General features: G+C 34.1%; 1 protein-coding gene and 1 non-coding gene across 2 annotated transcripts; both read right to left on the bottom strand.

The window, feature by feature from the left end:
• Positions 1-33,046: 33,046 nt before the first annotated feature.
• LOC107838944 (protein OVEREXPRESSOR OF CATIONIC PEROXIDASE 3) lies at positions 33,047-38,660 on the bottom strand. The gene is made up of 4 exons (XM_016682235.2): positions 38,295-38,660; positions 36,145-36,510; positions 34,603-34,908; positions 33,047-33,392 (listed from the first exon to the last, which is right to left on the bottom strand). Exons 1-4 carry the CDS (start codon positions 38,487-38,489, stop codon positions 33,258-33,260), a joined length of 1,002 nt encoding a protein of 333 aa, XP_016537721.1. The 5' UTR covers positions 38,490-38,660; the 3' UTR covers positions 33,047-33,257.
• An 8,525-nt stretch (positions 38,661-47,185) lies between these two features.
• On the bottom strand, positions 47,186-47,291 carry LOC124886855. The gene has a single exon (XR_007044261.1). It is a non-coding gene; the product is annotated as a small nucleolar RNA R71 (small nucleolar RNA).
• Between the last annotated feature and the right edge of the window lie 24,798 nt (positions 47,292-72,089).

Raw genomic sequence — 72,089 nt, 5'->3', positions numbered from 1 at the left:
TCGACACCTACCTATAAGAGGCATCAATGATGATTATTACAATAGATGATCTAATAGTTTATCTCATTCCATGCAATCCCCTTTGAGGGAAATTACTCGTCACATGGCTCTGTGTCCTATACTAATAACAAGCATTTTCCCCTTACCAGTATTCACCTAGATGATATATCTAACACCATTTACAAGGATGTCTAGGAGGTCTTGATTGGCTCATGTTTCCATAATTATTATTCCCCACTAGTAATCCTTGGCTCTTACTCCTTTGCAAAAATATATTACCTTAAAACATTGAAGTATTGGTGGAGTAGTTGTTGTAGGGTAGGATGATGGTGTACTAGGTGGCTTGTTGTAAAATCAAGGGCTACACTCAGTTTGGTTTGGCATAAACTACCTCATAGATATGGCCCTCTTGGATTGCCCTCATTCTGACTCTTATGTCCTTCTTATTTGCTTTTGATCCTCTATTATTTGTGCAAAAGCTTGTATCATTTATATAGACATATTTTTATTCTAAGCAATAATAATACAATATCTAACACATACATATCAAATATATCCACTTATCGATGAACTCTATCTTCTATAGTAGCTACTATAATAGGAACATTCATGTCCATAGTGCTAAAAATAAAACATTTTCTCCCTCAAACTCATATTCCCATAGTAAAGGTCTAAAAAATAATCTATATGGGCCCCTCAGATCACATAGGGAAGGTAAATTATAAAATACCTCTTTGAACTCTTTCTAACTAGATAAAGGTCCACATCATTTCCAATCTTCATAACATAATATACCCTCCCCTTTTTAATCTATATGATGCTAGCTCAGCTATTAGTTTAAGGAAATCCTATGTTTGTAGACTAGATGCCCTATATATACTACTAGTAGTTGTAGTTGGACTAGCTTGTCCTTGACCTTGTCCAACAACTATACAAGTCAGTACATGCACTACATACCTCAAATTTTTCATGGAAGCATTAAAAGTTGTTTTTCAGGGTACTGCTCCCTTTCTTTGATCTTCTAGATATGGAGGAGTAGAAGAATTCTATGATTTAAACTCGTCTTAAGGCTCAATTTTATTAACTTGTCTATATGTTTATTTTTGGTCCTTTATTCGGCATCCATAATACTTGCTTGCTTTTATTCTCACTCCTTGTAACCAACAAGTTTACTATATTATGAAGAAAATCAATGGTTAGTATTGTCACATCCACAACATAGGCTATATCACACGATATAAAAATAGAGAAAAATAAACAATTCCTATATATGTGTTGAACAACATACACATATGCAAGACACTACATAGAGACAACTTTATAGACTCCCTTAGATAACCTAGCTCTAATACCATTTTTGTCATAACTCAAATCCCATTGTGATAGACTGGCAACCTGATTGATAAATCCAAATTGGCATCAACGCCTTTGAGCATATATTTAGAGGCAAACATATGGGATTTCCATACATGACCATCTCAAGGATGCTAAGACATATTTTGAGTACCCTTTTTAAGCTCCCACAAGAACCGTATCATGTATGGATCATAGCTTAGAATATGGGAGAAGCTATACTTAAAGATGTCATCGAAAAAAGTCTTGAGCAATATCAGATTTGCATGATAGCATGGGCCTCGAGAGAATATGGGTGCATTTTCCATTGTTTGGGCTCTTGGGTCACTTTTGGACCCAATAGCTTTTAGGGTCACTTTTGGGCCCATTGTTTAATAAATAGGCCATGGCTATAAATAGCTAGTTTTCCTTCATTTTGTAGTTATTTGATGAATGATGAATTGAGATACACTTGCGAGTGTTTTTATTGGAACTTGTTGGGAGTCTTTTTGGTTGTTAAGAAACCTGGGTGATCAGTAATTTATTTCTGTTTGTGTCCTCATATGAGGTTGGTGTAGTCAGAAATTGATAGGAAGGTCTAGGGTTTGGTATACCCTTGGTTGTCCTTTCATTATCGATTTATGTTAATCTATCTTTCTTTTACTTTATCATTCCATTTCCTTGATTCCTTGTTTTTGTGCTTTCATATTTAGTGGGTTTCCTTTGTTTCACATCATATTTGTTTTAGTATTTTTTTCTTGCATCATTTGATAACAGAGACGAGCTTGATTTTATTCCTACAAAGTCAATCTTAGGTTTATTATCTTGAAAATCATAAAAAAGAAGTGTGAAAATTGAAAATTTCAAAAAGTACTATTCCCCTTTTCGACCCTAGGTTTTGATTTTATGTTTTTTTGTGTTTCTAGTGTTATATTTGTCTTTTCTAACACTATATGATTCTAGGGTTCGAATTTGAGGTAAATCAGAGTTGATTTAAGTCATCCACCATGGTTGAGCTTGAGTTGAAGAAACTTGAAGGTGGGTTCTCAAATTTGCAAGGTTGTTATTGATATTTTGGTCTTTAAAACGTGTTATTTGTGTTTAGAAGGTTGAAGTAAGCTTGGGGTTTAAATTTTTCTCTAATTCCGAGGTCATTTAATTGAGGGTCAATTTTGAATGTTCTTGGTGTTCTTCATGATCTTCATACATTGTTGAAGGAATATTCAAAATTAGTGTGTTTGATCCAAAAAATGATGTGAGAGAAGGTCTGGTCCTTGTTTATTCAAAAGAAATAATCCAAGACTTCCAAAGAAAGAAAGGATCAAAAAGTATCAGAAAGGAATATTCTCAAGGAAGAGACACAAATAGAATTACAAGGGGGGACACCAAGAAATTGAAAAGCTTCATGATCTTGAAAGCTTACTTGAACAGCCCTAAATCCTTGTATTTTTTCGTCAATGGCATCCCCAACAACACCAGTTCAACCTACTTCAAAACTCTGTTGCTCAAGGTGTGAATTCTAGTTTAATTTTCCTCATTCTTAAATGTCATTCTTATTAGTTCTTCTTTTGTGTATTAATTTCTTGTGTCTTTTCTTTCTTTTATCTTTGGTTTTTTAGTTAAACTCTTGAATTCAAGTCTCTCATCTTACATTTATTTGTACATTTTGTCATTTTGATTTGTTCCTTTCTTATTTTGATTTATGAATTCAAGTTCTTATTTCTTTGTTGAGTCATCCATTATCATGGCCCCGGGATTTGAGGTTAAACCTATTCAAATCCAGGCCCAATTTGATACTCTTTAGGAAGCCCTCATGTGTTGTGGCAAGATATACCAAGCATGAATGAGAAGTTGACCAAAGTGGAAGGGAAAATGATGAATCTAGATGGAAGAATATTGAGTGTGGAAAGAAACATAATTCTTTAAAACCTACTACTCCAACCCCACCACATGTATCCCAATAACTACAATCCCACCAATTAACACCCCAAACCCTTCCCCAAGCTCCCCAAAATCAAATACTAAACTACCCTAAGCACCAAAGGTCATTCCTAATCCAATGTGATAAAGATAATTCAAATATTAAGCCATTGTCACTCAGTAACTAAGATACTAGTATTTTGACTAATATCATTTTCCTATTGTGTAGGATCATGAAACATAACCTTCAAAAGATAAGACAAGTAAAGTACCTCACGAACATATGCTTGAAGATCACACAGAGTTCTTATCAAAGGTTTCCAAACTTGATTAGTGCGATGGAATATCATCAAACGATTTGGATTCGAGGTGGAATCCTCTTTAAGAAGGAGAGAATGATACAATCCATATTGGAATCAATTCCTTTGAGCATATAATTCGAGGCCAACACAAGGGATTTCAAGACATGACCATCTCAAGGATGCTAGGATATGTTTGGAGTACCCTTGTTAAGCTCCCGCAAGAACCATATCATGTGTGGATAATAGCTTGGAATGAGGGAGAAGCTATACTTGAAGATGTCATTAAAAGGAGCATTGAGCAACACCGCATTTGGATGATAGCGTTGTCCTCGAGAGAGTATGGGCGCCCCTTGCATTTTTTGGGCTCTTGGGTCACTTTTGGGCCCCATAGCTTTTAGGGTCACTTTTGGGCCCATTGTGTAATAAATAGCCCGTGGCTATAAATAGATAGTTTTTCTTCATTTTATAGTTAGTTGATGAATGATGAATTGAGATACATTTATGAGTGTTTTAATTGAAACTTGTTGGGAGTTTCTTTGGTTGTTAAGAAACATGGGTGGTTGGGAATCCATATCCATTTGTGTCCTCATAAGAGGTTGGTGTTATCGGTAATTTATAGGAAGGTCTAGGGTTTCGTATACCCTTGGTTATCCTCTTGTTATCGATTTACGACAATCTATCTTTCTTTTACTGTATCATTTCATTTCCTTGTTTCCTAATTTTTGTGTTTTCATATTTAGTGGGTTTTCTTTGTGTTCATAATATTTTCGTTTTCTTAGTTTTATCTTGTATCACTGATGCCCTAAAGAGTCGAGAGATCCAACTTATTGCCTTATTTTTCATGGAAATAAATATGATATTAATGATGTTTTGTCAAATATATATATAAGCTATAGTGGTGGGAAAAGACTAACAGAGAGATAGACCAAAATAATATCTACGTCACATAGCCCTTGAAGCCACAACTGTTATGGAACCAAACATAATTGCACCTTATACATTAGTCTACAAAGCCTCTACATGATCAAAACACACTTTCAAGATCAGTATAGGTACTTCCTTATCCATAACTACTATAAAATACCAAAATAAATACCCAAGACTCGGTAATGATCTGAATTAACCTGGAGCTCACCAACATCAGTAGTGTGTCTTGTGCTCCTACTGAGGAGGTCTACTAGCTAGAGTTCTTATACCTATGGCATGAAACAAAGTTTCACCCAGGAGTGATGTCAATACAAAAGAATGTACTGAGTCCTTAAGGCATAAAGTGACCATAGTTAAGACAAGATCTTAGTAAAATCAAATAGCCATATATATCTATATTGATAAGGTTAAAAAGACCACCTTTGATTGTATTTGTTGAATCATGTATAATACATACTTTACAATACTAACACAAATGACCAGTTGATCAGTGGTAAACAAGGATGACCTATGCTATGCATTTTAAGCATTGGAATATAGTCTTCATAAATTCAAAAATTGAGATTGACCTTTGCTGAGATTTCCTTTCACCTGTGATATTTGGATTGTCCCATGATAGGTGTTCCTTCCATCCCTAAATATATAGATTCATTTTAGTTCTTTCTTTTTATCTTAAAGTTTGTTAATCTAGTGGTCATGACATTGTTGAATTTGTACCTTTTGACGTGTAGTAAAGGACATACAAACGTGCACTTGATGCAATAACAATGATGTGGGAAGCAACATTAAAAGTAATATAACACATCAAATCTTAAATTACATAGTGGACCATGTTTGGCTAAGAGTAGAACTGACACACCTTGTTATTAACAACACTGTTTTCATACTAGTACTTAAAGAAGTAATTATGAAGATCTTGTCAGAAAATCATTTTGAAGTACTTTAACACACTAAGGAGTGTGTACAAGGTTGGTAGCTACATTTGAAGTGGTACACTAGCACTACGTATCATTTGCAATGAAGAGCCCATAAAGAGCTCACTTTGAAATACATGTATCCTTGTACCCTTCGCCAACCATGATACAATTATATATATAATTGGGGGATTCCTTCGTACACTATAAGTACATGGCCATCAATACCAACCCTCACATCGGCAAACATAAGTTTATAGTATCAATCCTTAAGAACTCACACCTTCACGACCAGCTAACATAAGCCCCATTAATCCTAATTAAAACATTGAACACATAATCCATACACCAATTTCGAGAGTCAATTATTAAGGAATTGTTAAGTGGTATCGCCATACCTACTATAGCTCGCAAACAATATAATTAACCAACACTTTGGGGATCCTTCATACCCCATAGGCTCCATTATAAGAATCACTTAGGGGATTCCTTCATTCCCAAAAAGGTTATCAAGATCATTATTATTATTATTATTATCGTATTCTCCATCTATGCCATGCATTAATTTCAAAGAGAATAATCCAAACCAAATGATAATTTACATTCCAAAATCAACCATGCAAGTGGGTTGAGGTTATTATCAATTTCCTTACCAAAACCAATTATTTGAGGGACTCCGTTGTACTCCTATTGCCAAAGTTTAAAAATTTGGGGAGTCTATTGTACCCCTATTCCAACCATTACTCTCATGAACCCCACTGAGTGTACAAACAAATTCATTGCACAATAGTTCAATAGTAATCATGAGAAAACATTCAAAAAATGTATATCCAAAACCGTCAACCCATAGTTCAGACCCGACATCATAAAACCATGTGAATAATATATCAATTTCATGTCATTAAAAAAGTCTAAGTGTAAGAAGAGAGATACCTGCCATAGACATAGAAGAATTAGAAAGTAATTCAAAACCTTAAACCTAAGAGAAAATTTCTGATGAAATCCTTAAGATCTCTTGGGATTTTTAGATTGACAGCAGAATCAGGGATTTTAATCTCTCAAAACTGAATCGAATAAGCTTACCTTATGTTTAAGGGTTGTACAGAGGAGAAAGACCCAAAAAACCCTCACCTAATGTGAAAAAAAATAAGGACTACACGACTTTTACACAGTAACATGGGCACGCTACATATTAGGGAGGCTAACCTCAGTGCCACGCTGCCTATTGAGGACTATAGCCTCAGTGACATATTGTATTTCGTAGAGTACAGCCTCCGTGACATGCTGCCTATTGCGGTGTGCAACCTCAGTTACACGCTGCCGATCATGAATTGCAGTTTTCGTGATATGTGGATATCATGGGAGCTCACTACCTCCACGGTCCAAAATCACCCTTAACCCCATCTGAAAATTCTGAAACTCTCCCAGGACACCCCATTCACTTGCCTAAACACCATTTATGACAAAAATCAATGATTCAAATACTGGAGGGCCAAAAATAAAATTCTCAAAATTTTGTGGGAGTTGCATTATCTCCCCCATAGGATCATTCATCCTCGGATGATGAGCTAGACAATGTTCATACGAGAATAGCAATATTATACCAAAATCAAATGATAAACTCAGATAGTAGCAAGGTGAAAACATAGTTAATAACTTAGGCACCTTCGTCCAACACATGGAACAAGAATAGGTACTTAGCCTTCATATCTTCTTTAGCTTCCCAAGTTGCTTCTTCTACCTTTTGGTTCCTCAAAAGGACCTTTACTGAAATTACATCTTTAGTCCACAATGTACAAAATTTTCTATCCAAGATCTCCACTAGGACTTCCTTGTATAATAGGAAACTCAAAATACCAACACTTTCAATATGCACCTCTAAGAAAGGATCACCCATGCATTTGTTCAACGCAAAGACATGAAACAAAGGGCGAATAGAACCCAAACTTGCAGGTAATTATAGCCTGTAGGCAATATTCCCTAATTTATTCAAAATCAAATAAGGTCCAACATAACGAGGATGAAGTTTCACCTTCTTTCGAAATTGCATCACTCCCTTCATAGGAGACAACTTCAAGAATACCCAATCACCTACATTAAATTCTAACTCCCTTCACCTCACATCAGCATAGGACTTTTGACGACTTTGGGCAGTCTTAAGCCTATCCCAAATCTCCTTCAGCTTTTACATATCTTGATTAAAAAAATAAGGTTGAACAATCTTGTCTAACCAAGTTCAAACCACCCAATAAGGGATCTACACCTCCTGCCATACAACGCCTCAAATAGAGCCATACCAATGCTAGAGTGATAGTTTTTGTTATATGCAAACTCTAGTAGAGGAAAATGATCAACCCAGCTACAACCAAAGATAATCAGTCAACACCTTAGCATATCCTCAAAAATCTAAATAGTCCTTTCCGACTGTCCATCAGTTTGATGGTGAAAAGTGATACTAAGGTTCCCCTTATCCCCAAACATCGCTAGAACATTCTCTAAAAGTGCTATAAAATTTGAGTACCACAATCATAAATGATAGAAACTAGAGCACCATGCAACTTCACAATCTCATAAATAAATAACTTTGCATAGTCCTCAAAAGAATAATTAGTCCTCACCAGCAAGAAGTGAGTATACTTAGGCATCCAATCCATGATGACCAAAATAGAATCAAACTATTTTTGAGACTATGGAACACTGATAATGAAATCCATATTAATCACTTCCTATTCCAACACAGGCAACTTAATTTCATGAGATAACCCACTAAGCCTCAAGTGCTCCACCTTCACTTGTTGACACACAATGCACTTAGCCACAAAATTGGCCACATCCCACTTCATATTTTTCCACCAATAAATTTGTTTCACATAATGTTACATATTTATCGAACTAGGATTAACCGTATACCGCAACTCAATAGATTCAGCAAAAATTCTTTCTCGCAGCCCATCAATATTGGGAACATACTACCTTCCTTGGTACCACAAGATACAATCACTACTAATCTCAAATTCCATCACCTTCTGCTCACCCACATCATCCTTTATTTGTATCAAGATAGGATCTAACACTAACTTCTTCTTTACCTCAGCACCAAGAGATGACTTCACCACCCTTTGCACAAACACACCAACATCCTTTGAATCTAAGAGACGAACTTGTAGATTAGCCAAACAGTGAATATCGTTAATTGAATCCTACTTTTTTTCATCCACGTAAGATAAGCTCCCCCTACATAACCTGCTAAGAGTATCATCGACCATAATAGTTTTACCTGAGTTATAGTGGAGACTTATATTATAGTCTTTGAGTAACTCATGTTATCTGTTTTCCCTAAGATTCAACTCTTTTTTGATGAATACCCTTGGGTAGGGTTAAGACTAGAGCAGAAGTCAATTTATCTTTTAGTATCTTTAAACTCTTCTCACAAGCATTGGTCCACAGACACTTCACCTTCTTCTAAGTCAACTTACTCAGAATATCAATTAAAATTAAAAAAAGCCCAAAATATCGATTGGACTCGTGGTCAAGGTGACTTCTTAAGAACCATCACTTTCTGTAGATCTACCATGATCCCTTCATAAAAAAACAACATGACCCAAAAAAGTAACAACATTCAACCAAAATTCAAACTTCAAAACTTAGCATACAAATATTGATCCTTAAGGGTCTGTAATACAATACAATAAAGAAGAGATTTGTATGATCCACCTCACTATTTGAATTTAATAAAATATCATCTATAAACACAATGATTAACAAATCTAGAAACTGATGAAAAACCCAATTCATAAGGTCAATAAATTCCACTGGGGAATCGGTCAACCAAAAAGGCATGACCAACAACTAAAAATGTCCATTTTAGGTGTGGAAGGTAGTCTTAGGGATATATACCGCTCTAGTCTTTAGTTGATGATAACCTGATAAAAGACCAATCTTAGAGAAATACATAACATCCTAAAGTTGGTCAAACATTCCATCACCTTATTCAACTGATAATAAGATATACGCATCTGAAGAGAACCATCCTTTTTATGAAAGAATAAAACAGGTGCACCCATGGAGACAAACAAGGGCAAATATAGCCTTTGTCAAGAAGATCTTTCTATTGCTCCTTAAGTTGCTTCAACTCAGCTGGAGCCATTCAATATGGAGGCATAGAGATAGGATGGGTGTTCGAAAGAAGATCAATATCAAAATAAATTTCCCTATTGGAAGGCACACCAAGAAGTTCATCAGGGGAAACCTCAGAAAATTATTTAACCACGAGGAATGATTATAAAGAAGGACCCTCTGAGTTAATATCTTTAACCTAGACCAAATTTTAAATACACCCATTGGATTGGGATCTATGATATGATAAGAAACTTTCTTTAGGAACAATGTAACACCCTTTCTACTCGATAAAAGGTTCATTTGATAATTTGAAAATGACCATATGGTTCTGATAATCTAAAAAGGCAAAACACAAATGAAACCAATCCATCACAAAGATGACATCAAAATCTAGCATGTCTAATTAAATCAAATCCACCAATGTTTCTGTACCACAAAACCCCTATAGATACTGCTAGCAACAACCGAGTCACCCACCAAAGTAGAAATAGAAAAAGGATTTGAAATATAATCAGGACTAAAAACAAAATATAGAGCCACAAATTGGGTCACATAAGAAAAAGGTAAACCTAATATAAATTAAATAGTACACATCATGAGAGAAGGGTTTTAACATACCAATAATGACATCAGGAGATACCTCAGACTCCTAATAGGTAGTGAGAGAATACAGGCAATTCTGATAAGTGTTGGTATTAGAAGTGGCACCCTTTGGTGCTAAAGAACATAATGTGGCAATCGAAACTTTGTTATTCCCCAAAGAAACCTTAAACACAGGATAATTTCGCAGCATATGTCCCAACTAACCATAGTTTAAACACCACTTCCTCCCTTCAGCATAAAAACCACATACAACTAACCACAAAATCTACAGTGAGGATATGATAGAGCTAACTGGGACCCACTAGCCTTAGATTTGGCACCCTATTCCCTAGAACCATCACCACTCAAAAATCCATAAGCTCTGAATAGCTTTGGATAAGGTGCACTAGTAGTCGAATATGAACCAAAGTTTCCCTACTTCTTCTTAGACCATTTTCCACCATCTCTACCACTCTGTTGTTGACCTCCACCCTAATTAAAATACCAAAACTCCTTACTCTACCTCTCCCCCATCTTTACATATTTTTTCTTTTCCTCTTTAATTTATTGCATATACACCACTAGTCAAGAGATATCTATATCCTTAATTAATAAGGCAACCTTGCTTTCAAAAACTAAATCAAGATACAAATCAAAAGAAACTTTCATAATTCTAGACCTCATGCTAAATACTAGCTCAGTAGCATATTGCAACAAATTATGGATCTTCAAGGCATATTTAATCACCGTCATTATTTCATACTTCAAGTTCACAAATTCCTTAGTTTTGTCCTCTCTCAACCCCTGAAAAAATAAGCTATCAAGTAACCACTAGTGGAGTCATCCTACAAATCAGACTTAACATCAAAACCCCAAAACCATTCCCACTCTTCATGCTATTAGTGTGATATATCCTTTAATTAATAAGGAACAAACTCCACATCCTCTGCATCAGTAGAATGCATAACCCAAATATTCTTCTTTATCTCATCTATAAAACCTTGAGGATCCTTCTCAAGTATAATACTAGTGAATGCTGGAGGGATCAACCTAATAATTTGGCCAATTCTAGTGGCCCTAGATGAAATCATAGTAATTCTAGTAGAACTCGACTAGCGTGACTGAGATTTCACCAAATGGGTTAATAGATAAATGGATTGGCCAAACTCAACATTATTAAGATCTCTTTAAGGTGATTAAGTATGAGTAACACTAGTAAAAGAATGATCAGTAGAGATAAGGGGAACTCTATGAGGGCTATCAGAAGTAGCTAACCATGACCAAGTCTATACCCCAAAGTTGGGCGAGATCTATTTACATTGTCCTCAGGTAGGACATATAAGTTTTTATGAGCTTCAGATCATTTGGGATGCATGATTTAAAAGGCAATTAAATGGGAGTTAGGAGAATTCAACACCTTAGACTCTATAGCCTAAAAATAAGACAACAGGAAAGGGAAACATTCTTAAATTCCTTGTAGCCCCTCCCTTTTAAGTGTGGCTTGCTACATACCCATAAAAGAGACTCTACTAGACACGACTTTGTGGACACCTGATAGACCATGAAACCTAGGATCGATACTAACTTTGTCACGATCTTAAATAGGGCTTGGCTATGATGGGTATCTCAAGTCCATCGTGGACTGGAGACCACCTCCTTAGCCTAATCAAATAGACCTACATATACCTAGTAGTGGATGGATTCATAACATATATCAAAATAAGATAGGAAAGCTCAAAGAATCTATGATAGATTAATATCAAACAACCACCAACCAATAAATAATATCAATAACCAACAACAATACCCATGTCTATAATAATGTCCAATAATTCCTCTTACAAAACAAAAGATAGTCTGGTTGGGACATGCCCTCGACTATAGGAAAAAAATCCAAAACAAGAAACCCAAAGCATGAAATGGGGTCTTTTGAAGAATAGAAGTTCACAATTTAAATCTTACTCAAGTTTTCCCTCCATCATCTAGTCACTATGTAGGAGGATTAAAAGTATAGTCAGTCCCTACATCACGTGGGGATACAACGTTTAATGATGATTAACAATTGGAGCGCTAGTATGTAACTTGGGATACAGGATAAATAATACCATCAATCTAAAACCAAGTCAAACCATTATACATGTATACATCCTTAGATATCCATATGTATATATATAAAATTTGATGGGAGAGGGAACTTGGCTTATCATGAATTTAAAACTTCATCCTGGGTTATGAAACTTAACTTTCCTAAAACCAGCCAGGGCTATATGTGTCCAGCTGTAATCCCCTGGTTGGGCCCCAATTATGTTTGTCGTATCGAGGATATCACAAAAGACTGGTATTCCTTTATACCCTTATCCTATGATTATATAATTATAAATAAACTTGGGGCGTTCTTTTGTACCCTACAAGCACATGGTCATTAAGACAAACCCTCACATCGACAAACATGATTTTCCAATATCAGTCCTTCAATACTCTCACTTTCACGGCTAGCTAACATAGCAATTATTAAGCCCAATTAAGGCATTTAACATATAACCTATCCATTAATTATAAGAGTTAATTAATAAGGCATTGTTACATGGTATCATAATATCAACTATAGCTTGAAACTAAAGCTATTAGCCAATAATTTAGTGATTTCTTCGTACTTCTCAGTCTCCATTATAAGAATCACTTAGGATTTCTTTGTACCCCACAAGGTTTACAAGATCATTATTATTATTACTATCTAACTAGCCATTTATTCCATGAAATATTTCCACAGAGAATAAGCCAAACCAAATTAAAATGTACATTTCAAAACAATCATGCAAGTAGGTTGAGGTTATTATCATTTTCAATACCAAAACAAATTATTTGGGAACTTCATTGTGCCCCCATTGCCATAGTTTATAAATTTGGGGAGTCTATTGTACCCCTATTCCATCCACCATTCTCATTCACCCCTATGAGTGTACAAACCAATAATCAATGAATAATAGTTCAATAGTAAGAATGAGAAAACATTTAAACAATTTATATCTGAAACCCAGAACTCATAGTTCAATCCCAACATCAAAAACGATTTGAATAATAAACTAATTTTATGTCATTATGAAAATCCAAGTGTAAGGAGAGAGATACATGCCTTAGACAAAGGAGAATTAGAAAGTAATTTGGAATGTATGATGAAATCCTTAGGCTCTCTTAGGGTTTTGCGTTTGAGAGTGGAATTGGGGATTTTTGTCTCTTAAAACTGAAATAAATAAGCATATATAATGTTTAAGGGTCATACACAGGTGAAAAAAAACAAAAAGCTCCTCACCATAAGAGAAAAAATAAGGACTACATGACTTTTACAAAGCAGCATGGCGCATTGCCTATCATAGAGGATAACCTTTATGCCATGCTATGTATCATAGAGTGCAGAATCTATGACATGTAGCATATCATAGAGTGCAGCCTCCATGATACGCTGTCTATCGTGATGTGTAGCCTCCATGACATGGTGATATCACACAGGTTCACTGCCTCTGTGGTCTGAAATTACCCCGAATCTAATCCAAAAATTTTAAAACACTCCTGGGACACCCATTCACATGACTAAACTCCATCAAAGTCAAAAATCAATGTTTACATGGGAGGGCCAAATATAAAAGGCTTAAAATTTTGAGGGTGTTCTATTCACCTTCCCCAAACAAATTGGTAATAGTGATGCAGTTCATGCCATGAGTGATTTATGAGTAAGTATAAACTCGATGCCCCTATTAGTGTTCAATACTCTAGGTTTGGGGAAGCCAAGTCCATGTTTATGAAAGGTAGTCTCACCACTAGTAGTTGCAAGAAAGACAACTTATTTTTTTTTGTATTATGACCCAACATCTCAAATTTCACTGGTCAATCAATCATAGTAGAGATTATGCTTTTCATACTATAGCAATTACTAATAAACAACATAAAGTTGAACTATTTGATTATTATATCCCATCTGTGGTGCTCCAAAAGGTACACTAAACTAGATTTCAGCCCGAAAGAATCATCAAGGTCGTGCTCATTATGGTTTGTAAGTTATTATCCATAATGACTTTATTGTCCTTTTTAACAACGTAGATAACAAGATTCTAATCATATTAGGTTTCCAATTATGGAATTAGAGGAGAACTGATTAATGCAAGATAGGGCACTCTTATGATAATATTAAATGATGTAGAGGTGGTATACAAGGTTTACAAACCACTTAAACCACCTTCCTATTAGACAGACTTACGCATGATCAAAGCTATGGAAGTTTATGAGTGTGGGTTGGTTGAGCCTAAACCACTAGTGACCTCTTCGGATAGTCTTATTGAGTTTCCCAAGCCTTAAATTATACATAAAAGAGTGAAGCAGAAAGAAGAGTTTGGAAAGATTATTATTGAGAAAGAAGCAGATCTTGAGAGTACACACTTAAGAGGTTAAAAAAATGTGAGAAGATAGCCTCTATGTAAGAGAAAAAAGATAAAGGAATATGGTTGAGATACTGTAATGTGGCTCGAGTCGTTACACTAAATCAGGCACTCCGCAGGAAGCAACCTAAGTTAAGTTAATTATTTTGTTTTTGTAGTTTAGTTTGTATTTCACATAGTTTTTTCTTTGTTGAGTCATAGGTTGATGGGAAGTCTTAGTACCGGAGACTCGAGATAAGGAATATGGCAAAGAACAGGTATGGAACCTCATATATATCTTAAGATACTGCTGGCTATGCCTACAACCCTCATAGAGTATTTCTATCCTTAATTTTTTGTATACATTAAGGAAAAAATAAATTTTTAAGTGTGGGATCTGTAAAATTTCTATGATTTCAGGTGAAGTAATGCTATAGGATTTTAATTGTTAGTTGTTTCTTAGTTTTTGAGTAAATTTGAAAAATATTACAAAACAATTTTCTCCTTAGTAGTTTTTAGATTTTAGTTTTGTAGATGTCAGTCTAGTAGGTAAACATTTCACCCACCCCTTGGTTGTTCTTTTTTATCTTTTTTGAAGAGGTCACCCTTTGAACCCATTATCCCTTTTTCATTTTTAGGATGAATTTTAAAATTTTTGTGTTAGGGACAAGTGGGATGTTCTTGCTAGTTACTATGTCTTGTTACATAATGCAAGTGGTGTTGTTTGTAATAGCATGTTGATTGTGTTAATTGACTATTGAGTTAAATGTCTACTTTTGAGACACTTAGGCACTTTTATGATTCTTCTACATTGTTGTCTTAATTCTAAAACTGTGCTAGTGTTTGGTTGAGAGTCTATAATAATCCTACTTGATTTGAGTATGTGTCGTGTGTGATTTAAGAATATTTATTGTATTCCTTGTTGTATTTTAATGTTTAGAACTTTCCTAGTGCATGTTCAAAGAAACATAAAGGGTATAGGTTTAGGAGATGATATAGACATTTCTTTGATAACCATGTATTGCATCACCATTTACTTTCCCTTCTGCATAATCTTAGTTAGCCCCGTTGAGACATTAGACTATATTCTTTGTTAGTCTCGTAATTAGCATATTCCCCTTTTTTGATTGACCATGATTTGATACAAATCTCCAATGCACTTTAGTGGTTGAATTAATGAGTTTAACGAGTTAAAATTAGTGAGGAAAAAGTGAAAATAATGCTCTAAAAAAGTAGATATTGGTATGAAAAGTTTATATGTTGTGGTTGGGAATAATTTATTAAAAAGGAGATGAATTGATCAACATTGAATCATGTGTTAATGGAGAATACTCCTTACTTAATATATGTGAACTAGCCTAATGAGATTGGGAAAAAAATATGATGTGTGAAAGTAGAGGTGGTAAGTGTTTGACTGCTTAGACAATATTGTAATGTATAATGTAAAATATTAAAGGGCTTAGGGATGATTGTCACTATTTCTAGCCAAAATGGTTCCTACTTTTCCTTTAGGAAACATTACAACCGTGAAAGTACTATTTTGTCTTAAGCATGAGCATTATGATATTAGTAAAGTACTACAGTAAGGGAAAACCTATAGTTCATCTTATGCGGCATGTGAATTCTTTGTGAAAGTGAGTGTAATGTGATTCTTATATCCATTTTTATGTTGAACAATATATCTCTGTTACTGAATATTTATAACTTTCTTGTGGTGGGGGCACATGTTTGAAGATAGTTAGATGATTTTTATGATATCTTTGATTGATTTACATGCAAGACTTTTCCAACTTGGTGGAACCAATTCTTGATATTAGGATGTTTTGAAGTATTGTTCATGAGTTTTAAATTATATAATACATGCTTAGTGTAGTTCTTGCAATTTTTGTAGTCATTGTAGTTCTAGCTTAAGTATTTTGGTTATTGTAGTAGTAACATGAAGTCTCCCTTAGATAATTCATAAGTCAAATAGTTGTTCGAAGGCGAACAAGGATTTAAGTGCAGGGTAATGGTTTTAGTTGGATTTATGCACCTAAGTGTTGCTATCTAGCATTAATTAGCTTGGATTTTAATGACTTCTTGTCTGTGTAATGATTTAACCTTTGTTAAAACAAGAATATAAGTATTAAGTACATGTTTATAATGTTGAAAGTGTGTACAAATCATGTCTGGGGTCCAAATTTTCAATTAAAATTCAAATAAGAGAGCTAGTACTCTTAACTTAAGCAATGTGCTATTCTATCTTGTCTTGTTTGATTTATGGTGTTGTGAGCTTTAATTCGTGGAATTTTGTGTTATAGGAAGCTTTATTAGATTATTAACTTGATAAATGGATGAAATACAAAATGGAATTTGAATGGAAAATCTACCAAGGAGGAAAGACTTAAAGGTGAAACGCAAGGAGCAAAGTACAACAAAATCTAGAAATTTTGTGCTTAGTGGCATACCATGCTTCCTAGACACTGTGTTTAGGGTGTGTCACACCCTTGGTGTCAAATAAAAATGGAAATTTCCATTATCTTACTGCGATAGGGGCGTTCCATGCTCCCTATCCTCCTTAATAATGGAATGTTACGCTAGTGTGTCCAATCAACTTCTTGGCTCCTTTTATAAAGAGGGCACTCCAACTCTTTTATAAACACCTTGGACAACTTGTAGGGCATGGATACACTTGATTAGGATTTCCTTAGGGTTTTTTATTCCTTTAATTTATTTTTCTTTTGGATTATTAAATGGATTCAATTATTATGATTCTTTATAAGTCCATTTGAGGCTAAACACCCTTATCTAGGGTTAAGGACAAGAACATGAGTACTTATGCTTGTTAACTAAGTAGGTTTTTGCTATTACCATTATTAGTTGTTTATGTATCCTTGTTTTAACTATTCTATGGTTTTGTGACCCTCGGGATAAATGCATAATTCTATAATAAGCCTAGAATGAGGAATGATAGAATAGAATATGGGATATATAGAATAGGATCATAATCATTCAATGAATTGAAGTTATGATTTACATTTAGGATAGGAATATACCTAATTCTCCCTATTTCATTCATAAATGGGAAGAAATATAGAGACATTTAGCTTAATTGTTGCATTCCCATTCAGTGAAGTAGTTGTAATGTTAAGTTAGATTGTTTATTGAAGGATCGAAAGCCCGTAATCATAATATCAACCCCGTGGATCAACAAACAAGATAAGTAACTAAACTAATGAAGTAATATAACTAAGTAGGATAGTTTGAAGTGCCTTAACGCTGGGTTTCTACCCATTATTGTTCAAGTCTTTTACATTATCGTATTTATTAGTTTACTTTTAATAGTTAATTCTAAAATACTCTTGGTTACTTTAGCAATTGATTTATCTTAACAATGAATTGGATAGTTTTTCAAAACAAGTCCCTATGGCATTGATACCTGGCTTTTAAATTCCATTATACTACTTCGTCGACCATATAAACTTATGTGTGATCTTAGGTACAACAAACCTCAACTTTTTATTCCATTTCTAGATCATAAACCATATATTTTAACTTAAAACATATATAGACTCAATCACTTTGAAATGTAGACTCTAATACCACCTTATGATCCTATGTTTAAATACATTCATCAATGTTAACTTGATCATAAAACATTAAAAATGTACAAATAGTTTCCTTTAAACCTATTTTATCATCACAACTTATATTAGGAGCCTATTCTACTATCTACACCTTAAAATATGTCAAGTTTCATATAAGTAGAACTACCACAAATAGATATGGGTTGTTATACAAACTTCAGTAGGAGACTGGGCAAATTAGTAGGCAAGACATAAATAAATTTGCAAATCATGGGAATTGAATAAAGTGAAGCTGTGATGGGACTAGTATCACAGATATAAGTAAGATGGGTGTGACAACTCAGTTTTTGAGTCATGATGACACCTACTTTACCTCATCAATAGGTAAGCTAAAATCGTAGCTCAAAAATATATGTCATGGGATAATTTGAATAGTATTCAAGTAAATTTTGAATTGCCAATATAAAATATCATAAATGCCAGAAATATAAAATCTTAAGAGATGTTTAATAAGATACTAACATAAGGGAAGAGAAATAAAAAGTATAATAATATCCCACAACCTTGTACTGCTGGCACAAGAGCGTCTAATTCAAAACATACTAGTACTATCAAGTGAATACACAATATTCTCGAAAAAGGAAAGCCTACAAAAGACAAAAGAAAGAGAAAAGGTCAACTATGTCTTCGAGAGCTCACCCTGTCTCCAAACAATGACCAGCAAAAATCTTGGTGATAATGGCATCAACTAGTGCTTGGATATGCACCAAAAATGTGTAGAAGTGTAGTATGAGTACCAAAGCTAAGGTTACTAAGAAGGCACCATCGGCCGACTAAGCTAAATCATAGTTTAAATATAATAAAATTCGAGATAACAAAGCTCAGGCAAGGAAAAAAGGAAAACCATAGGATAATGCCTCAAATACTGTAATTAAATAACTAGAATAATACTATTAGTGATCAACACAACTATATCTATATAACTGTCCCCATAAGAAAAGAAGTACAGTAAATAAAATAACCTTACGTGGTCCCCCATAGTCCCAAAGGGTGCAATCAAGAGAAATAATTACTGGAAGTATAGTAATTAGTCATATTGCAAAATCATAATCATGTATCCTACCATATCGCAACCATAAGACTCAAATCAATTCAATAAAAATTATTAACAACCCTTTAATGTAGGACTTGAATCGAAACTTGTATCATCATTTGCCAAACTAAAAATGAAACTCATATCATGGATAATATTTAAATCAAACTGGTCAATATATAATAAATCACCAGAACTTATATCATCATTTGCCAAACTAAAATCAAAACTCATATCCTGGATAAGTAAAATAATGAGCAAGGTCTCTTGATTTTATAAGGGACTAATAGCAATCTTGGCCTAAGGTAGGCTAGAGGACCTACATCTAACCCCAAATTTGTTCAAGTTAAATTTTATTCTGAACTAGGATAAGGTATCTAATTTCACTACAAGATCATTATCAAGCCACAATTTTGTCCCGAGATAGAGATTTTACCTTAAGAATAAGTAATGAAGTAAACTATGCTTAATTACAGTTTCTTAATTGGATAAAAGATCCAAATCCTTCTAAATGTACCTTAAAGATAAAATTCCCATCCTAAAACTAGCATAATACCATATTAATACTATAAATATGCCCGATCTAAGAGGAAGGAAAACCTAGCCTACTTGGATGTTGAAGAAAGCCTAGAAAAATCTGCCAAGTCATTAATTTCACTTACGATAAACTTCCACATGATGCCATGATATAAATATGATAATCTACTCATCAATATGTGATAACGACACCCATATTATATGTTTATGTTTCAATATGTTTTAATAATAGATATGTTATGTTAGCTTATGGAATTGTACTTAAAAACCATCAACATGCCCTCTATGCTCAAGGAACATTTACCTTTAAGAATGGGTAAATTCCAAGATCAAATGGTACCTTAATATACTCAACAAGAATCTATGGATTTTTGGAATAGATTTAATAAATAACCATGAACTTAACTGAAACATACCAAGATTTCAATTACAAATAAGAAATCCAAGCTATTGATTACCCCTTAATGCCTTAGTGATTATTCTCCAAATTTCCCGCACACTCAAGTTTCTAAATCTTGTGACTTGTAAGAATATAAGAGAAAATTAGTCTAATTAGGCATTTAATGGCCTTCAGGTGTTGCTTAAGTGGTACCGACTAGGTCTGCACCCTCTACTAATGTTGACAAAGAGCCGAGTTATCATACTGGGTCCTTATAATAACCCCACCTAGGGGACCCTTGGTTAGATCCCGATTCCTTTGGACTTATTTTGGGTTATTGGTATACTTGATGGAAAATAAAGCTATAGATGTATTACCTACATTATATCAAAATGTGTTCCATTGGGAATTTTGATTGTTCTATTAAGTCCAAAATTTCCAACTTAGTATGGTATCATAGGTTATTTGCACGCGATGGGTTTCGAATAAATCTCAGGCCCCTAGTTAGAGTCCTTAGGACTTAGTAATATTTTTGGTTATTGATATTTGGTACAACCGCTAAAGCGGTATAGGAACGGCTTTACTTTCTTTGTGCCTCTTTAGAGGCCTATGTCTTCTCTAGCAGGTGCTACTTTAGCTACTAAGTTTCTACTTATGCTATCCATATTTTAATGTTTTGTACGAATTTCAGACATTTTCTAATTTTTTTCCTCAATTTATGACCTCGCTAGCTCAAGAAAGTTAGGGCTATTCTAAATTAAAGTTGGAATCGTGCGGGGATTCTAGTGTGACCTTATCCCCATCCATATTTCATATTTTTTTGGCCAAATTTTTCATTTGACTCTTTTTTCTTTTGTTTTTCCATATCTCTTAGGGCTATTTTGAGTCCTAATTGAGAATCTATTTATGCTAAAACATTGATCTTGTATTTGTTGTTCTTCAAGGAATCTCCAGATGAATTCAATTTCGAAATTCATTTATGGGTCCCAGGGCCTATTTTTGACTTGATTCTTATCCCAAGTATTTATATTACAATCTGGGACTCTTTTACTTGTATTAATGTGTAGATTATATTTATAATAGTACTATATAGTTGTGAGATCATGAAGTGGACCTAAGTAGTTCATGGATGGTTTGAGATTGTAGCTTGACATCAACGTATGCTATGGTCTACTCTTCTTTGTGAGATAGTTTCTTGTATAGATTACCTGCTAGGACAGGGTTATAGGATAGCGTTATAGCTAGTTGTATTATTCAATAGAGTGGTTAAAATATTAAGTATAGAGTTGTAAATTGATCCTTAACCTAGAGCTCCCTCCATAGCTTCAGTATACTATTAAGCTTGATTAGTTATGTACCCGGCCATAGCTTAACACTTGTAATCCTTAGTGTAGGAGTTGGGGTAGTACTTATCCATTTTGACTATATTTTTTGGTTCACCTGGTATACTAATGTATTTCGTTGATCATGATTATTCATTAGCTAAATTCACCTTGTATAATAATGCCCCTCGTTGATCCCACATTTAGTTTTCTAATTATTTTTAGATACTATTATTGTTTGGTATATTATGTTATTGGACCCAAGGCCTTTGTTACAAGACCTTGGACACCAAGTGAGTTCTTCATCCTATAAAGGAGTTATGTTGTGGTATGTAGATTGCTAGGTGCTTAGGCTTACTTTGTTTGGATACTTGTGATGGCATGCATATATTATCTGCATTCTCATACTTATTTTAGTTGATTGAAGCCCGTTTTTACTTTACTTTGTGCGCATTTTACCTTCGGATAGTATATGGTTTGCGTTTAGGACAAGACATAATTCTTAAGGCCTTGGGACTAGATTGGGAGACCTTAACCGAGGTTCGAGTACGTGTTTTCCTTAGGTTTAATTATTAGGGTCTGATAGTTGTCGCTACTACCTTGTTAATATATAAGACCATGAGTAATATTCCTTTTAGTTTATTTGATCTTATGACCAATTTTTTAGGATATTACATTGGGTATTGGTTGATTTAGACTTGATTGTACACCCTTTTATCTTTATCATTTCTCGAATAAGATTGTAGCTGACCTTTAATTGCACCTCTTGATCAAGTAATTTAAAACCACCTTGACTTAGAGGATTTGATATCTTGAGACTTAATTTTTATGAATAAAGGTATTGGTGATAGGTTAATACCTCTAAATTACTGCTAGTTATATCATATATTTGAGTTCTAGTTTTAGTCTGGTATGTATTTATGGTTAAACTATAGGATTTTTATCCATTATGTATGGTTCTCATTTTGGAGTTCCATGGATCATCACACCTCTTGTTATTAACCTATGGTTTTTGTAAAATTCTTCTATCATTGTTATTCAGTTATAGATGATATGACCTCTTGTTAATATCCCCTATGTCATAGTTTTACTCCAATTCTCTTTATTTCTACTATTATAGATATGGATTATGGAAGTCTTGGTTTGGGGCCATACAATGTGTATTGATATCTCGAGTCCCCTATAGGCCCCTTCATATGATAAGCCATTTTACGAGATAATGATGTTCACCTTAGGTCCTGCCTTTGCAAGCTACTAAGCTAGAGGAGGTGTATACACTTGTGTTGTATATGGTAAATAGTTTATCTTACATCATTTGGTACATACACTGGTGTTGGATATTGTTCATGGTTTATCTTTCCTTATTTGGTTTTTTCATTACTTTCATTCATACATATGTGTCACCTAAATACAATATCATTGTTTGGCACTTGTACCTATCGATCGTATAAGGGTTGAAGATGCATAGGTTAGGTATAATTTTTGATGAGTTATTGATCTTACCTTATGGGATTATGAGGCCTCAATTAGTTTATTATTTTCCCAGGATAGCCGATTACATTATTGTTCGATTATTTTTTACAGTTCATGTCAGGTTGGTTATGGATTGGTATCAGCGACTGTTGGTATGCTTCTAATTCTTTTTACCTTAATATGATCCGCTGTAATATTGTTAGACCATATTATGAATAGTCATACTTAGATTAGAGGCCATAATTTTCTAGATATTAGTTTAAATTTTTTTATAATCCTTGTGATGTTAGTCTTGCTCCCTCAGGATGGTATCTTCATGTTTAGTTATCTGTAGCATAGTTGCATTTTGCTCCCTCAGGATGGTATCTTCATGTTTAGTTATCTGTAGCATAGTTGCATACCCATCCATCATTACCTACTTCTTATATATCATTCCCTTCTTCCTAGTATTATTGTATATTATATGTATCCTTCTTCACTATATTATCATATATTGACAAGCTACTTATTGCTTCATGATTTCTAATCTTGATTACTAGTAGTACTCAATAGCTTGGCCTTGTTACTTTATTAGTATTATTATGTTTTGTTACATAGATAGTTGTTAGCAATGCATATTGTAGCTTCAAATATTATTTATACTTGAAATATCGTTTGATCTCAATCGTTCGATGCCTATTGGCTACCTCGTGGTGGTACTCATACTAAACTTTTATTCCCTATATATTTCTCACGATAGACATGTTACTATGTGCAACTGCTATTGATCAAAGATTTGGGCAGAGCTTCTGGCATTTAAAGTTGTCCCTACTCTCCCTCTTTTGTTAGATTGATCTTTCTTTTATATTTTATAAAATGTCAAGAACATATATATATAAGTATTATGCTTACTTTAACTTTTGTATTTTTAGTAGCTCTTGTACAGATCTCACCAAGTCTAGGGGGAAATTTAGTTTCCTCTTGTCTTCTTTTTCGATATTATTTAGTTTTACATCTAGTTTCCATAGTACTTCACTACTAGCTATTTCGGACTATGGGTGGGCTAACATAGTGGTGGTTATATAGATATCTTCATGATCTTAGAATATGGGTCATGACAAATTTCAACAATCAATGGAGTGACCTATAATAGCATAAGCCCGAGTCAATTAATGCATATACATTTGATGAATAGATGAACAATGTACCACAAACTGAATCAGGAGAAGCCTCATAATTTTGTCACCTTACTAGAGCATATTTGTGATTCAGGACTCCGCTAGAACTAAGTGCTTCTCTACCACTTCTACTATGACCAGTGGCCATATTTTGACTCCTACATAAAAGAGGCACTGATGATGATTATTATAATAGATGATCCAATCTTCAAGGGAAATTATTCATCATATGGCCCGATAAACCACACCATAAAAAATATCTACCCCAAACTAAGACTTACCTAGATAATGTAACCTACATTGTGTACAAGGCTGTCTAGGAGGTCTTGATTGTTTCATGCATACATACTCTTAGTTCCCCATAATTTAAGCTTAGATCTCACTTCTTTACCCTAATTGATTAACCCTAAACCATTAAAACTAGGGTATAGTATTTAATGTAGAGTAGGAAAATGCTGGCCTAGACATCCATCGAAAAATTGCCTACACTCAGTTTGGGATGGCATAAACTTCCCAATAGATCTAGCCCTCTTGGAGTGTCCTTATTGTGGATTTTATTTCATTTTTCTTGCCTCTGTTCCTCTAATTTTTGAACAATTGCTTGTTTTATTTATATATCTATATCTTTACACAAAGGAGCAATGGTACATCTCTAACCAAATATGGATAAATTCTATCCATATATCGAGAAACACTATCTTCTATAGTAGCTACTACATTAGGAGCATACCTGGACGAAGAGTTAAAATAAAATGAGTACTCTCTCACACTCATTTTCTCTCATCAATGATTTAAAAACTGAGCTACATGGGCCTCTCATATCTCATATGGAAGTTATTTTGAAAAATGCCTTTTTGATATCATTCTAACTAGATGATAGTACACCTATACCCCTAGATCATTTCTAGTCTTCATACCATAATATAGCCTTCCCTTTTAATCTATATGTTGCTTGCTCAATTGTCTGTTTACCAGAAACATGCATGACATCCAAATACCTTTTTATTCTATCAATAAAATCTTGTGGGTCTTCATTAGGATCTAACTTGGTGTATATGTGAGGGTCCAATTTAAGGAAATCCTATGTTCGTAGACTAACTACCCTATCTGCACCACTAGTACTTGTAGTTACACTAGCTTTTCCTTGACTTTTTTTAGCAACTATACAAGTCAGTAAATACACTTCATCCCTCAAATCTTTCATAGTAGCATTATTAGATAGTTTTTGGGGTACTACCCTCCTCCTTATGTCTTCTTGAAACGGAGGAGTAGAAGACGTCTGTGATGTAAACTCAGCTTGATCCTCACTTTTATTAGCTTGTCTGAGTGGTGACTTGTTGGTCCCTTATTCTACAACCACATCTACGTGGTTACTTGTGTTCTTACTCCGTGTAACCAACATGTTTACTATATTGAGAAAAAAATCAATGGTTAAATACAATCTCATCTACAACATTGGCACTATCGCACAATCTAAGAAGTAAATAAAAATAAATAACTCTTAATTGACCTATAACATCCTTCTTAGTGATGTGGTGCACAACACATCCATAAGTAAGACTCTACATAGACAAGGCTTTCTAGAATCCCTAGGATGACCTAAATCTAATACGACTTTTGCCACACCTAAAATCTAATAGAGATAGACTGGCATCCAAAGCCCTAAAGACTCAAAAGATCAAACTTATAGCCTTAATATCCATGCGAATAACTATGATAGTAACAAAGCTTTGACAAATATATATAAGCTATAGTGATGGTAAAAGACTAACAAAGAGATAGACCAAAAACATATCTATGAGACTCAGCCAATGAGGCAACAAATGTGAAGGAACCAAACATAATTATACTTTATACATAAGTCAACAAAGAATCTATATGATTGAAAAACTTAGTCTAGGTTGGGATAGGCCTTTCCTTTTCTTTACTACTATGCCATACCAAAATAAATGCCAAAGACTCGATAAAGCTTCAAATTAACTTGGAGCTCAACAACCACAGTAGTGTGGTTTTTGCTCCTACTAAGGTGGTCTACTAGATGGAGTACCGATACTTATGGCATGAAACATAGTTTCAAATGTTAGTATAAAAGAATGGACTGATTCAATAAGGTATAAAGTGACCATAGGTAAGACAAGATCTCAAAGAAATCAAATATCAATATATAGCTATACAGATAATGGTAGGGGACCAACTATTCTTGTGTTTATAGAATCATGTACATTACATCCTTTACTTTACTTTTATTTGCATTATAAAATTTTAAGGCACATAATTCAAATCACCAGCTAATCAATGGTAAAATAGGATGACCTATGCAAGGCATTTTAACCCTTAGGACACGGTCATCCTAAACACAAAAATTGAGATTGAGAAATGCTAAGGTTTCCTTTACCTATGGTACACCACACTCAATATTGGTATTGACCCATGATAGGTATCCCTCCCACCCCAAGGATACCACTCTTAAATATACATATTCACCTTAGATCATTCTTTTTATTTTAAAGGTTGTTATTTGGGTTGTCATGACATTATTGAATTTGGAACTTTTGACTAGTAGTAAAGGACATAAAAACATGCACTTGATTTACTACTAATGATGTATGAAGCAACTGAAATAATAATATATCACTTCAAAGCTTAAATAACAGACTGGACCATGTTCAACTAAGAAAAGAACTCACATAGTTTGACACCCCCCTTTTCAATCTAGTACTTAGAGGAGTAAATATACAGAGCTAGTTACAAACTCATTTTAAAGTACCATAATTTACTAAAAAGTGGGTATAAGGTTGTTAACTATATTGGAAATTATACACTGCCACTAAGTATTATTTGCAAGGAAGAGCCTCTAAAGAGTTCACTTTTTAACACATGTATTAGATATAAGGCAAAAGAACATGGAGTCAAATAGACATATATACATTACTGTACAACTCTAGCACTACACAAAATTGACCTCCTATTCTTTAAATTTATTATCCATAATAATGTAGGTAGTAAAACTAGTATTAGTAGATAACTAACCCATTTGGTCGGCATAACTTCACCAAAATAGTAATCGAGAAGCATGCCAAAACTTTACGAATGGATACAAGTTAGGCCATGAACTCATATGTTGGATATTGCTGGGGTTCAAGTTGTTTCCTAGGGTATGAGTGGTGGGTACCACTCGTATGTTGTGGTTACGATTTGGGTGGTGTGGTCGTACCCTCCTGAACACCTTTTCAGCTTTTGAGCTGAGGATATTTTAGACATTTCCCGCCCTAAAACCATTAAGACCCCATGTCTTAAAATATATTTTAGCCTCTCATAATATACTTTGAAAGATTAAATCACTCCTAAAACTCTCTCTAAACTTTCTCTTGAAGATTAGGCTTGGGTTTCTAGAAGGTGTTCATCAAAAGGCTCAAGAGTCAAGTTCTTTCTGTGAATCATTGTGAATAAGGTATGTGACTCTTCCCTCATTGTTAGTTCATGAAAATCATATGTTTAAAGCTTTTTTTATGACTCATTAATGGTGGTTTTAAAAATAATATTGAGGGTTTTGTTGCATATTATTAAGTATTGTTTACTCTTGGTTTAAATTATGTTTATACATGTTTTTTTGTGATGGTTTTCACATATGGGTTCCTGGTAATTGTGGTTTAACAAATGGGTCATGGGTAAGCCTAAACTTGATGGTTTTTACCTTGGTTTTGATCTTGATGATGATATGCCCTCAATATGTTTGTGAAAAATGTTTAAGAGAATAACTAGTCATATGTTAAATGGTGTTTTGAACTAAGGCATCGGCCTAATAAATATGAATAGTTGGTAAATGGTTTTGTGAAAGCCTTGTTGGCCATGTAATGATTTAAATTATAACCTTGGTGGTTTAATTAGCTAAAAGGGTTTGAGTCCCTAAACATTAAATTAATTTAGGTTTTTACTAGACAATGGGTTTGAGTCCCAAATTCAAATAAATGATTAGTTGATTGATAATGGTAAATGGCATATTGTACGCTTGCAAGTGGTGTTGGTATGGGGATACCAACGAAGTGTCTTTTGTAATTAATTGGCTTAATGATTATGTATGTGAAATGATGTTTTAATTAGGCTTTAAAGTGAGATGTGTAGTTGGGCCGTGAAAGTGGAAGTACGAAGGACTAACACTAATAACCATGCTAGCAATGTGGGTGTCTTTGTATTTGGGTGGTTTGAGTACCCCGAATAAATATATGAATGGGAGGTTTGAGTCCCCCATAATACATGTATTGGTTCTTAAGTCTCCTTGATTATATTGGGAGGTTTGAGTCCCCCATAAAGGCATATACGATTATGGATATTCTCTTATTCGTGTGGCTACGCACACTAGGGACCTTCTAGCTAGGGGATACTGGGCCTATACAGCACGTGGGTGCCTTGTTATATGACAGTTATGCTACCAACCCAGATTAATAATTTCAAAGTTCATGCTAATCTTATTCCCTATCTCGGCATGGTATATGTATGTATGTATATATTGCATTGGTTCATTAGCTTTGATCTGTTGGCATTATTTTATCCTTATCTTTGATTTACATACTAGGGCTTCAACCACTAATCATCCTTGAATTCTGTATCCCCATGCGGTCCAGGTGCTGATCATAATATCACATCTCATGCTCAATGACTTAGATTCGAGGACAACTTGTGTTTACTTGAAGTGGTGATCTTTCATACTTGGGAAGGCCCCATTTCTTGCTTTGAGTTTTTTTTTCCTTTATTTGTTTAGACTTGGATATTGGTTTTGGCTATAATCGAGGGCATGTTCCGAACGGACATTCTTGTTTTATTTTAGAGGATTTGTATGGACAAACTATGAACTTGGGTATGTTATGGAATGAATATGGATTTGGTTATGTTATGGTTGTTAGTTTGGTATTGGATGGTTTGACTTATTTGGGTTGTTTGGTCATAGTGATGGATTTATCCCATAGATATTATATTTTGAATTACTCTATCATTCTTATAAGTCCAAATTCATTCTACTCAGGATAAATGTTGGTTGGTTATATTGGGTATCGATGGTGGTCTTTGGTCCTTGTTGGACTTAATATTCCCATTACAACAAGGCCCTGGTTCGGGTCATATAACCATAAAAGGCCAGAGGATACTATTATGATATTGATACCAGACAAGGATGGAGGATACTTTGATGATATTGGTAGCCAGCAAGGCCAGAGGACATTGTGATAATATATTGATACCCAACAAGGCTGAAGGATAATTATGATGATGCATTGATAACTGACAAAGTTGGAGGATAATTATATTTATGTGCCTATGTGTATATCTACTGATTGGAGTCTGGATATCCCTATGTATGGCATTTATATGCTTATATATGTATACTTGTTTGTAATTTTGGTGATGTTGATATTAGGGATGCCAGTTGTTGCCCGAAGGTGATAAATGTTTATAAAATGGTATAGTTGATGATTAGTTCTAAATAAGGATTAGTGGTGGATAATTATTTAGGTATCTAATAATGACTAGTTAATACGCGAGGTTTAGTTGGTAATGATGATTAGTAATAAGTGATGATTGGTAATAAATAATTCTAGTGATAATTGATGGTTATCTAACAAATGATAATTAGTGGCTATATGGTAAATAGTTGTTGAATGGCGATTAGAGGTTATATGATGACTAGTATTCAAATGGATTTGTTAATAAGAGAGGGTTATCTAATAAATGATGACTAGTGTATATTGATCCTAAGATTGTTAAATGATGATAGTATTATGGAAGGTTACTTTGTCAAATGTTGGTAAATTATGAAATGTTGGTAAATGACCGATTGAGGATAATTGTGGAATGATATTTAAATGATGATAAAAGTTAGCTATAATGTTGGTTGATTACTTTACTATTCTCTTGAGTGTACTCTCCATTCGTAGGGAAGGCTGTGACGAGTTCTTTAATTTTTTGCACCAATTGGCATATGAGAGCCAATTCTGTAGTTTGTCGTTGTTTATGTTAATGCTTTATGATACATATTATTCTAAATTGTTTACTTATTATGCCTGACTATTTTGGCATGTATTAATGCATTATATTATACTATTATTTTGGTTTAATTACTCATTGATACGATGATGTTGGAGATGATTCAGGTTTATTTCTATACCTTGACTTAGTTATGTTATCTTATATTTTATCATACTTATACATGATTTAGCTCAGTCGGTCAATGATGCCTACTGAGTACCCATTATTTTGATACTCATACTACACTTTTGTACCTTTTTGGTGCAGATCCGAGTACTAACTGTCGCAGTTGATTATTATTCGTACGGTGACTGATTTTCGAAGATAAAGTGAGCTTTTGGAGTTTGAGTTGCACATTTCCCTCTACCCTTATTTTCATTCTTTTATTTTGAGACAGATGTATTGACTATTCTACATTTTGAGTTGTACTAGTACTTTTAGATGCTCTTGTACTAGCTCTTCAAGGTCATGAGATTGGTATCTTGTATTGAATATCTATTTTATCTAGAACCTTTGTTATTTATAAATTGTGTTCTTGAAATTTTACCTATGTTGCGCATTTCCTATCGAATTAACCTATTGTGTTAGCTCTGGGTTAGGATTTTTCTTACCTACTGGAGAATTTGGTAGGTTCCATCATGATTCCTAAATCCTAACAAATTTTTTTCTTCTTAAGTTCTATTATATTTTGTTAATGAACAGGAAATTGGATAATCCGTGAAGAGAATCATCTTTCTTTGACATCAATGTAAATTTAAAGGCATGACTTATTGTTTGAAAGTTCTTTGGGAAAGTTTTGCCTTTAAGACAAGATTTATAGAACATCTCATAAATTAATACACAATGTAGTAGCATTAATTTCTATCTATGGGGTGCTTGGTGTTTGAATTTCCTTGGGCTAAATCTTGCCTCTAAGGAAAGAGTTACACAACATCTAATAAATTAAGACACAATGTATTAGTGTCAACTCTTACATGGAGGGCATAACTTGTTGTTTGAAAGTCCTTATACTAAGTCTTGCCTCTAAAGTAAAAGTATCAACTCTTTCCTATGGGGAGTAACTTGTTGTTTGAAAGTCATTAGCCTAAGTCTTCCCCTAAGGCAAGAGTTATAGAACATCTTATAAATCAAAACATAATATGGTAGTATCAACTCTTGCTCATGGGGCATATATTTTTGTCTGAAAGCCTATGGTCTAAGTGTTGCCTCTAAGAAAAGAGTTATAGAGCATCTCATAAATCAAGACACAATGTGGCAATCCCAATTCTTCCCCCATTGAACGTAACTTGTTGTTTGAAGGTCCTTGGGCTAAGTTTTGCCTCTAAGGCAAGAGTTAAAGAGCATCTCATAGGTCAAAACATAATTTAGTGTCAACTCTTACCCATTGTATGTAACTTATTATTTGAAAATCCTTGGGATAAGTCTTTTCTCTAAGACAAAAGTTATATAACATCTCATAAATCAAGACACAATATGGTAGTATCAACTCTTGCCCATGAGCATAACTTGTTCTTTGAAAGTTCTTGCAATAATTCTTGCTTCTAAAGCAAAAGTTATGAAATATCGCATAAATCGAAAAATAATGTAATTGTGTCAACTCTTATCTATGGAGACGTAACTTGTTATTTGAAAGTCCTTGGGCTAAGTCTAGCCTCTAAGACAAGAGTTATAAAACATCTCATAAATCAAGACACAATGTGGTAGTTGCAGCTCATGCCTATTGGACATAACTTGTTGTTTGAAGGTCCTTAGGCTATGTTTTGCCTATAAGGCAAGAGTTATAGAACATCTCTTAGGTCAAAACACAATCTGCTAGTGTTAATTCTTGCCCATTGTACGTAACCTATTGATTGAAAGTTCTTGAGCTGAGTCTTTCTTCTAAGACATGAGTTATAGAACATCCCATAAATCAAGACACAAGTGATAGTGTCAACTCTCACCCGTGGGACATAACTTGTTGTTTGAAAGTCCTTGTGTTAGGTGTTGCCTCTAAAGAAAGAATAATAAAACATCTCATAAATCAAAGCATAATGTGGTATTATTAACTCTTATCTATGAGATGCAACTTGTTGTTTGAAAGTCTTCGGACTAAGTCTTGTCTCTAAGACAAGAGTTACAAAGCATCTCATATATCAAGAAACAATGGTGTAGTATCAACTCCTGCCCATGGGGTGTAATTTGTGTTTGCAAAGAATTGAAGAAGAGAAAAAGAAAAGTAATAAAAGTTGAGGAAAAAGAAAAAATGAAGAAAAAATATTTTTTAAAAATAATAAAAATAAAAGAAATGTTTTTTTAAAAAAAATAGCAGTTGATAGGAGGAAAGAAAAACAAAGTAAAAGTTGAGAAAAAAGAAAAAAAAATAAAAGAAAAATAAGGCTAAAAAGAAAAGAAAAAAAATAAAAGAAGAAAAAACTATAGAAGTTGAGAGGAGAAATGTTTACAATTTTTTTTAAAAAAAAAAAGTAAAAATAAAAGAAAATTACAATAAAAAAAAAGAGAAAAAATGATAGAAGTTGAAAGAAATAAGCATTGACTAATTTCACAAAATTCAAAAGCAATCTTTCTGTATACAAGGCCAATAGATCCGGTACGCAACAAATTGAGGAAAGCAAATTCTTCTAGCTACCCCAACGCGACCATCACCCGTCTCTCCGACTTTGCTGGTATTCTCGGGAGGATTCAATGCCTATTTGAATTGAATTTTTACATATAAATCAAAAGTCATAAATTAAAAATTTTATTATTTTAGAGATTGTTTGAATTAACTTATTTTTAAGTCTAAATCAAGTGCTTAAAAGCACTTTTTTTTTTAATTTATCCAAACACTTCAAAAATGCTTAAAAAATATTTTTACTTAAAAGAACAAGTAGATCCAAATAGAAGGTAAAGAAGATGGGAACAGTCAAAACATACAAATCCCACTCTCTAAAGTATTTACGAACTTGCAACTGCTGCTAAGAATAATACGTATGATCAAAAAGAGTTAAACCGACACATCACGAACTAAAGATGTTCATTTCATTTTGTTAATCACCATCTTATCTTTATAGAGGGTACTGCTATTTGCTCCTGTTATTCTAGCTGCAGTAAAATAAATAGCATAAGGAAGCTAACGGTATCAAATAATTCTAGTATCTGATAGCATGAGAAACCAGTTTAACATACAGAAATTAGTGTCTTAGCTGCTACTCAGATGGAAAGTACTATTTAAGATTTAGATGATGGTTGATATGGAAGTCTATGATCAGGAACCCCTTCTTCAGACCGTTTGTCTTCAAACCATTTCAGAACTCTATTCCGAGGCAGATTTGTCACATGCACAATGCTGCTAATCATGGCATTCTGCACCACCACAACAAAGAGAGCATAAGGATTAGAATGTTCTTTGTTTCATCCTACGTATAGCACTTAGCAATTCTATGCAACTACATCAACAAAAGCAAGCCACATATCCATTTAGTTGTAGAGTTGTAGATACCATTATGAGGAGTCACGAGTGCAATGTTGGAATGATTTAGTTGTGTCTACTAACTAAGACCATGCTTTCTAAATAAATCATCAGTATCCAGCTTTAATCAATAAATAATCCCACATGATGTAAAAGAGAAGAAGGAACGACGTACTAATTCAGTCAACTGTGTTGAAAAGAGAAATATCATAAAATTTACAGAGAAAACAAGAAGAACCCTGAGATCCAACCACTTCACACTAGTCATCTGGTCCCTGATAATAGTAATACAATCATAACTTCAATTATGTACAACAACTATGCCTTGGTCCCAAACAAGTTGGGGTTTCGATGGCAGGGTTCAATTATGTGATCCAAGTACTTTAAAGTAGGTGGTTTCTAATAATAACGAAACTAACATGCATTTAAACTATGAATAGAAGGGCAGAAAGTTATTAAATTGATTGAACACATAGATAAACCACTAAGAGGTGCCGATCGCAATGGGATGCCATTCTAGGACGTCATTTCTTAGATTTATCAACATAGTACTAAAGTTATTACAATCTTAAATCTCTCTACTTTTGGTTTTCAGCTTGTTGTAACTACTCAATTAACCTTAATTTATTGGCAATTTCTAATCAACTTTCAAATACAAGGATATTAGAATTTAGAGCAGATCAAATAACCTGAATAGGTGTGTCTTAATATTCTCCTAACATTCACATCCCCAAGAAATAAGGAAAATAACAGAAAAGATAAACATGAAAACAACAAACACAGATAAATGGTGGAAACACAGACGGAGGAAAGATGAGTGGAGATCCAGATATCAAGAGCAAGAAAGCAGATTCACTTATCCCAGACTAAACTTGATCCCTGAACTCCAAAGGCAAGAGCTTCCACTCAACATTGTCAACCTTGGTCACAAACATTTACATCCCAAACAAGATGATGTTTCAGATACGATCATTTTCCATTTTCACACCCAAGCCCCATTGTTCAGGTGCAGAATTAAGAAATAATATGTAGAAGCCCAGATATGAATTTTACCAATATAGATTTGAGGGCATCGAGAAAAAATAAAGAAGTAAAGGGACTCACAGTGGGCCGCTTTGATCGTCTATAAACTTGTTCAAGGGTTTCTAAGTGGACTTTCTTTAGCCTCTTTTGAGCATACCAACTACTTTGCATCACATGAACTGGCGCTTCCTCCTTAGCCTCTGGCTTTGCAGCATCACTCATCTCTGTAGGAACAGGCTCCTGCAGTTTGTTTTCTGGCTCTATCATTCTGGGGACAAGTTCATCAGGTAAGGCAGCACTCAGCAGTACAAGACTTGGCGGAGGATTGCTAAGTATTTCAAGAACAACAGCTCTATCAAGGCATAGGTCAGCAACAAGATCTTTTATCTGGATGGAAAGATTAAATTATAAGTTCTAAATTAGCACCAGTAAACCTATTCTATTTAAATAGGTAGTAGAGGTCATAAGAAGCAGTTCCACATTTTTCTGCTCTTCCAATTCTGCTACAGGTTCCGAAACTTCTAATCTATAATTATGATGACTTTCTCTAGCGGAAAGCTGAATACCAAATGCAAAATAATCAACAATATGCTTCAGATACAGATAAATGTAGTTTTGACATGTTAAGAGTCCCACATCGGAAGAAGGATGGGTACTTGATCTCCTTATAAGGACTTGGGCAATCCTTCCCTCATGAGCTAGCTCTTGAGGTTAGGCCCAAGATCCATTCTTTATCCAGGCCCACCCATTTCATTGTTTCCGACATTGAGTCCCCCATCTTATATTGTTCACGCTCCAGATGTCCAATCCTTTCTTTTTTCTTTAACATGGTATCAGAGAAGGCGATTAAGTTAGGCCCAAGATCCATTTCTTTAACATGGTATCAGAGAAGGTCTTTGATCTCCTTATATGGTCTTGGGCAATCTTCCCCTCATGAGCTAGCTTTTAAGGTTGAGTTAGGCCCAAGATCCATTTCTTTTTTCTTTAACACGGTATCAAAGAAGGCGGTTGAGTTAGGCCCAAGATCCGTTTCTTTAACATGGTATCAGAGAAGGCAGAGGTCCTGAGATCGAATGCTTTTGAGGTTGAGTTAGGCCCAAGATCCATTTCTTTAACACGGTATCAAAGAGAGGTCCTGAGATTGAATCTCACTGCCACCCATTATTAAAAAGAATTTTCACATGTTTGGCTCATTAAAAAAAAATCAGGCCCGCACATGAGGGGGCGCATTGAAAATATAATTAAATAATAAAGTTGTGCTCTCTCTAACAGTTTAACCTTTTAGATGAGATGATCACACATTTCAATATGACTAATTAATGTCAAGAATATGATGCACGCCAAAAGCAGATGACCAGCTAAATGCTACAGAAAACGCAGGAATCTGAAGAATGGAAGTACATACGAAAAGATGAGATTAGCAAAGGTAAATTTTGCCCAAGCATTTGAAAACTTTAGACACATAGATATAAAGCACCAATGTTCTTAGCACAGAGTGTAATGCTGGAATGCGCAAAGAGCCAGAGTACAACCGAACTGGCCTTAAAACTCAAGAGTAATGAGTAGCTGTTATGAAATTGTGGCATCTGAATTTGAGAAGACCAAATTAAGATTGCAACTTACATTTAACTTGCGTCGTCCCTTTCTCAAGGCACATGCCAGTTTCTTAAGTTGCCAATTTTTCAAATTCACTAGCATTTCTTCACCTTCATTATCTTCATTGTTATTTTCTGCTACTGATTCTTCATCTTCAGTCTTGCTCTCAATTTTCTCATCAGCAATTGAGTCAATTACTCCTAGTTGTTCCTCATCCTCCAGTGCCTCCTCCAGTTCACGTTCAAGCTTCTCGAGATCCTCCTCAGTTATATCATCATCATCGTTCACGGATCGGTCATCAGTTTTCAGATCTTCTTCCAGCAGCTGAAAGAGTGCCTCAAAAGCATCTTTATGTATCTCATCAACTTCCTCGGTATCTTTCCTGGGTGAACTCTAACACAGGTCGAAAACAGAGCGTCACTTTTAGTAAAAAAATTAAAAGATGTGTAATACAATAATCAGCTGCAAAGAAGAGGTTGTTAATGATACCAAAGTTCATGAGCAAGTATGTGCAAGAAAGCAAAACAAAGATAGCAAACTCCAAGTCAAGGAAAATAGTTTGAATATTCAAGAGAAAGATCTCAAAAGATCAAGCCATTTTAAAAATCATGTACATTCAGCAGGCTAACTAAAAGGGAGTTACACTCCACATCCCAGAAAAGATAAGAAAGGAATGGGATTCTATCAGCCCGAGCAAGGTATCTTGATGGTTATTAACATGCACAAGAAGAAGTTCATGGGACAGGGTTCTCTTGGCTGGATATTCACATATACAATAATAAAATAGCTGCAGAAAATCTAAATCACCTCGTCAACTGAAAGCTATAAAGTTAGTGTTACATGTATGGATTGGCAAATCGCTACTCTATCAAATTAATTACACAGAAAAAAAAATTGTCTCCTGGAATTGAGCCTTATACTAAAATCATCAGGGAAGTAGATCAAGCACATCAAACTGTTTGTCATATTTACAAAATCAAAGTAATTTGTAAACCACCTCGTCAACCGTGAAACCTACAAAGTAACACTGGGCAAGCAATTTGACTGGAGCAACATTTATTGTTGAAATACCAGCGTACAAGGTGCAATTTCTTTAAGATGTTAAACAAAAACAAAAAATTACGCCAATGCATGATGCTTTTCCCTTGCTCATTTCAACTACATCAGAAGAAATATGCCATTTGCTTGGAACATTTTATATGATAGGTATTAACTTGGAACACCAGAAAGATACAAAATCAGAATATCTATTGTCTAGGCACCTAGGGCGCCACCATCAATCATTGCTTAGCACACGTTTGCAAAGCATAATGTACTTAGAGATATAAGCATATTAGAGATTATAATGATTCAACAGATAACAGTATATGATAAATCCATAAAGAGCAACTTATATCAGAAAACACAAGAGAATTGCTTAACAGGGAGCATGGCAATCAGTAAGAAATAAAATTGAAGCTCAAACTTTTAACTTACTGCAAGATTAGAAAATTTTCATAAACTTCAACTTCTTTTCAATTCTCACTTAAAGGATTTGATTCCTTCTTTATGAAAACAATTCTCAAAAGAAGTATCCAAAATTCTAAATGTGTATTTACAATTAGAAGTACTCTTTTTAGCACTAAGACATAGTCAAGGAAGCTTTACACCGAAACTGAGCAACTTCTCCGTATTCCAGCTACCCTAACACGGATAAGTAGGGAAATTAGGAGGGATACCATACGTGAATCACATTTGTAATAACTGAATATAAGGTAACAAATAAGCTAATACTCCCTCCGTCCCAAATTTACTAATTTGATTTCCCATTTTACTTTATCTTTTTCCATTAATCAAGAAGAGACAAATTTTTTTTCCATGTTTTACCCTTTGCATTAATTACTTTTTCTTCAAATTAGTACTATGGTAAACTAGCCATATTATTAATTATTTTTTTAATCAATGTGTAATCTCAATTTGGTACAAGTAATGGGACGGAGGGAGTAACATTTTCTCAAGAAAGACACTTCCAGTCTTCCTTAATGTACAGCTAATATACTCTAATCCCTAGTAAACACAATTTCGTTCTTGTCCCTCTTTAATTTTCTCACCAATTAACCAGACAAGCACATGAACCTTCTAAAACCACTCCCTTTAAATATGTAAGATAGATTGGAGAGATAAAATAGGATATTCACCTTTTTCTTCTTCTTGGTAGAAGTGATAGCACTATTACTTCGACGGCGAGAGAAAGTAAGAAGGGAGGAAGGCGGACGTAAATGAAGTTGCAAGGCGATGTTACTTCTGCTTCTGGACTGGCCCAAAAGAAGATGTTCGTTGCTGTAACAGCCAACGCTAATGGAAATGGCACGAGTTGTGGAAGCAGACGCCATTCCCTACTTTCTCAAAACCTCCAACCCGTATCTGAATTCTATTTCAAGGGATGATGAATCCAAAATAATACAGTACTATATTCGAAGCGGTTTGGCCATAAAAAAAAATTTCTGTTTTTTGCCAAAAATTATTTCATTCTAGGGAAAGAAAAAATAAAAACAAGCTGCGGTTGGTAATGAATTTTCTAATTCTAATTTAAAAAAGTAAAAATGAATTTTTACTCATATTTCTATTATAAAATTTTAAAATTAACTTTAATTTATATTCATTGCTTTATATTCATCGTCAAACATAACTTCAACTTCATCTTCACTCTAATTCCAACTTAAAAAAAAAATAATTTTTATGATCAAGTAGGATCATGCTTTTCAATTTATTTCACGGAAAAAAGAAAAATTAATCTAAAATATATCTAAATTTTGGACATATTTACTGTAACATGTCTAAATTTTATGGGATTCTACGATACTGAACTATTTATTAATATATTTTAGTGATATTTATAAGCTAATAAGAAAATAAGAAAACCTAATAAAAAAAATTTAGTACAAATAAATATCAGTAAAATATGCTAATAAATAGTTTAGGATGATCATATGACCCACGCAAAGTTTTAGAGGGCACAGAACCCCCATAAAATTCAAACGTGTTACAGTAAATTTCATTAAATTTTAATTATATTTCAGACCCTTTTTCCTTTATTTTAACTTAGACTTTGAATATGTTAAATATACTAAAGCGACTTTTAATTTAACTTTACTTAAATTAATTAAACAAAAGAGTAGATCAAATAAATTGAAATGAAAAGAATACTTTGATATTAATTAAAATCCAGACTAAAATCCAAACAATAACCTTAATACTCAACCCACACTCTAAATTCTTTTTTTTTTTCATTCTCTTCCATATCTGAAATCGATTAGCTAGCCACAAAAATTCTAACCATTTTCGTCATTCATTTTAAATCTTCGATTTCCAGAAGACAAGACAACTATAAAATTCTTTTTGAAGGTAAAAAATTAGTTCCCCATTTCAAAATTAAAAACTATCTGTTTAATTTGAATGATGGGGTTTAATGTGGTGGATAGAGTATCTGTCTATGTTTTCATGTTTTTGTTTGGATCAATGGTATAAAAGTAAAGTTTAACATATAATGTTTCTATTTCTTTTTTAAATAATTTTGAGTCCTCATTTTTGTTATCCTCAAATATGTTCGAAACTTTATCAGAATTTTTGTCTTTGTAAATGGTGTAAAAATGTTGTTTATATGTATATTTTAGTCTCCCATATGATTTTGTTCCTCCATTTTTGTTATTCAAAAATGTTTTATCAATTTAGGATATTTCATTCATAAGTGTTGATATTGTTTGTATGTTGTATATGTGTAACCCTCATTTTTTTCTTATGTTCTTTTTTGGCATGCGAACTTCATTGAAGAATGATTAGTAAAAATATTATTCAGTTATGGGGTGAATGAGTCTTTTTTTCTCATTTATTATATTCTAAAAATTTGGTGCTTTTTTACACGAATTTGATTCAGTTCGACTGTCTTATAAAGAATAATGTGACGAATTCAAAAAAGAGGCTAATTTTTAAGTTAAGCAATTCTTGGTTGTTAGCCCATATAATAGACTGCGCAATTGATGTAGATGATAGCATTAGGACTTTCCAGTGTCTTATTTTTCACGAGTTTAAAATGATTAACTTGTTTGTTATAGATTGATAAAAGTCAAAGGGGTCTTAAAGCTTTTGATTACATCATTCGAGGCCAATACAAAGAGGTCCAAGCCATGGTCAAGCAAAGAGCTCGAGGATACACTTGGTGGACCTCTTTTAAGCTCCTAAACCCACAATTTCACGTGTGGATAATTGCTTGGAGCTTGGAGTATGCTTTGAAGAGCCCATGTGGGTTATTTTCAAAATAGCCATTTTTTGGCTATTTTTTTAACAGGCTATTTAGGCAATGGCAAACACTATAAATAGATGCCTTAGTCATTTCATTTGATAATTTTTGATGATATATAAATGAATGCTTCTTTGAGAGTGAATTGCAAGCTTGAATTAGCTTGTTTAGATATCTTACTTAGAAACGTGGGTTGCTCGGAAATCCTATTCCCTTGAGGTCTACGTAAGAGTTAGGTGCTCTTTGTAATATTAAGAAAGGTCGTTAGATTTGATACATCTTTCGGTTGTCCTTTTTCTTATCATTTGTGTCTATCCCTTTATCCCTTGTTTTTAGTGTTTTTTTTTAATTTTTGTTTGTTTTTTAAGTTATTTCCTTATTTTTCTCTGGTTTTGTGTGTTTCCGCCTTTCGCAGCTTGTCTCGTATCATTTGATATCGACTTGAAGATTTATACTTATAATATTCTTTATCATCTAGAAACATATCATTTAGATATTGAGATAACATTTGATAATGAGCTTGCATCTACTGACAATGTTCTAACAATATCTTCCGTCCAATGTTAATTATGATAAGAAGGACATGAGGTTATTCATAACCAATGGAGGAGGATATTAAGTGAGAAGTTGGAGAATTATAAGAAATTGAAAAATGAAATGATATTTTTTTTAATATTAGAGACACTAGAAGTGTAATAATTTATGATGCAATGACTAATAACCATTGATTGCAGATTGGAGAAAAATGATATGCCTTGAATCTACTCCTTAGTCGTAGTTGGCAACCCATTCTACTACTAGCTTGAGATACCCTTAATCTAGTCTGCTGCTAAAGATAAACTAAAATATAAGCATATGTTCTAAATAACATAAAGCAAGAATTAAGCGTTGAAAACCAAAGAAAAATATTATTGTATATACTAAGACATAAAGTCAACTAAAAATATAATATAGCAGAACTGGCTGATCACTAGCTTTATATTGAAGTCTCTACTAATATAACTGAATATTGTCTATTGGGACAAGGCCCTCGATCTATCTTTATTTAGCAAAAACTGCACTATTGAACAATGAGCTACTAAATTAGTCTTAAGTTAAATCCTTTTAATGCAAGGAGGACCCACCATAAGTTGAGGAAGTAAAATCTAATGGGAAAGTCTGATTGCGGACATAAGTACTTGAATCTATATCATTAAATGATGCAACACCGAATAACTTAAGTACATAAAATCTATGGTATGTAATATAGTTGAAGTGAAACATCATAATATTTAATAAACTAAATAACTGGACATGAATATGATATGTCTATACATCAAGGTCATGTAATAATTGAATAAATAAAATAATAAGCATTCTGATTATCAACATTGTAAATGCAGTTGAAAGGATAAATAAATAGAATAAAATAAATATCTAAAACTTGATATCTAAGCAACTTGAAACTGAGTAATAAGTAAGTAGTATGCAAAACATTATAAAAATGTTCAGAAATCAATGGCCTAGAGTCGTAAATCATACTTAAAAATAAATGTATTGAGTTTTTTAATTAGAAATTTTTTTATAACCGATATGCATCACTTAAGCTCATGATTTCCAATTCTTGGCTCAATTGAAAAAGTCTTCCTATGGCTAGCCAAGGGAAAGAACATAGCTAAACTGTGGATCCATATAGAGTCCTTACTTTGAGCTTAAAGAGAAGTCTTTTCAACTTGCAGCACAATTCCACCTTACAATGGCATGCGTAGTTTTAGGACATATGTTATCTGAATCTGTACCCTTCTCGACTAATATAATTCTCTTATAATATATATATATATATATATATATATATATGTTCTTACTATAACGTTTTTAAGGTGAACTAAAATCATGTTATGGAGCCTTAGCTCAAAATATCATAAAAACGTATATACACCGAGATGAGACTTGGTTCTAAACTATTTGGAATGTACTGTTAGAGAACATTGGCTTATAATCTTTTGAAAATATACTAGTTTGAGTTTTCAAGACAAAAACGGCAATGATCCTTCAGGTTATTTTCTATATTTATGCTTATTTTTTAGTTAGAGCTTTTATATAGCTATCTCAAGTCATTTATGACTTGCTGGGGATGACAATTTGGTTACTGGACAGTTTGTTTGATTTTTAGAGTCATTTTTCTATTTTAAAGTCTTCGCTGATTCTAAATGGCCATTGAACAAAAAAATTAGTAAAACAACCTCGAATGCAAATTCTGACTATTACAACAACTCTAGAATATTGATATTAAGCTAGGTGGACCTTTGGTTTGGGTCTTGAGATACCCGAGCTCATTTTGACCTATTGGTCGAAGAGTTAACAAATTAAAAATTGGGTGTGGGACTTGTATTTCATCGAAATGACTTTGGATGGAAATTTGACTGAGCATTGAGTCTGAAACATCAAATTTGGTATGATTATATAGTTTGTTTGTGTATACGGGCTTTCAGATGGATCCCAAAAGGTTGGTGTAGACTTGGAAATTTCCCCAAGTCCTAGTTGTATTTGGTGCATCATGATCGTGATGATTTGGGCTGCAAGCGTGACTCATTTAACCAGGTCAACAGTGTCACGATTGTAAGGTTAAGTGTCGTGATCGCGGCTCACTTATGCAGCCATAAAATGTGGCGATCACAAACATCGAGTCATGATAGTGAGACCCGAGAACTTGATATGGGTATAAATAGAACATCTTTGCATGATTTTTCCCATTCTTCATCCATTTCCAAGAGATCTAAATCCCTGATTAGTGAGAAAGCTTAAGAGTAACTCTTGTGAGTGATTTGGGAGCTTAGCTATTGATTGATTTTGCATTTTTCCTTCAAATTTGAGGTAAGATTCCTCTAATTTCATGGTAAAATTTCCATTTATTGTTCAAAATTCTCAAATCATCAGGAGTTTGATTTTATCCCCAAATTAACTCGAATTTCACCTATTTTTAGGGTAATATTCCTTAAGCATGTGAAGACCTTGGGTTGGTTTCAGAAATGTGATTTTCCATAAATAAGACCTATATGAGATTTTGGGTGATTTTTGAACCCGAAGAATAATATTGGAATATTGGTATCATTTTCTTGTATTAATGATTAGAATGTGATTTTGATAACTTTTCAACTTGAGTAACCTTCTCAAAAGAGAAACACGGTGATTTAGCGGATCTTTTGAGCTTTCTTCAGCGTCCAGGTAAACTAGGTTTTACCTCTTGTAAGATCAAGCCAATCTATAGTATGTTTATGATATTGTGTTAGAGTTGGAGTGGCTTTTTGGGATGGGTTTATGTGTTGGTATGGTGGATTGAAATGCTTGGGTTAGTCAAACCGTTTAGGCTATTCGAAAATCATAAATTAGGCACAATTGAACTAGTTGCTCACATTTTAGGTGACTTTCTTATCTTAGGGATAATTGAGGCTTGTTTAACATCTAAAGGTGGATTTAGATACCTTAAGCCTAGTTTGGATAGAATTTGCTTAAAAAAAACTTCGGGGATTAGAAGTGGGACCTTGACGCACCTTAGTCTAAGATGCATGTTAGTTTTTGTAAACCTTTATGTACTTTTTAGGCTCTTAGAAATGTTTATTGAGGCAATATTGAGAAACTTTGATACTTGATGGTTATGTTGGTTGATGTGAAGGTTGATGCCTATTGATTATGCTATTACTTATGCTATATTTACGAATTCAAGTCTGGCTATTGATTATATATTTACTAGTTCAAGTCTGCCTATTGATTATATTTATCGATTCGAGTCTGACTATTGATAATATTCACCAATTTGAGTTCGCCTATTGATCATATTTATTAGTTCAAGTCCAGCTATTGATTATATTTATCGATGCGAGTCTGACTATTGATATATTTACCGGTTCGAGTTTGGTTATTCATTTTATATACCAATTTGAGTTTGACTATTGATTATATTTACTGATTTAAGTTTGGCTATTGAAAATATTTACCGATTTAAGTTCGATTGTTGATCATATATTTTGTTTTGAGTCCGGATATGCATGATATGCTATGATGATATATTTCTTATGATATAACGATATCAGGGTGTGACACTAAAAATAGCAACTTAGCTAAGTCTGAAAATAAGGAAAGGGTTATAATGTGGTATGATGTAAGTGGATTCTAGTAAAATATTGAAAATTTATAAACGGTGGTGGTGGTTTATACTATTTTCTTTGTATCCACCAGGCTTATCGGGGGCTTGCATTGGATTATTTACTTTTCCGCACTAATTGGCATATATGATCCAATTTTATAGTTATGATTGCGTGTGTTGATGCTTATGTTATGCTATTATTTCAATTTATTAACCTATTTATGTATATAGATGTTGGAAATCATTCAAGTTCATTTCTACCTTGACTTAGTTTTTTATATTGCATTTTATCATATTTATATCATGATTTAGCTCAGTCGGTTGATGATGCCTACTGCATACCCGTGGCTTTGGTACTCATACTACACTTCTGTAATTTTTTAGTGCAGATTTGAGTACTAGTTGTTGTCGTTGATCGACGTTCATGCTGTGTTGATATCCGGAGATAGGGTGAGCTCTTGGAGTCGAAGTTACCTATTTTCTTCTATCTTACTTATGTTTAGTCTTTAGTTTTAAGACAAATTGTGTTGTCTAATCTAGATACTTGGATTACATTTTTAGTTGCTTTTGTAGTGGGTCTACCACATCGTGAGATTGTATTTATGTAGTGACTACCTTTAAACTATTTCTATTTCCTTGCTTATTTCTTATGTTGGATTGCCTGTTTGGCCCTTAATGAGTGATAAATTTGTCACTTATTTATTTCAAAATCCTTGCACAATATGATGAATCAATCATGTATATGAGGCAAGTTCTTTATTGAAATGCATTAATTTTCAGTTTTTGGTGATCTTGTAGGAAATCCGATGAACATGAGTTGAGATAAATCTAGAAGGAAGGAAACTGGGCACAAGGAAAATTAGATTGTTCTATATAGAATTAGCCAAATCGTCTAAAGCTTGAACAAAATCATCTTTGTTCTGAAGGCCTAGAAAAGCTAAAGATTAGACGGCCCTCAGGTGCTACGATCGCAACCTGAGGGTCGCGATCATAGTCAATCAAAAGAAGTCAGCATATGGATATCACATGAAGATTCTACATGATCGTATAATTACGATCACGACTAGGAGATAGTGATCACAACTATTTGGGAAATTTGACAGGTATATTTAGAATTTTACAAATTCGAGTCTCAAAATGCAAAAGGCAAACCCTCAACATTCTTTGTGCATCTTTTAGAAAATTTTTCTAATTTGGAATTGCAGAGCAAGTTTGCGAGTGAGAAGCAAATTATAAAGTATTCCTAACAGATAATTTAGCTTTGTTAATTGAATTTAAAGCTGGATATTTTACTTCTTTTGCTTTTCAATGGATGAGTTGAATGCCAATTTGGGTATATTTCTTCTCTTGAATTTCATGAGTAGCTAAACTATTATTTTGGAGTTATGTTTGATTATGTATTAATTAATGTGTGGTTGTTGATTGTTAGTCTGAATAATTAGTTAATGGTGTTGAGTTTTTCTCTTACTCTATGTTTTAATTGAGAATTATGGGTGAAAACCCCAATTGTCATGGATCCCACATTATCCTTGAAAGAGGGATGTGGATGAACAGTAATTGTAAACGACAACTTGAATTAGCTTATTTGCATTTTTTTTAGAAATAAGGGTGTTATTTGGAAGTAACAATTTTCATAAGCATCATCTTAGAAATAAAGGTGTAAGTTGAGGTAATAGATTAGTAAACTTATCACTCTCATGAGGTATTTGAAATAATCCATGAGTGAAATTTAGTATTTTATTGAAAGGTTAACACTAAGACCCTAAATATAGCATACCCAAAACCCTTATCTAAAATTTGAACTAACTCTTGATTACCTATGCATGAATATCACCTAGGAGAACATAACCCAAAGTTCCTCTCAATTTGGTATACCTATAAATTGGTCACTCTCCTATTAGTGTTGTTTTCCACTTTTGTTCAACTAAACTTCAAATCAAACCCCCAATTTAATTTCATGTTTTGTTTTAGTTTTGCATTACGGGTTAACACATAATTAACTCTCAACACACGTAAGCTTTGAAATCTAGTTTGCACTCCTCGTGGATTCAACCCCGACTCTTGTTAGGTATATATTGACAATATCCTTCTTGCACTTAAATTGATGTGTAAGTTGAGCGTTATGAAAAATGGTGTCATTGCCGAGGAGTGGAACATAGTTTTCACTTGTGTTTTGGTAGTAACCTTGTGTTAACCGTGGTGCTTTAGTTTACATAGTTTGTTATTTTTGTTCTTTTTTAGGTGATCTTCTTAGTAATAACGACACCATGAGCCACAATGTGAGCAATGACGACTCATTGATGGACACCTTGAGGATGAGGATCATCTTTATTATACGAGGTGTACGAGTGCTATTCGTATCCCAGCGGCCAAGAGAAATGAAGTATTCTATGTCACTAGTGTGATACTCTATATGTTACAAATGAAAGGTCTATTTTGGGCCAAGCACACGAAGATGCAAACCTACATTTGAAAACTTCATTAAGGTGTGTGCCCCATTTGATATTGCCCATATTACTCAAGAGTCTATTCGGTTGAGGCTTTTCCCATTCTCTTTGATAGGTGAAATGGTTTTGTGGTTGAGATCTCTACCCGCCGGGTTTATTACTTCTTGGGTCGAACTTATAGAGGACTTTTTGGATAGATATTTCCCTTCATCTGGAATGCTACAACTAAGAGACGAAATCACAAATTTTTGTCAACTTAGTGATAAGCCCTTATATGAGGTATGGCAAAGATTCAATGACAAACTCATGGAATGCCCGAACCATGAAGTTCTAGAGAAGATGCTTCTCCAAATATTTTACCAGGAATTAGACCAATTGAATAAAATCATTGTTGATAATGCATCCAAAATATCTTTTGTCAAGTTATCCTATAGAGTTGCATTGACTTTACTCAACCAAGTTATAAAACAAAATATAGAGTAGCACACTCGGAACTTCAAAGTAACCATAGGGTCTCCCACCATATCTTATGTCAACAAAGGGCAAAGAGAGAAAGACAAGGAAAAGAATGAATATATGGCGAAGGTGATGACCCAATAGATCTCCTCACTAAACATATGATGGGAACACCCAAAAAAGTGATCAATAACGTTGCCTCTCAAGGTGCAAAAATTTATGATAAGGATGAAGCTAAAGCACTTGATAAAGAGATAAGGTCCTTGGCAAACCATTCGGGGAGTTATTGCCCCGCCTACCAAAGGCAAGGCGAGAATCAAGGTTAGAACGACTGAAACCCAAATCATGATTAGTGTGATAGAGAGAAGGATAAAGATTGAGATTAGAGGGACAAAGAGAGAAGATATAATAGATATATTTCCCCTATGATTGTGTTAAGGAAAATAAATCAAGCTTGGTAGACCCAAAAAAAATTAAAATCGAGGATGTCCTTGCCCGAATTTTGATATGAGTTGAAGGTACTAACAAAATAGTAAGGGAGATGAAAGCGACTTCTCTCAATTGAACCAAACGATCACATCTCATACTGCCTTTATAAAACAGTTAGAGATGTAATGGACCAAATTTCAACCTAACTCAATGCTAGCCCAAAAAGAGGTCTACCTAGTGACACGGTGGTCAATCAAAAAAATGATGCCCATGTTATGGAAATTATCACTATAAATGGTAGAAATATTATTGAAAATGTGCTTGAGGTTAATGAGAAGTCTCTTGATGAAAAAGCAAGTGCAAAGAGAAAGCGGTCTAAAAAGCAAAATAATGATGCTCCAAAGTCTCATAAAGTAAGTGATAAGGAACCAATGATAGTTAAAAATAAGGGTGATAAGGAAGAAACTCTTAAAATGATTGATGGTGATGAGAAAAAGGTAAATAAATCTCGAAGTGCTCCCTTGGCCCAAATGAAAATTCCTCCTCCCTTTCCATAAAGGTTAAATAAGAAAGATGACAAGGCCAAGTTCACAAACTTCCTTGAAAATCTTAACAATCTCTCAATCAATATCCCATTGGTAGATGCTCTTCAAGAGATCCTGGGGTAAGCTAAGTCCATGAAAAACTTAGTGTTCTAAAAAAGACTTGTGTATTGTGAGACTATTCAAGTAAGGCATAGTTGTAGTGTTTTCATGTCAAATACAACGATGGAGAAAAAGGAAGACCCGGGTGTATTCATAATCCCTTGCACCGCTGGAACACATAAATTTGCTAAGGCATTGTGTGACCTTGGTGCTAGTATCAACTTGATCCCATAAGTTGTGTATTGAAGGCTAGGGTTGGGTGCTCTTACACCCACCACCATGAGACTCTTGATGGCGGATCATTTAATTAAAAAAATAGTAGGTGTATTATTTGATGTGTTGGTTAAGGTTGACCGGTCCATCCTTCAGATGGATTTTGTAGTCCTCGATTGTGATATCTATCATGAGATATGTAAAACCCCATATTTTTTAGCTAGAAATCGAACCGTCAATCCTATGTGTGTAAACTCTAATCCCATGATTTATATTTAAGCACATGTGTCATGATCATTACACTAGTGTGAAGAGTGCTTATGAGGTGGGAAGTTGTTCATAGGTATCACTTAGAGCAAAGTTAAACTAAGAGCCTTTGATTCGGCTAAATTTTGGTATTCGATTCTCAAGGATTAGCTTTGAATGTGTATAAATTTTTACATATATGTAATTTTGCATCTCAAGATCCACCAAGTTATAGATAATTGAATTAGCTTTCCAAAGATACCAATTTCTCTTTAATTCGATATCCGTGCAAAAAATTATGACCATCTTCATGAGAAATAGTAAGTATAACACCCTGTGCTTTTAACACTAATAATGCATTCAAAATGACCTTTAGGGCCTCTATTTTGATAGTAGACCATGTTTAGATGTTATGGGTTGTGTTGGGGGTGTTTTTGGATGTTGGAATTAGGTGTAGACCCTCCACTAAGGCCGTACATCGCATGACAAACTTGGTATTAGAGCCAAGAGTTCAAGTGTCCAAGGATGTCTATGAAGCTGTGTCTAGTAGTGTCTTGCAGAACGGCACAGAGATGTTTGTACTTTTCTTTGAGAGGCTGTAGGGCATTTAAGAAATATTTTCCTTCTTTCAAATGTTAGATCATTCTATAGAGTTGTTCTCTAAGAAACTTATATAGGTTCTCATCTTGCTCCATTCGGGCCAACCCTGCCTTAGTTTCGAGGTAACAGAAATAGTCAAGCTTAAATTCCAACTGATAGAGTTTTCTTAAACAGTCCTCGTAGATAGTTACGGGATTGTATGTTGTCTAAAAAAATCCCATCAGTGCCTTTATGTTCTAAAGTATGAAAGACTTCATTTATGATCATGAAAAATCATGCATCAAGCCAAAGTCAGAAGTGCTTTCAGATCTCTTCTCAGAATCCTATGACAGCGTATGACCTAGAGTAAGAAGCATGAACCTAGAAGTTAAGTAGTAGTAAAGTGGGGATAGCGCTAACTTAATTTAGTAGATTATGTATCCATGGGGTTAGTTGTCTGAAAGTGAACTAGTAGGCTTGAAACAGTGTATGCAAGAATTTAAGTTTATTGATTCAAAATTAAGTATAGGTGTGGGTGCGATCTAAAGGTGTACCCAAGGTGATATGTGATTGCATTATCTCTAAGTTTTTAAAGTATGTGTGCTTAGATAGTACCCTTGAGTTATTAAGTGCAATTGATGCTAGTAATGTAGTATATGATGTTCTTACTAGCTAAGTATGGGTTATAGGTTGATGATGTTAGGTATGTTGGTGTAACGACAATTCTCATAGTTTAGGGAAAATAAAAGTTTAGAGATGTAATATTAGTTGGCCATGGAGAAAAAAGGAAGTTTATGTGTTTAGTGAGGCAAGTATGTCATCAAGAAGGGTGTAAGTATGTGATGATTGCTGAAGCTAAGGAAAGTTAAGGATAGTATATATTAAGGGAGTGTTCAAGAATAAAATTAGTATGGTTCATTAAAAGTTTGGAAATATCCATGTTAAGTGTTAGAATTTAAGTTTGAATCTTTGTTGATTGAGCTAATAAAAAGAAGAGTTAAAATTCTAGATGGTGTGAACTCAGTATATGGTGATACACCTAAAGATTCTAAGTTAGTAAGTGTTCAAGTTATTATATGATCACTAGCGGTGCTATAGAAAGTTAAGAGTTGTATCTCAGAAAAAAGTACTAGCAACGGGTTTTACATTTTTAGGTGAAGTCTTTCAAGGAAAGTTTATTATTTATATGTATTATTATGTCTCAGACTCTAGAGTAAAGTAGTTGTAGTTCCATTTAGAGTTTATTAAAAGGGTCCACAAACTTAGAATAATGGCTTAAAACTAAGGGGGAGATAGTGTATGATAGAACAAGAAACCAAGTCAGGCTCTCAGATTCTAGTAGTGATGCAGTGATTATAGAACATCAGTAGAGGAGGAAGATGCCTGAACCATTCTTATTTTAGTATAAATTTTGTACTTCAGTTATCACGACATCTACTCAAGCCTTACATATCATCTTTATGATCATAGCTCATATTCATACAATTTCCATAAGATCATATGTGCTCTTAGTTCCCAGTATGAGGAGTTCCATTTTACTCAGCAGTATGAATCATCTTCCGTGAATTTATGAACTTCAAACTCAGGTCATGCAGCTCATGACTTATGTACTCATTCTTTATAGTATGTTCAGTTCTAGGTACTCATGCTACACTCTTAATACTCAACAAAATTTAGATTATGTTATGTATGTCCTTAGTTTAGATCTCTTTACTGAATCCATGCAATGGATTTCCTATTCCTCATGCCCCAGTTAAGTGTCAAAGTTATGCATAGTATTCTTTCATGCTTCAGGTCCTCATGTTCTAACCTTTCAGTGGCCTCTTATTATTTAAAGATAATGGTGATGAAGATAGATGAATAACGGCTAGATGGAAGAGAGTAAATGTTCTATATTAGGAAAAGATCATTGTATTCTTGTTCTAATTAAGGTTATAAGTTTAAAGGAAAATTGAGGTAGAGATTTTGATATATGTCATGGTTAGTTTAAATTTTTTGTGCGTTTTCTTAGGGATAGTGCATAGAAGTTGTTATTGATAGAGGTATTAGAGAATATAGGGAAGGTACTTTGGTGAATTATTTGCCTAGAAGTTCATATGTAGTTATAATTACAGGCTTGAACGTCATGTTGGTATATAAGTGGAAGGGTTTATTGTGTGTTAGTGAACTCCTAGGAAGAGGTTGAATTCAGTTGTTGAAGTGATAAGAAATAAATATTCTTGAGACGAGAGATGTGAAACACGCACGGGGTATTGAATTCATGGTTCAAATTAGTGTTATGGTATTATGTTTAGTACCTTATGATTTCTAGTTAGGCTTGAACATGGTGAGGGTATGTAGTTCAACTCAGACTTTGGCGGGAATAGTTATATGTATCCATGTGAGAATTATAAGTTGTATCAAATGAGCCTAGTAATTGAGAGGAAAAACATAGTTGAAGGAGTATTTGAGAAGTGCGACTAAGCTTGAAAGTTAGCAATTGCATTGCATAAGGCCTAGTAATTCTATCTTAGCTTATGTTTTATAGGCCTATATTCCATGTTTTAAACTTATAGCTATGTTGTGATTCCGTATTCAGATTTCTTACTCAGGTCATGCCCAAAAATCTTTGCTCCCTAATATTAATAGAACTTCTTAGAAATAGTGTTAAAAAAAATACTCTAGTTGAGTATAAACTTTCAGCATGATTCAGTATGTATAGCACACAATTCAGTTTATCAGTCAAACAGATAAGCTTCTATGGTTTTACAACTTTCCATCCAGTCTTACTATCCAAAGTTTCATATGTATGGGTATTCTATGAGGTAAAATATTTTTATCCATGCAAATTACGATTCAGTTTTGTCCATGTAGCATGTCTACGATTCAAATATTTAGTCATGATTTAGTTCATACTTGTTCAGTGGATGACCTCAGTTTTTAAAGTATCCCAGCTCAGACATTGTAATACCCCTTGTACGACCTTAGTCTCATTATCTCATGATTTATGCTTACATAATGTACTTGGCGATGCCATAAAGCCCTTTTCTTTTGATTCCTACACATGCCTTGTTGAGGGATAATTTACGTACCTTATTCCATCCTTAGTAATTCTTGGGATTTTGTTACATCAGTTATCACTCGTAGTTGTATATGTATGATCGTATCATGAACATTTCAGGTGAGTTCTAAACTCTCAGCATAAATCAGCTTCTTATAGTTAATAAAGTCAACTAAGCTCAGAAATCAGTTTCATGATAGGAGTTTTAATGTTTCAGCTCAGCTACATCCTTCATTAGCATACATTTCATGTATAACTTATTCCATTCTTCTAAGGTTTCAATAGGTTCCTACCCATCATTGGAGGATGAATGATTCCAAGGGGAAGATAATTTAACAACCCGTATTTTTGAGCTAGAAATCAAATCGTCAATCCTGCGTGTGTAAACTCTAATTCCATGATTTATATTTGAATACATGTGTCATGATCATTAGCCTAGTATGAATAGTGCTTATGAGGTGGGAAAATATTCATAGGAATCACTTAGAGCAATGTTGAGACCCTTTGATTCAACCAAATTTTGGTATTTGATTCTACAAGGATTAGCTTTGAACATGTATAACTTTTTACATATGTGTAATTTTCATCTCAAGACCCACCAAATTATACATAATTGAATTATCTTTCCAACGATACCAATTTTGCCTTAATTCGACATTCGAACGAAAAATTATGACCATTAATGCATTCTACTGTAATATCATTTATACAACAAACAAATCCATATAATATCCACAGAGACTCCTTTTGATTCATAATATGTACAAAATAATTCACAAAGTGTGATAGGCTGCAAAACTTATGTAACATCTTATTAAGTTTTGTATCATTACATTTATTCTTTTATATGTCAATACAACCACTCATATCTATTTTTAAGATCAACCAAGTTGTCCTCAGCATAGACCATAAAAAAACCACAAAAACAGTCCAAAAATCCTTTCATTTCACTAGTCTATTATTGACTCAAGATTCAAATCACCATCGCATTATTTCTTGACTAACCACACATAGAATTCCCTATCCAATCTTTTATATATGGAAGAGAGAAAATGGGAAGTAGCTTTACCTTAATTTCTAGAATTTCTCTTCTAAATTTGCACTTCCTTCAATAGCTTGCATTATCCTTCAATAATAACCATCAAGAAGAAAAAGCTCTGCTAATAACCAATGGACATGGGGCAACTAACATGGAGGAAAGGTAAAGCCATAAGTATTTTCAATAATATACTTTTAAGCATAACAAACATGATTTCCTAGTTTCCAATAGAAGAATAAAGCTAAAACCATAAGTATTTTCAACTAACTTAGATGGAAAAGATTAGGATTTCTTTAAGAATCCTAGAAGAAAATTGAGGTGTCTATTTTAATCCTTGAGAGAATGAGGTAGAATTTGAGAGAGAAAAGCTAATTATTGTATGTTAAAAATGAATGAAAACATCATTCAACATTGATCCTGTATTGACCCATTTAGACCACCTCTTTGGCACCATTTTCAGCCATAATGTTGTAAAAAATTTTCAACTATGTTATGCATCTGCTTAAGGAGTTCAAGATGCTCAATGGTAAAAGTTGGTGATTCTCATGCATACTTTATTCATGTCTATGATGGGCCTTTAACTTATTGGGCTTTAGGGTTGATTCTTATGTGATTAGGTTGCCGAGTCTTCTAGTTTTCTTTTACATACTTTGAAAACTAAATAAGTCCATTATTATGTCTAAATCTGACCCATTAGCTTTGGCTCCATTAACTTGGTCCATATAGTTCAGATAGCTAACTTGCCTACTAGCTTAGTAAAGTCAAGAAAACACCTCAATATTTTATTTCATTTATAGATCTTAAACCTTACATTTTAACTTAAAACATATATAGACTCAATCACTTTGAGATGTAGACTAAAATACTACCTTAAAATCCAAAGTTTAAACACATTAATCAATGTTTACTTGATCATGAAAAATTAAAAACATATAAACATTTTCCTTCTAACCTATTTTACCGTCATGACTTGTATTAGAAAGCTATTCCATTATTTATACAACAAGACTATGTCGAGTTCCATATAACTAAAAATAGCACTCATAGAATATGGGTTATTACACAAACTTCAGTAGGAGAATAGCCAAATTGGTAGGAAATACATGATCAAAATTGCAAACCACAAGAATTTAATAATGTGAAGGCATGCCGGTACTAGCATCACTAATATAAGTAAGATAGGTGTCACTAATTAATTTCTGAGTCATGATGGAACCTACTTTAACCCACTAGTAGTTAAGCCAAAACTGTAGCCTAGAACTATAAGTGATGGGCTAATTGGTAGAAAATGGCATAAATTCAAGAAATATAAAACCTCAAGAAATAAGTCATAAGATAATAACATGACAGAAGAGTAATAAGATAATAACACAAGGGAAGAGAAATAAAAAGAGTAATAATATCCCACGACCTAGTAATGTCGGTATATGAGCCTTTAATCCTAAATAATACAAGTTTTATCAAGTCAATACACAAAATTCATGAAAATGAATAGATTAGAAAATATAGAACAAAGAGAAAAGGTCAACTACGACTTCAAGAGATCACACTATTGTCGAAATATGACTAGCATGAATCTTGGCGACAATGGTGACAACTAGTACTTGGATCTGCATAAAAAAGGTGCAAAAGTGTAGCATGAGTACCAAAGCCCTGGGGACTTAGTAGGCATTATCGTATGACTAGGCTAAATCATAGTATTAATATGATAAAATGTGAGATAAATAAGCTAAGTCAAGGTAAAATGGTATACTCGAGATAATTCTTCCTATACTATAAATAACTAAAATACTAATAAAAGTGTCACAGCCCTATGTATGAGTCATGAAGTCACCTTCTATACCCCTCTAATAGGTAAGCCAAATAGTGGCTTAGGGTTATAAGAAAAGGGAAAATTTCATGGAAAATTGCCTAAAATTTAGAAATCAACAATCAAAGACTTATATTAACAATAATACAGTAATGATAGTCTAGAATATAGATAAAGCACCTCACTTTTAAAATTGACAATACGCCCCTCTATGCGCAAGGATCATTTACCATAAAAATGGATAAATTCCAAGGTCTAATGGTGTTAAAACAATCCTAACAATATATTTAGGAACTTGGGGAAAAGATGAAGGATTTAATTATGAAATTGATGAAAGATTACTATGAATTCAAAGAAGAAACGCTTAATTTAAGTTCACAAATGCTCCAAAATCACCCACCAATGATTCTCCTAAGTTCTCACACATTTTAGGGTTCTATATTCTTTTAAGATGGGTGTATAATGGGAGCAATGAAGCTAAGTGGGGATTTTATTTGGTAACAAGTATACACGTGTCACTTAAGTGGTCACCACTTGAGTGACCTAGTTTCACTTTAGAAGCATTGGCCATCTATACAAATACCACTTAAGCAGTCCCTTCGATGCTTATGTGAACCCTTGTTAGGTCCGTGTATTAAGATAATAACATAAGGGAAGAGAAATAAAAAGATTAATAACATCCCATGACCTAGAAATGTCGGTATATGAGCCTTTAATTCTAAATAATACAAGTTTTATCAAGTCAATACACAAAATTCACGAAAATGAATAGATTAGCAAACACAGAAAAAAGAGAAAAGGTTAAGTACGGCTTATGTTATTATCTTATTACTCTTCTTGTCTAAACAAGTACGACTCGTGAGGAGATTCGTACCTTGCTGTGACTTGATCTTTTCTGGTCTTTTTCTTCCATTTTCATCTCAACACTCTTTTAGACTAGTTTAATATGCAATAAATAAAAAAGTTCATCATATCCACTAAAACAACATAAGTACATGCATAAATTAATGGTTTAAAGTATCAAAAGTGTCGTGTTTCCATAACACATCAACTCCATCACCTTAGGCTTTTGCGCGTCCTCAGGTAAACAAAACCAAAAACTATATAAGTACACAGAAACAATGCTTGAATAGGAAGATCTTAAGCTACCCATGGTAGTGATTTTAAATTTAATTTTCTCATACATGATTCTCCTCTACTAATGCCACATTTCAAAAATCAAACTGTGTATAACGATTTAGAACTTGGAGAAACACAAAGTAATTTGATGATGGCATTATATTAGTTACAGACAATCGGGCATCAAAATAAGCCACATTAGACAGACAGACTAGAAACCTACCAATAGAATCCATGTGCCCTCACAGTCGAAGAAATATCATTCACCCATTTGAGATTAATCAATTAATTAAGGGATATAACAAACAACACTCTCGCTCACAATGAAGTTTCAACGGTCTATACAAAATACAATAGGCTTGCCCATATGCTCTATTCCTATGTTTTTGGGTAGTCAAAGTAGGATGAATAAAGTATTTTATTCGTCTTGTAACATAGGTTAGGGGATGTTATGGTATCCTTTGGGATTTATTTAGTGACTATGCCTCCTTGACACTATGTTTTCTTCGAGGTCTACTTAATTTTCAACTTATTCTTTAATTTTATTTCTGCCCTTATATCTCCCTTTTTATTTTAAGGCACGGGATTAAGTCAGGTATGGTTTTCTCACTTATGTTTCTTTTCTTTCTCTTTTATTTCAAATATTTTACCACACCTATCCTCTTTGATTTTTCTTTCAACACTTCTTTCTTCATATTCATTTTTCCTACGCAAGTCCCTATAATATCCACCCTTAGCTTAGGCAATTTACTTGAGTTAAGGTGACAGTGTCCAAGAAGGACCAAGGCAAAAATAGTTTCATTGTAGAAACAGGAAGGTGAAATTGGTGGATTAAAAAGAAAAAAAGGTCGATTACGGCTCAAATATTTGGATCAAAGGTATTAATACTTATCTGGTTGGAAATTTAGACTCAGGTGAACTTACAACAAAAAGGGTCTATGATCATATCCTACTTGACTATCCTCATCCTAGGTAAAAGAAGCCAGGCAAGTTCTAGATTCCTTTACACCGGGAACTCAGTAATACCTCACACACACTCGCATAGGGTAACATTGCTAAGTACTACCTATCCAGCTATGCAACTGTTGGATCTTAACTGTTTTATCCCTTATCATAATTCCATTATCAGAATCACAATGGTTTCACACATACACATATCACAAAATTAACAAAAATTTAGGAGGGGTCTCAAATTTTCAACATAATTCTACTAACACAAATTTCTTGAAAATAATCATTACAAAACCAGAATTTATGTTTCCAGAAAATCAATTCAAAATCAAAATTCAATACATATCAATTTCAAAATAACTCAAAAATCAATAAAAACAGTCATCTATCGTAGGTGCTGATTTTCTCCGTATTTCAACCCTTTGTCAGTACTTAACCTAAAAGTCATAACAGACTTTCAGCTACTTATATTTTTTACCTATGCGTAGATATTTAGAATCATATATACCCCCACCCCAACTAAAAATCATTTCACTATCCAGTGCTAAAAATGTAAAGTGAAGATGACAGATCATACCTGGGCGTTTAAGGCACCAACTCAAAACATCAACACATGGGTCCTTAGACTGGGTCCCACTCCTTTACAATATTCCATCAACTAAGACTGAATCAACAACAGTAGTCGAGGGCACAATACTATCCCACTCAACATCAATAATTGGTGGTCTTGAACCATCAGTTATAGCAGCCATCTCAAAGACCAGTGTCTCTCGGTCCTGCTCATCCTTAATACTATCTGTCTTAGTCTTCTACTCTGCCACTTTCTCATCATGCCTTTTTCTTTTATTTTACCTTTTATCCTCTCGAGTATCCTCTACCAAGTTTAGAATAGCCCAAATTCTAGGAACATGAACTGCAGGCACAACTTTATCAATCACGGGCTCCTAGATCACCAACTATCATACAACTCTGATACCATTTTTTTAATTTCATCAACTTTGGCTCTGATCTAAGCAATATAAGGCATTTTCTCGTGACCCAACTATCATATAACCATTAACTCAAAAGCATCAAGTCTCTCTTGGATTGGTCTGTCCTGGCTCACCATCCGTGCATAACCCAGGGCTTCACGCCTCCTTCAATATTATGGACCTTGGCTTCTAGTATACCTATTCTAGACATTGCCTCAGTGCACATGGCCTGTGAAATCATAATTAATCCATATGGCTTACCTCGTGGCCTGGGTGGTACAGAAGGAGCACTAGAAGTACCCGTTGTATCTATCTATATAGTCTCTGTTTGTCCACCTATCTCTGCAGCCTCAATAGTCTCAGCCTGCCCGCTCTGTTGAAATATATCAAATAGCATATTCACTGCTCTCCTAGACTGTCTGGCCATTAAATTTATTGCATCTCAAATTAGCCCAAGGTCTATAGTGTTGGTAGGTACCCTCGATCATCTCATCCAACCCTGGATCTTCTGTACCCCTGCAGCTAAACTAAGTTGTGTAATTATACATAGGTACACCAGTAATGACTTCTTAGCCCCTAAAGTTCGGTCTCTCAACTCCCAAGCTAGAAATTTTTCCACATCAAACATTTATTCAGTTGTGAAGCCGGCTATAGAAGTAGCCTAAATTGAGCTCAACAGATTATCTCTTGTGGTGGGACAAAGCTTGTATCGGGCCAATGTCTACCACGCCTTGTCTAAGAATGTAAGGGTATTTTTTTTAATTTCTTGGGAGACCACTTCGAGGCATCCTAAAACCCATACTTCATTATCACTATTCGCAGCAATTCTTTATGAAATACTTCTAATGAAGCCTATATTTTTCTCCGAAGCCAGCTATTCTTGAGTAATCTTTCTAATTTACTCCTGATGATAGTCCATCTCTCTAGTGTTGATCAGAGGCTGACACTTCGGTTTGTATACAAATCATCCAATAATGTGGGAAGAAATGTCTACCCACATTCCCCGAATAGTTAGTACCTGGATAGGATCACCACCTTTTAATAATTATCCATGTGGATACTATCTCTTTATTTTGCTCTTGTACACAATATAAAATTCTCTTACTAGCACATCACTATGCTTTTGGGGCCCTTTCGTCATCCACTCAAAACCATATTATTTGAAGTGCTCTTCAAACTATGGTAACTCTATCATCCCATTAGTCATCAATCTCCTCTCCAGATATAAAACTTATTTGATCTTCCTATTACAGAGTTTGCTCAGGCCATTATTATATGTCTTTTTTATTTTGGGGTAACCCCATCATTCAATAATGGGTAGTGATGATGGGTAGTAAGGGGTCCTATCTAGGAATTAGAAGCACGTCACTTCTTTCTCAACAAGCTTCTCTTAGCTTTATTCCTTAGAACTAGATTCAGCATTATCTTTGGCATCTGAAGGTCGAGATTTACAAGGAAGGGAAATAGTTAGGTTCTTTCTCCTTGAACTACATGAAGGATTTTCCTCTAGTGATGCTATCTTCTTTTCCTTGGAACTGATTTTTGCCTTTAAGTCAACCTTACCATTCCTTGTGAAGTCGTATAATTCACGTCTACAAGTGAAAGACCCAGTGGCCTCAAAACTAGATGATTGTGTTTTTTTGTTTCCCTTTTTGGCCACTTATTTGGATGAAGATACATTTTTTTGAGGCATTGTACCCGCAAGCACACCTTCATTAGTAAGTAACTAAAGAAAAGAAAGTAAAATAAGAAATGAAACTTTAGTGTGCATCTTCTACTTAGGGTACGAGTTAAGGGTACTAGTTGTATGGACTATGTACGACTCGTATGATCGAGTTGTATGATACTTTGTGTACACATGGGTTTTCACTGGCTTTCTTTGGAGTACTCCTAACAGGTCGTAAGTTAAGGTATGACTAGTAACCAACACCCGTAAGCAAGTCAAAAACAAAAGTCTAAAATATAAAATCTACCCAAGTCAGTATGACTTAAGTTTATGAGTTGTATGATTTAGGTACCACTCATTTTGACCAGTCATACCCATACCAGGACTTAAACTTAGTTAATCTTTTATGTTATCAGTGGGTAAGAGTCATATTACAACTTGTTACTTATGGGTAGGAGTTGTAAGATGTTTTCCATCCACTATAATATAAAGGTTCAACCTTAGAATTGACCCCAAATCGAATTTATCAAAAAACCCATCTACTTTATACAACAATATTACCTAATTATAGTCCCAACAACATATAATATCAACACCATAAAACACACTCACCCCCAATTCCCATTTTCAACATAAATCCATGAACTAGGGCTTCCATAATTTAACACAGATGTCAATTTAACTCAAGGCATATTTAACATATCATAGAAGAGCTATATCAAATTGAAATAAAAAGCATTCATGTTCAATGACTTACTTGACTTGTTGAAAATGTAGGGTTCTTGAGTTAGTAATTTCCTATCTAAGAATTATGCCCAATGCGTGGAATGTGAAGAATTTAAGCATGTTGGTATTCAGTTTGAGGTGAATTCATACCTTAGGAGCTCAAAATTCAATCAAAAATAAAGGTATTGTCGGTTTAGAGTTGATTCAGGTTTCGGGTACCCGTTATGGAGTGCCTTTTTTATCTTTTGAATCAATTTCTAAGCTGGGTTGTCCTATGATCCCAATCTAGTAAGCTTGGGTATGAGTCATGCTTATGACTCATACCCAAGCATACGGGTCATTTCTTCAACATGTACAGACCTAGAATATTTCCTGGGTTCTGAAGTAGATAAGACTCAATGTAAAGAGTCTTACCTAGAGAGTACGACTCGTTCTGAGAATCATATCTTTTTTAAAAGCTTTTAGCTAATTCTGAATTTCTTCCAGGTACTTACGACTTCTACTCATGAGTTGTACCATCAAGATACGACTCTTAAAAAATCTATATGACCAAACTTCTTAGGATTTTATCAATATTTTCTGCAATCTTTAGTCTTGCACACTGAACAAGCATACTATCCTATAAATATGTACAAGAACATGGTTCCCTCCCATGTAGTGCTTGATTTAATATCGCCGAACCACGTTGCTATGTTGGGTACTCAAATTTCACCAACTAGTCTCATAGGTTGCCTCCCATGTAGTGCTTGATTAAATGTCGGGACACGACGTAATGACCTTGGTTAATAAGACTTCACTAAGGTCTATTTCAAAAATTATATTTATTTCTTTAATGTTACCCATATAGTTCTTGAATTTTTTCCCATTCACCATGAACGGGGCTACACCGTCCTTCTATAATTCCAAAGCACCATATGGAAACACCCTTATCATAGTAAAGGGACCATACCATCTAGACTTCAACTTACCTAGAAACAAGCGATGCCTTGAATCGTAGAGCAATACATGGTCACCTTTTGCAAAGATTCTTTTCTTAATTTTTTGATCATGATGCAGCTTCATCTTCTCTTTGTAAAGTGCAGAACTTTCATTCACCAGAGTCATAATTTATCCAAATCATTCATACTATTTATCCTTTACTTGGTTGCATCTTGCCACTTAAAATTCGGCTTCTTCAAAGTTCAAAGTGTTTTATGTTCAAGCTCAACAGGCAAGTGACAAGCCTTTCCATATACTAGTTAATAATTTGAAGTTCCAATAAGGGTCTTGAATGATGTTTAGTAAGTCCAAAATGCATTATCTAATTTTTGTGACCAATCAGTCCTATTAGCAATTACTATCTTTGCCAAGATGGACTTAATTTCTCTATTGGACACCTTAACTTGTACATTAGTCTGCAGATAATAAGGTGTTTCCACCTTATGTTTCATTCCATATTTCTCGAATAGACTTTTGAATAGACTATTATAAAAATTTAACCCTCCATCACTAATGATAGCACATTGCATGAAAAATTGAGAAAAAATATGCTTTTTCAAGAATGTAGTGACACTATGTGCTTCATTGTTGGGAAGTTCAATTGCTTTTACCTATTTAGAAACATAATCCATAGCCATAATTATATACTTCATGCCAAATGAACTAACAAAAGGACCCATGAAGTCTTTACCCCATACATCAAATAACTCCAATTCTAAGATAGGAGTCATAGGAAATTCATGATGTCTGGAGATGTTACCTTGTCAATGACATTGATCACAAGCAGAAGAAAAATTATGTGCATCTTTGTAGATTGTTGTCCAATAATACTGACATTGCAAAATTTTGTGGGCTATGTGGGTTCCTCCATGATGACCCTCAACTGGTGAAGAATGACCAGCCTCAAGTATACTCATCATCTCTACCTCAGTTATGCATCTATGAATAATCCCATCCATATAAATTTTGAATAAATAAGGCTCATCCCAGAACTATTTCCTTACCCCGTGCATAAACTTCTTTCTCTGCTGAAAGGAAAGATCTTCTGGGATTAGTTAACTTGCTAGATAATTTGCATAGTCTGCAAACCATGCAATTAGATCTTGGGAAGCTGCTAATATTTGCTCATTTGGAAAACTTATAACACCCCATATTTTACGTGTACTTGTTCTATTTATATGAAACTTGGTATATCTATTTAGGTATCGTTAAAGGACGAGATATGTTATGCGAGTATTGATGGTGTAGATAGAGTTCATATACTTCCCGTATGTTTTAATGTGATGTAATCAAGTTAACATCAGTATAAATATTTAACTTGAAATTATAAGTCGGTATTTGGATCTAAAGTTTAAAATGACCAAGTATATACAAGTTTTGAGTTGGATTAAAGGGATTAAGAACTGAAAATGAAGTATTTTATTGAGGTACTTTCTTGACTTAATTAAGCTAGTTGGTGGGTCAGCTACTTGAGCTGTTTAGACCAAGTTAATGGGCTCAATGTTGTGGATCAGATTTGGGCCTATATTAATGTACTTATTTGGGCTCAAATTAAGTAAAAGAGGAAAAAGATGGAAAAAAGGCCCAATTTAATTGAGCCCAACTAAGAAATAAGTAAGGAGGTGCATCACCTACTATGAAATTTTGAGCAGCTTGAACCCTTAAGTAGGTGCATCACCTACTTGGACTAAGTTGTAGTAGAAAATAGGATCAATAAGAGAGGCTCTAGAGGGATCAATATAAGACCAATTTAACAAGTCTTTTTACTCATTTGTAAACACAATGTCAACCATTTTAATTTTAGCTTTCTCCCTTTTCTAAAAAGGATAAAAACAGCAGCCCTAAAATTTCTTCTAGGGTTCTTGAAGAAACTTTCCACTTTGCAAGCCAAGGTAAGTGAAGACACATAAGGTTTAGCATAGTCATCTCATGGAATATTAGGAAAACATCCTATAGGTGCTTATTTATTAATACATGGAAGAATATAGAACATGCTACCCGTTGACTTTTCTTTGTTATTAGGAACTTCTCTTTTCTTCTTTGGTTTAAAGTGTGAAGGGAAGTTCAAGTACTTGAAGAGTAAAAATGAAAAGGATAAGCTAGATAAAATTAAGGTAAAGTGACTGATCCATTTTGTTCTTTTTATATATGAGTTTGGGTTAAGAATTATGGATGTATTGTTATTGAGAACTCAACGGATGATAAGTTTAATATTTTGTTACTTTGACAAAGGTAAATTGGGGATGTTTTGTGGACTGCATTATATGTGTATGTTGGAGTGCCAGGTCAATGTTGGGGGAAGGTGTAATTAATTTGTATTGAAATGTATAAGAAGGCTATAGTGGTACACCACCGAGCTAATTATTGTATACGTTTATTTTTATTCTATTTTTTGTATTGTTTGGAAGGTGTGTGGATTTAATTGGAGGAGAAAAGGGTTAAAATAACACCCTTTATTGATAAATTAAGGGCTTACTACCCAGATACTATTTTGGTGAAGTTAAGTAGCCCAAATGTGTCGGTTGGTTGCTTATATTAGTTTACCATATATTTTATTATAGATAAGTAATCTAAAAGGCGGAAAGTCAAGTTGGGTTAGTATTGGAATTGTATAACCAGGTATGTAAGGATACTCTATGTCAAATTCTTTGGCAGTAAATCCAACAATTTTGGTACAAAGTAAGCTTCTAAAGCTTTCCTATTGTAAATAATATCTAGTAGCAACACATGATCTCCCATCTAGCTAACCACCTTGCTCCCACTCCCTAACATGTTAAAATACCTAACTATACGATTATAATTAAGTTTGAATTTTTACATTCACTAGCAAGTCTCAAAAGTTCTCCTTTTAGTCAAATATGAGTCATATGTTATTTCAGCTCCTAAATATTTCATTCACGAACAATCTGCCCTACACCTCTTTGTCATTGCATTAAGTGTTTATTCATATGTCCCATACTAGTAGATTTTTTTCTCAAGGTACCATGATGTTTATACAACAAAAGTAACAATCTCAAAGGCTAAATGAACTAAGTAAGGCATATCTGTATTAAAACGGATGGCAGATCAGGGGCATAAGCCTAGCATGGGACGATCCTAATATCTTTATATATGGGTGGAAGATTAGTGGTGTAATCCATCATTTATGGTTACTTTTATCCATACATATTCAGTACATACTTTTGTACTGACTCCCCATATGGGGGACCTGTATTTCACGCAACAGGCATAGATGCTTCAGCGAATACACCTTCCTAATAAGAGCCCAGGATATCCAGCGACTATTGGTGAGCTCTAAATTGATTTGGGGCTTTACGAGTTTGTTTTATATATTTAAGTATTGTACAGTAGTCAAGAGTCTAGTGGGGGTTTGTCCCAACCTTAATCAAATAGCAATGAATCTTTTAGAGGCTTTGTAAACTAATGTAAAGTTAAGCATAATAGTGTCTTATCTTTTAGATCTTATGGCCCCAATGGTCAAGTCTAGTATATATGGTTTTGGGCTTGTGGTTTATTTCTTATCAATGTATTATATCCATGTATGGAAAAACCATTGGTTATTATAGTTACATGCTTGAGGAGTACAAGGTTATGGATTGGTTCTCTCGGGCCTTCACGGCTACGGGTGCCTGTCTGCCCCAATAAGAGCAGGTCCTACTAGAAAGTTTACAAAGCTATTGCTACGTAGAGTCTTTTTATGGGCGTGTTGTGCACCATATCTATAAACAGGAGGCTATGGGACATTTCAGAATTATCTCTTCTTCTTCTTCATATCTTAGATCGTGCAATAGAGCCTAAGTTGTAGGTGGGGTCATATTTAACCACCAAATCTATTTTCTCCTTATTATATTAAATATGTTATTTATAAGAAGGAGTAAGAATACATGAAATCAAGTAGACGTGGCTGCCAGAAAAGTAACCAGAAAGTCACCACCTAGACAAACTAATCAAAGTAAGGCTCAAGATGAGTTTATATCATAAACCTCTTCTACTTCTCTATCTCTAGAAGTGCTAAGGAGGTGAAAAGTAATATCCTCAAAACTACCTAGTAATGCTATTAAGCAATATCTAAGTAATGTGGTGAAATTACTAGATCGTATTATTGTTGGATAAACTATTCCAACCATAGGTTCTAGTGGTGTAGATAGGGCAACTAGCCTACAAATGCTGGATTTTCTTAAGTTTGATCCTCCCATATTCACCAGATCAGATCTTAATAAAGACCCACAGGACCTTATCGATCAAATCCAAAGGGCTCTAAATGTCATGAATGTATTAAGTAAAGATACAGCTGAGGTAGTAGCATATAGATTCAAAGGGGAGGCTATATTTTTATATGAAAAAAAAAAGATGATCTAGGGGTATTGATGCACCTTCAGCTAGTTTGAAATAGTTCAAAGAGGATTTATAGATCATTACCTTCCATTTGAGTTTCGAGAGGCTCGTACGGATCAGTTCCTGATTCTTTTCCAAGGGAATATGAGCATATGGGAGTACATCCTCCGGTTTAACTCTTTGGATAGGTATTCTCCTAATTTTGTAGCTACTATAGATGATAGATTTTATCGATATATGGATAGATTAGATCCATATTTTGTTATAGATTGTATTATTGTCACTTTAAACAAAGACATGGACATTTTGTACAAAAAATTGAAGATTAGAGGTAAAAAAGAAGAACACATGAATTGGAAAGAGAGTATTCCAAGAGGGACAGATCTACGGGTTAGTTTATGGCATCAAAAGAAGAGTTTAGGAATTGTTTTTCTAATAGACCGCTTAGGTCATTATCTTCTAATTCTGTAGCTAATGCTCCATCGCAGTTTCAAGGGTACAAGGGCAATCAATTTAGGCAAAGAAGTGAGAGTTAGAGTTCATGAGCAGCGGGGTATCAAGAGCAAAGGACTATGAGCCATTTAATACCTCTACGGTAACTATGTAAATAATGTGGAAAGATTCATATAGGTTCATGTCGATTTAGGATAGATGTTCTATTTTGATGTGGTTATCGGGGCATATAATGTGAGAATTCTCCCAAAGGGCAAAGGTGTTATGACACAACCTACTGGATTAGTCGTTCCATCATTACCATCGATGTCTTCTTTAGGTAGGGGTGTACAGACTATATGTCGTGGTAGAGGTGTTAAAGGAGCAACTAGTTCTAGTGGGGTTCAGAATCTTCTATATATTCTAGCGGATCGACAAAATTTAGAGGCTTTTCCTGATGTGGTTATAGGTACATTGTCCATCTTTTAACATAATGTATATGCATTAATTGATCCGGGTTCTACATTATCATATGTTATTCCATTGGTTGCTAGATAGTTCAAAAGAACACCAAAATTACTAGTTAAGCCATTTGAAGTACCTACGCCAGTTGGTGAATATATTATATCAAGGAGAGTGTATCAAAATTGTATAATAATTATATATGGTCGTGATACAATGGATGACCTTGTTGTGTTAGAAATGGTAGAGTTTGATGTTATAAGGGGTAGGGAATGGTTGGCTTCTTGTTATGACATAGTAGATTGCCGAAATAAGAGGGTGTATTTGCATTTTCCAAGAGAGGTAGTCCTTAAATGGAGCGGTAATATTGTTGCACCAAGAGGTAAATTTATTTCTTATTCTAAGGCAAAAAAGAAGATTTTCAAGGGTTACATATATAATCTAGTTAGAGTGAAGGATACAAATATGGAGCTACCAACTCTTCAAGCTATTCCAGTGGTAAATAAATTTCCTGATGTATTGGTGGGGTTACTTGAAGAATGGCATCTCAGAATTTCTGCCCAATGTACAATTTGTCAAAGAGTTAAAGTATAGCACCAAAATCCCGGGGGTTATATGCAATATATAGATCTTCCAATCTGGAAGTGGGACATGATCAACTTGGATTTTGTCACTAGTTTACCTCGTACATCTCAAAAGTTCAATTCCATATGGTTAATAGTTGATAGACTTACCAAATCAGCACACTTCCTACTGATTAGTACAACTTACATAATTAAATACTATGCAAAATTGTATATCAAAGAGATAGTTCGGCTACACGGAGTACCAATCTCTATTATATCAGATAGGGGAGCTCATTTTACTGCAAATTTTGTGAAGTCTTTTTTGAAAAATTTGGGAATATTTTTTAATAGCTTAGGGGCTTTTAATCGTTGGACAAATAGCTAGAAACTTATCTAGGAGCTTATGGGGTATTACAATATCTCCTTGTTGGAATCAATCGCCCTCAAATAAAGACTGGCATTTGCACTAAAAGATGTAGTTTCTATTTTGAAACTGAATTTTCTTAAATTTATCTTGTTCAGTAACTAAAATTACCTCTTGACAAGGCACTCATTTATCTGATATATATGGAATAGGAACCTATACGTAGGAATCTGATGGAATAATGTAGACATGAAATGTCTGCTAATGAATTATATAATTGAGGTGAAATCATAACACTTCAATCATTAAAGTGATTTATAAGATGAATTAATTAACATAAGGAGTTGATTCATGCTAAGAGTTTAGAACTCACTAGAAGTATTCATTATACGATCGTACATATAGATTTGTGAAGTGATAGCCAATGCGATAGTATCTCCAAGAGTTACTAATAATGAAATATGAGTTTTCTCAAACTCTCCTTATCATAACTTCTAATATCAATTGAGGGAAGTATTTTGGGCATGATAAGAGCATAGAATTTGAGTAAGGAATCTCAACATGGTAACAACTCTATAACATAGGATATAGGTATATAGAACAAAAACTAGAATAGGATTACTATGTCATAGGTAATTTAACTGTTAACTTTCAAGCTTAGCCACACTTCCCAAATACTCTCTCAATGATACTTATCCTCTTAAATATAGCACTTTATTTTATGCAACTTATAGTTCTCACATGGGTACATATGACCACCCCAACCAAGTCTGATTTGAACTACATAGTCTCATTATGTTCAAGCCTCACTCGAAGTCATAAGATACTACACATAACATTATAATTCTAGTCTAAATCACCAGATTCAATATTCTATGTCTTTTCAGAGCTTTTATCTTAATCATAACATGCCTTACCCCTCCAAGACTAACTCTAAACTCTTACTATAAATTCACTAGTGCATAGTACATTATTGACTTATATACCAACATGAAATTAAAGACTTTCATTATAACCACAAATGAACTTCTAGGCAAACAACCCACCAAGGAATTTTCAAATTTTTTTAATACCTCTATCAATAGCAACTTTCATGCATTATCCCCTAGAAGACACACCTAGAATTTCTCAACTAACTATGGTATACCAAAGATTTGCATTACTCCTCATTAACACTTATAGCATTAGATAAAACAAGCATACAAAAATCTTCCTTAATGAAGGTCATTTGCTATCTTTCATTTAAAGCACTATAGATCCACTTTCATCACCACTATCTTAACATAGGAAGAGGGTCCCTGAAGGACTAGAACATAAGGACCTAATGCATGAAAGAATACTATATATGTCTTTAACACTTAAATAAGAACTAAGGAATAGAACATCATAGGCATGGATTCATTAAAGAGATCTAAAATAATGACATACATAACATAATATGAATCTTATAGATCATTAATGGTGTGCCATGAGTTTTGAGAACTGGGCATACTCTGAAACATGAGTTTATACTTATCATAAACTACACAACATAAGACTGAAGTTCATAGATTTATGAGAGGTGACTCGAATCACGGACTAAAGTTATTACTTCTTTACTAAGAATTAAGAATGAACTTGAATATGCATGTAGTGTATAAGCATTGTTCACAGGCATGGCTCTATTGGGGAAGACATATATAAGGATACATAATAATTGAAATTCAAGAAAAGGAATTCGCTAGATAAGGTGGATCACAATCTTATCACAACTCTTATTGAAATTCATCACAATATAATTCTCAAAACTTGATTTGGTTCTTCACCCTATCATCTTCTCTTTAGATTAAAGCCAACATCCTAAGATTATGGATCTATTCTATGTCCTTAAGAATTAGCCATAATTTCTTCACTCTAATGGCCTAAACATAAATGAACAAACTCACCCGAATAAATAATATTTGGAAAATAATAGCTTCATCCATGGACATTCCCTTAATATATACCATACTTAACTTTCTCTAGATTTAATAATCCTCATTATATACTTAAACACGAGACATTTTTATAGTGATGTAGTGCACCACTATGTCAACCTATGACATATATTCACAACCCCATGATTTGTACTCACAACCCATCATCCATACTCATAACCTACGATCCATACTCACATAGTATTACTTGAACTATGAGTCATAGTCACTGGTAGTGCTCCACTAAAGTTCCTATAACTTTTTTCTCTAGACTCGGATTAACAAATATTTGGTGGATTTTAAATGAAAACTCAAGAAACTTTAATTTTTTAGGAGTTTTGCCATATAAATCATTAAATTCTTAGAGTACTATGTCACTACCCGATTTACTATCACAATAACACCTACTATACTCCCGCCAGTAGGTAAGACAAACCATAGCTCGGAGCTACGAACAATTGGTTATTTTGGTGAAAAATGGCCTAAAACACCAAAAATCAACAAATTTAGGCTTGTAATAAAACAAGACAATGAATATAATGTGAAAGAAAACTAAAACATAGATAACCATCCCATGACCTAGTAGGGTCAATACAAGAGCTACTACAATGACATGACCCGGCCCTTGATCCATATTGTAAGAGGCATCTCAAGTTCGACCAGGATCAGAGACAACCCCCATTACCCGACCCAATCACCAATGGAATACCTTGAGTCAGATGAATTTTGAACATATAAAAAGATAGAGCATCATCCATGTCGTGACTCTGGGATAAGTCTAAAACCAAGACCAACCCAATCAAGTCCAACTTCCCAATAACCAACCAAACCAATGTGGAAGACATAAACCAATACTATAATGATAAGCCAATGTACGTATAAATAACATAAGCAATCCATACCATATCCAAGTCCAAAGTTTTCCATACAAAGCCTCTAGTCCAACCAAAGAGTACTCGGTTGGGACATGCCCCTGACTATCGCCAAAAAATAAAGACCATGAAAGACAAATTATTTAAAGTAAACCATAACAAAAAATAGATGCCTTTCAAACTATGTAAGCTTACCACTTCAATCCAACATCGACTGTACCCAAATATAATCACTAAGAAAGAAGAGTAGGATGGATGGTTCCTATATAGTATGGGTATACAACCGCCAGTATACGGGTCAATGGGTGAACACCTGCATGCACTCAAGATAGGGATAAAATAATGCCATTTACAAAGCCAAGTAAAAACCATCCATAATACATACAACCCTACTTATATAAATATATAACTATGCCGGGAAATGGAACCCAGTTTAGCATGCCTTTAAAATCATTACCGAGTTTGTGTAGCTTGGCCGTCCTAAACCATCTATGGGCTATATGGGTTTAGTTTCCCCTGCTAAAAGGGCCTCGTACGTGTAGCCAAACAACCAGGGAAGTGTCCCATGGGATGAATAGTACATCCCCCAATAGTATGACATCATGCACATGGTCCACTAAGACCAATCCTCATTTCGACAAATATGAGTTTCCAATTTTGGTACCCTCGGACCGCCACCTTACACGGCTTTGCTATGCATCCCACCATTATTGCCCAATTAAAACCTTTTCTAAATAACCAACCAATCCATTTACCAAGGCTAATATTACATACCACTCTATTACTTACAAGTAATATCCATAGCCAAACCATTTAGGTTAATGGGACTTTCAAGTGCCCTTCCATATACCATATTAAACCTCTTAGGGGACTTCTATGTTCCCTACAAGCATAGTCATTTAGCCTTTTACCTTTCTAAACCATTTAAACCAATTCAATTAATGCATTTACTTGAGGGATTTCTATGTATCCCGTATGGTTTTCAAAATAAATCAACCAAGACCACTAAAACCTTTACCTTTTAAACCATTTAAAACTATTTTTATACTATTCCAAAAATTTAAAGCATTTCTATCATTTAAATAATTTAAACTATGCAGAACCATCCAAAACCATTTAGAGTTCCATTACCAAACCAAACCGTGCAAGAGTTCCAATAAAAGTTCAACAATAGAGTAAAAATATTCTATGAGGCATTTTATCAAACATGTTGAGGGCATACCTTTACCAAGACAAAAACCAATGCATAAATCACCATAATTAGGGTTACTCA

The sequence above is a fragment of the Capsicum annuum genome, chromosome 8 (genome assembly GCF_002878395.1).
Source record: "Capsicum annuum cultivar UCD-10X-F1 chromosome 8, UCD10Xv1.1, whole genome shotgun sequence".
Lineage (NCBI taxonomy): Eukaryota > Viridiplantae > Streptophyta > Magnoliopsida > Solanales > Solanaceae > Capsicum > Capsicum annuum.
Note: the sequence above shows the minus strand (reverse complement) of the source record. Positions and strands in the feature narration are given on the sequence as shown.

Coding starts and splice junctions, on each gene's coding strand:
- LOC107838944 (XM_016682235.2), bottom strand. CDS start 38,489: ATGGCGTCTGCTTCCACAACTCGTGCCATTTCCATTAGCGTTGGCTGT. Junction 36,511..38,294: donor CTACCAAGAAGAAGAAAAAG/GTGAATATCCTA, acceptor GACCTGTGTTAG/AGTTCACCCAGGAAAGATAC. Junction 33,393..34,602: donor GACGATCAAAGCGGCCCACT/GTGAGTCCCTTT, acceptor GTGGTGGTGCAG/AATGCCATGATTAGCAGCAT.